Genomic DNA, 72,089 nt, shown 5'->3' on the forward strand with positions numbered 1-72,089 from the left:
ATACAACAAGTAATTAGGAAGGCAAATGGAATTTTGTCCTTCATTGCTAAAGGGATTGAAATTAAAAGCAGAGAGGTTATGTTGCAGCTGTACAAGGTGCTGGTGAGGCCACACCTGGAGTACTGTGTGCAGTTTTGGTCTCCTTACTTGAGAAAGGATGTATTGGCACTGGAGGGGGTGCAAAGGAGGTTCACTAGGTTGATTCTGGAGTTGAGGGGGTTGGCTTATGAGGAGAGACTGAGTAGATTGGGATTATATTCATTGGAATTCAGAAGATTGAGGGGGGATCTTATAGAAACATATAAAATTATGAAGGAAATAGATAAGATAGAAGTAGAGAGGATGTTTCCACTGGCAGGTGAAGCTAGGACAAGAGGGCATAGCCTCAAGATTAGAGGGAGCAGATTTAGGACTGAACTGAGAAGGAATTTCTTCACCCAGAGGGTTGTTAATCTATGGAATTCCTTGCCCAGTGAAGTAGTTGACGCTACCTCAGTAAACGTTTTTTAAAAAAAGGTAGATTTTTTTTGAACAATAAAGGAATTAAGGGATACGGTGAGAACGTGGGTAAGTGGATCTGAGTCCACGAAAAGATCAGCCATGAACTTATTGAAAGGCGGAGCAGGCTCGAAGGGCCAGACGGCCCACTCCTGCTCCTAGTTCTTATGTTCTTATGTTCTTAGGTACAGGAGTCACATGCTGATGATCTAACGAAAGTAATAAGTATTCCGAAACAGTACAAACTAATTAAGGTAGAGAGATCATAACAATTTATCAAGGTGATGGTGTCAAAACAGGACAATAAGGAGGATTTTACAGATACAGAATAGTGTGGTGGGGTCACATGTAGCACGACATGAACTCAAGCTTATGGTTGAGGCCGGCTTCATGGGTACGGAACTTAGCTATCAGTCTCTCCTCGGCGATTCTGTGTTGTTACGTATCTCAAAGGCTGCCTTGGGGGACGCTTACTCAAAGATGTCAGAAGCTGAATGTCTCTGACCGCTGAAGTGTTCTCCAACGGGGAGAGAACATTCCTTTGTGGTGATAGTTGTGTGGTGTCTATTCATCCATTTTCATGGCATCTGCATGGTCTCACCAATATACCATGCCTCGGGGCATCCTTGCCTGCAGCACATGAGATTTACAAATTTGACAGAGTCACATGAGTATCTGCTATGTTCGTGTTCATGGTTCCCATGTGTGATGGTAGTATCCATGTCGATGATCTGACATGTCTTGCAGAGGTTGCCATGGCACGGTTGTGTGATGTTGTGGTCGACGTTGCCCTGAAGGCTGGGTAGTTTGCTGCAAACGATGGTCTGTTTAAGGTTTGGCAGTTCTTTGAAGGTGAGAAGTGGAGGCATAGGAATGATCTTGGTGAGATGCTTGTCATCATTGCTGACATGTTGAAGGCTGCGAAGAACATGGTGCAGTCTCTCTGCTCCGGGGAAATACTGGATAACAAAGGGTATTCTATTGGTCATATCCTGTGTCTGTATTCTGAGGAGGTCATTACAGTTTTTCACTGTGGCACGTTGAAACTGGTGATCAATGAATTAAACATTGTATCCCATTCTTATGAGGGCGTCCTTCAAAATCTTTAGGTGTCTGTTGCGTTCCTCTGCTTCTGAGCATATCCTGTGTATGCACAGGGCTTGCTCATAGGGGATGGCTTCTTTACTATGTTTAGGGTGGAAACTAGAGAAGCGCAGCATTGTGAGGTTATCCGTGGGCTTGCGGTAGAGTGAGGAACTGAGGCATCTGCCCAATGCACTCTCATCCCACGTACTTCTCGCATAGGAGACTTCTACTGCTTTCGGAAGATACACAAAGCCAACACACCTGGAAGTCCATCGTATCAGGCAATGCAACCCTGTATGAGAACCTCTCTGGCTATGTCGAGGGCATTTGAAACCCATTGTATAAGGAACCCCCAGCTTCAGTCACAACGCAAAAGATTCCTTACAGAAACTCAGCACCCATGGACCCGTCCAACTGAGACCATTCCTTGTCACAATGGACGTATCGGCACTCTACACCAGCATCCCCAACAATGACAGCATCGCTGCGACAGCCTCAGTACACAATACCAACAACCGCCAATTTCCAGATGTTTGGACCCCAGTATGCCAACATTTTCATGCACAAGCTTGAGTAAGACCTCTTTGCTCCACAAAACATCCAACCAAAGCTATACATCAGATACATTGATGATATTTTCTTCCTTTGGACTCACGGTGAAGTATCACTGAAATGACTACTTAGCGATATCAACAAGTTTCATCCCACCATCAGACTTACCATGGACTACTCTTGCGACTCAGTCTCATTCTCGGGCACACACATCTCCATCAAGGTTGGACACGTCAGTACCTCACTCTACTGTAAGCCTATGGATAACCGCACAATGCTGCACTTCACTAGCTTCCACCTGAAACATCTTAAAGAAGCCACCCCCTATGGACAAGCCCTGTGCATACACAGGATCTGCTCAGATGTGGAGGAACACGACAGACACCAAAGATTTTGAAGGACACATCGTAAGAGCGGGATATGATGCTTAATTCATCAATCACCAGTTCCAACGTGCCACAGCAAAAAATCACAATGATCTCCTCAGAATACAGACACAGAATACAACCAATAGAGTATCTCTCATTGTCTAGTACTTTCCTGGAGTGGAGAGACTATGCCATGTTCTTTGCAGCCTTCAACATGTCAGCAATGATGACGATGAGCATCTTGCCAAGATCATCTCTACGCCTCCACTTCTCACCTTCAAACAACTGCCAAACATTAAACAGACTATCGTTTGCAGCAAACTACCCAGCCTTTAGGGCAACATCAACCACAAACCACACAACCTTACCATGGCAACCTCTGCAAGACATATCAGCTCATCGACATGAATACTACCATCACACGTGGGAACCACCCACCACGTACATGGCAGATACTCATGTGACTCAGCTAATGTTGTCTATCTCATACGCTGCAGGCAAGGATGCCCGGAGGCATGGTATATTGGCGAGACCATGCAGATGACATGAAAATGGATGAATGGATACCACACAACAATCACCAGACAGGAATGTTCCCTCCCAGTTGGGGAACACTTTAGCGGTCAAATACATATACAGCCTCCAATCTTTGGATAAGCATCCTCCAAGGTGAGCTTTAAAATGCACAACAATGCAGAATCACTGAACAGAAACTGATAGCCAAGTTTCGTACCCATGAAGCCGGCCTCAACCATGATCTTGGGTTCATGTCGCACTACACATGACCCCACTATACTGTTCTGTATCTGTAAAATCTTCCTTATTGTCCTGTTTTGACACCATCACCTTGATAAATTGTTATGATCTCTCTACCTAAACCAGTTTGTACGGTTTTGGATTACTTATTACTTTGGTTAGACCCTCAGTATGCGACTCTCATACCTATCATGTTATTCCAGTCATTTGGTTTGTCTCCAGCACCACCTTATTTTTAATTTTTTGTAATTATCTCTCTGCCTCATTTAATCGGACTACAGGCCATCCCTTTGTTTGTAATTCAGCTGTTGACACTTTACTCACACTATCTAACACTTTTGATCATCTGTAGTGACTTATTATTCAACACTCCGCTCATACCATTTGTATGACCTTTTGATCTCTCTGCCCTTGATCTCTCTGCCCATAAATTCTGTGTCCTGTGTGCTTCTGTCTAACATCACCTGATGAGGGGCTATGCTTCATAAGCTTGTGATTTCAAATAAACCTGTTGGACTATAACCTGGTGTTATATGACTTTTGACTTTGCCCAGCCCAGTCCAACACCGACACCTCCACATCATATTCTGCCATTAATGTACATATGTAGATAGACAGGTATGCGTCGCCATTTTTGATGTAAAACAATGTAATTCCACATTTAGTTGCTACAATTTTATCAAGACAATGGAAATAAAGCAAAATAGTTCAGAGAGAGCAGTACATCAAGCATTTTTTAGAGATATTTTCTAATCAACCTGTTCTGAGATGTTATTATCGGCTTTGGAGCAGATGAGACCTTCAACTTGGACTTACTAGCCTAGAGGTAGTAATCGTACCAATGCACCAGAAGGGACCTCATGGAGGATTCTTGTATTTTTTTGAGGTGTACACAATTATAATAGTTTAAGTAAAGTAGTCAAAACAATGTTAATGCCATTAGCTGGTGGTGCAAGAAAGATATTCAAGGTTTCAGGTCAAAGATTCAGGGAGGGTGTGAGGACAAGATTTTTAAAATAAATTTTCTAATCAACTTGTTCAAAGATGTTATTACCCACCACTGAAGCAAGTGGAACCAGTACCCAGGCCTCCTGGTCTAGAGGTTGGAACGCTAGCAGCGCACCTTAAGGGCCATCATCCAATATTTTTAATCTCTATCTCCAGACAATAAACAGGTGACAGTGCACTGGATGTCCATGTTACACCATAACTGACTTTATATTTCACAAAAGTAATTGAAAAGACAAATTATTTAAGTTGTAAAACAAGAAGCTAATTTCCTGTCACCTGTTTTTCACCCAGAGATATAAATCAAGATGACCAAATTGTGCACTTATATCATATCTCATCCATCTCTCAAGATATTTCAAAGCAGTCAATCTTATTATGTATTCAAAGCAATAGCTATTTTTTTCCAACTTTCAGGGGTCCATAAACGGTAATAAGAATAAATTGAGTTAAGAATATTAATCTGCTTTTGGTGGTGTTGGTTGTAAAAAGAAGTGTGCAGGCAGTTTAGAATTGTATGCTGCATTGACAATAGTGTTATTGGATTCAATTTAAAGTTCAGGATGTCAAAAAGCAGGAATTTTAGGGAACTTTATTTTAGGAACACAGTGATAGAATCATGAAACAGATTAAAAGCAGGAATGATAGTTCAGAAAACTGTGAAAGGTTATAAAAAAATTTAAACTTTAATTAGATAAGGAGATTCATCACTATTAATTTCAAAATGATGATAAGGAAAGCACTAAGTTGTTTGGAAGGGTAGGTGCAATAGACCAAAACATTCCTGTTACTACTGTATACAAAGAGAGTTTATTGCTATATTTATCAAACAGAAGTGGACAAAGAATTGATACTGTAATCTTAGTGTCTTTCGCATTGGACTTAATGCCCTTGAATGTGAGGATCTGAGTCCATCACATTAGTCATGAAGAGAATCGCATTGTTGAAGTAACAGCAACCCAGCCAGCTGCAGTGCACAAAAGGATTCACTCATCAAACTTCTGTTATCTGGAAACGTAGTCAAAATAAGAAGGTCTTTATCAGTGATTGATGGACAAAGTCTGCAAATTCCAATAAAGTAGAGATTGTGGAATGGATTGCTGTAAAACCACACTAGTTGATATTCAGTAATGTATTGCAATTAGATATTACAGAACTAGGCACCTTAACTCTTCCTTTGCTGACATTACTAATAGTGCTCAGTCTAATTTATTTCACACGGAGAAGAATCATTAGAATACAACATGGTTCAGTAGTAATGCTTTTGTTAGGATTAAATTGAAATTGAAGTGCAAAGGAAAATATAGAGCAACTTAAACTTCTTCATTGGCCTAAAAAGCAGATTTCTGTATTCCGAGTGTTTTGCCTGCATTTTAAAATGTAGTACCCGAATTGAGAAAGTGTAGTGTGAATTCACTGCCGTATGATAACTATTGGAGCACACATCATAGTATACAGCAATCTGATCAAGTTAAATAGTAGAGTGCCTGTATTATTCAGCATGGCTGCCCATCGCCGCCACTGGAAGGAATCTTCGAAAGAACAAAAATCTGATTTAACATTCTATAAATAACACAATGATTAGCTTCAATATAGTTAAATTATCAATGATAAGGCATGATTTATTTTGCTGTCTTCTAAGTAAAACCTGACTTTTCAGTAAGATATGGATTCTGTGTAAACAGCTGACAGAAGAACAGTTTAATATCCATCCATGGATTTTATCAATTGCAAAATATACAATGCTATTCTTAAATGCACAATGTGTAAATTTAGCCTTGAAGAAAGTAATTTTTATGCACTCTGCTCTTTTCTGACTGCAGATAGTTTAATAATTTATAATTTCTTGTTCTTCATAAACTGAAGTGGTGATCATGGTGCTACATAGCTTCATCTTCACAGACCACCATAATCCATATTTAAATAACTGCACATGTAAAACACTGAGACATGATGTTGAGAAGATTCTGATCTGTTGCATCCATCGTAGCAGAACTTCATGTTGTATTCATTTACACAATGCCCATCATGCCTCACTTGGTAGGAATAAGAACGGCAGCTGATATGTTCAAACCTCCTTAACCAAAGTATGTTAAAGTCAATAGTGTCATCATGTCATCCAACTGAAGTTAGTCAACCAAGAATAGGTCAAGGATCATGCTTAGAACAGTACTAGACCAAGATGTTCAATCTCACACCAGACCACACTGTGTGATTATCTATTGAGGTATTAAGGAACTTCAGTATTCTAAATACTGTTAATACATGTAAGCATTGAACAACTCACAGGGAGTCACTTTCTCTGAAAACATTTAGGTGCTGACCAATCGCCATGGTGGTCCAGGTGGATCTGGATCTGTAATGCCTGGTTAGCCTGCCTTTAGTGTAAGCTGCCACCTTGGTAAAAGGCATTTAACTACAAACTAGGCACAGTGGACCAAAAATGATTGAAGGCTCAGATGACTAATTAAAGTGGTTCCAAAGCTCATTGAAGAGGTTGAATGCCATTAACTGGCTGGTACTACAGTTAATTACCTTTTCTGGATGACCAGCTAAAAAGGTGCAAAGAAAAGTGCATCAGTGAAGATTGTGAGTATTCTTTAAAGCCACATTTATGTTTTATTGTTCTGATGCTCCTGGAGAACAATGGCTACATTGCATTTGAAGTGAATTTTTAATACACAGAGTAGATTTCCTAGGACACAATGTCAATACTTTGCCAACACTCCATCAACATTTATTATGGGAATTCTCTGTGGAATGAATGTTGTGCTACTCCACCTTATCGGATTCAGCAGAAGAAAGCAGAACTAACTGGTGGTTCTCCCGGGTCTGGAGAAAGAATGGGTTGAGTAGCTGAAACCAGTCAGAGCAACTCGAGTTGCTGTAAAAGGGAGGATAGAGGGACATTGGGTGAGGAGGATGTCAGATGCATGGTGACTGCTGCATTTTCCACTATCTGGGCAAGCATAAGAGATTAGTTGTCACCACCATTGGTTGTACCAAAGGATCTACTTCAGGAACTACAAAGAGTAGAAGAGGAAGAGAAAGAGTGGGAGGTAGGTAAGGTGGACCAGAAGAGACCAGAGAAATAGATAAAAGACCACATCAGAGAGGGATCCCTGCATCATCTAATTCAAGAACGGTTTTGAGAGACGTTCTCCTTCAAAAGTTGCCGCATTGTTTTCACATGTTTTACCTTCCGTGACTGAGGATTTGAAATCAGCACTCAAGTCTTCCAATGTCTTTACCATGAAGAACACAAAGAACCATTCATCCCATCAATGGCCAATTACTAGAATCACACTTTATTCAAACCAAAAACCATGACAATATGACAAAACAGCACATACAAATATTAAACTGTTCGCCCTGCTGTCTGACCTTAATGGCTGCTCTATAAGTGCTCTTGCCTCCTTCAGTGTCACCTGAGTGGCAGAACCAGGTAAGGTTGATTGTTGTTAAGAATCTGAGGTGGGACGTTCTTCCAACAGGCTACAGGACATGATGTCCTTGCCTCACGTTATACTATCTCAATGTGGATTGAAGTGGTCTGACCACTAAACTGTCAAACAAAATGCAAGCTCAAGGGTGGAATGGTGTGGGAATGAGAAGAAATGCTGGCATCTGGACAAAGGCCAGATCTGCTCCATAATTTTACCTCACTTCCTCAAGGCATCTGTTCTTTTTGCTCAGTGAACTGCTGGAGAAAACAGAGATACTCTGTAAGTCCCTTTCAACCACGGATTTTTTTGCCATTCCAGAGAAAATGCTCACAATGATGTGGAAGTTCCTTGCTCTTTAGTTGTACATGAAGGAACATGCAGCCATAATATGGGAGCTGCTGTGATGGGAATGAAAGTTACAACTTCAATCAGCAAAATGTGCATGTTGATAGAAAAACAGAAATTGCTGGCAAAACTCATCAGGTCTGGCAAAATCTGTGCAAAGAAAGCAACATTACATTTCAAGTTCGGTGACTCTTCATCAGCACTCTGATTAGTAACTGGACTCAAAATGTTAACTTTGCTTTCTTCCCACAGATGCTGCCAGACCTGCTGAGTTTCACCAGCAATTTCTATTTGTGTTTCAGATTTCCAGCATCAATTTATCTTTGTTTTATTATTATGTACCTGCTAATAGGTTTGCAGGATGGGATTAACCAGCTTCTCCATGTTAACCAGGCTTCGCATCAAGCCACAGACCATGCTGGAGGTGAACATCTCCAACCATCTAGCCACAACTAATAGGTTTTTTTTGGCAGATTGGTCATTGAACCAAGAATTTTGTTTATCAAAGCTGTCAGCCTTCTTCTGAATGTTGGCTTTTCAAGATTCCTGTCTGATTCTTTTGCCGCAAAACTAGCGTGTGATCGTGCACCTTGGCAATGAAGCATATATGGTGCCCCTTGCGCCTGACATGCTTGCAGCTGTCTAGTATCTGGTCCATGTCACTGCTCGATTTCGAGTTGTAACCTAGCCTTGTTGTTACTTGTGATGCTGCTCTTTGAGCTGGTGCCCAAGGCAGTTGCTAGTGCGGGAGTCATACCTTTTTCCTTGATCTATCGCATTTCCCTTATCTAGGTGCGTGGAGTTGGAAATGCACAAGATGGCACCTATTCCTTTTATAATTTCTCCAGGATGAGGGGTAAGGAGAGATGGGTGAAGTGGATGGTGTTCCTAGGAACCTGAATAAGAAAGCTGGAGGGTTTACAGTGCAGGGCATGTGCTCACGAAAGGAGAATGCACTTGATTAGACAATCTGGAGCTTATGAATGTGGATAGATGGGGATGATTTCAGATCCGGAACATGCAGGGCAGTGGCCACATGCCTCTTGGCAAGATTTCCCTTCTCTGCCTGTGACCATGGCATCTGCCACTCCCTCTCTGATTGCCACCAATACTGCCTCTTCCAAGGATTTATTGGAACTTCCCTCAGTCAGTTGTTACTTGTTAAGTGCTGTCGTGACCAGGAAGAAAAAGTGCTGATTGTGAATGAATGTATGTTTTCTGTGCATATCTCCTGTCCACGGAGGCTCTTCCATTTAGAAGTTAAAGAATTGAACAAAATCTCTTCAGAAATTACAGAATTCTGTCCAGGTGGAAAAGATCAATTCAAAAGCTAATTTTGCTAGGTTATTCTATCTGCTTCTTTTCAGTGGCACACCTAAATTTGGCTGAACCTTCACTGAACAGTAGCAATCATGTTTGCTTCAAATCAGCTGTTTTTTTGCTGTTCAGTTTGGACCTGCTCATGTTTTGCAAAAGTGGTTAAATTTAATTACATTTGAAATTGTCATGTGAATTTTAGTAAGGAATCAGGTTTCTGCATGATGGTGACATTTACTTGCTGTTTTTCATTACCGAGGAGCTATCAGTAGGAGTGTGCTAATATTAGTTCAAAGACTGAAGGTTTAAGCAGGATCTCAAAGGAGGGGAAGTGCATGCAGAAGTGCCAAGATTTAGTGAGGAAATTCCAAGATACAGGAATTGGCTATTTGAAGGCACAGCCACCAATGATGGAAGAAGCTGCGTGAATCAACAACTTTTCAGTAAATGAGGTAAGGACAGGGAAGGTTGCATCACTGTGGGATGTTAGGTAAAGCAAGGCGCACTTAAGCACCTAAATGCAAATTTAGCATTTTTTCAGTGAGTGAAAGGACCCTGCTTCAACTGATGCTGAAATCCCAAAAGGTCTAATATTTGGAGACAGGAAACTTTTGGTAACACTGGTTACAGATCCCTAATTTGGGTGCTTGCTGCATTTGTCAAATTATTGCTGCCATATGTGAATATGAGGTCTAATTTAGTCAACTTGAAAGTTGAAATTAAAATCCATGAGAAAGGCAAACCCAGGTCCCTGAATCTGCAATTCCCTTGAGCAATTTAGATGTTCTTATGCTTAAAAAATTGCTGCTCCAAAAGCTTAATAAAATGGCCTTTGGATGACTTCTGAATTGTGCTCAGTAGCAACAAATATTGCTCTTCAGAACACAAAACACCTGCATATAGAAGAGCAACAATATTTCTCATTCAGCAGAAGATGCTGTGGAAATTCCCCAATTTCTCAGAGAAATTCGACTGTATTGTTCTTAGAATTAAGAGTTTAGATACTTTAGCATATAGGTCAAATTGGGAGTGGCAAAAGTTTAGTTCCTTTATGAATTCTGACATCAACAACCATATTCTAATAAAACTCCTATGCATATAGATGGATATGCACTTACTCAATCCCCATAGACTGGGCAGAAATTAATGCCACATTACCAAAGTGAAAGTATTTTGAGTTTTGATGCTTTTCATAATTTTCTTTCCTTTATTTCCAGTCCAAAATTTATTTGTATGAATATAAATGTTTCCTATTCCATTTCCATTATTAATTCTTTGGATGTGAGTAATAGCAGCAAGCTGACATTTATTGCTCATCACTGAGATTGTAGGCTTTAATCTTGAGGCACATATATACAACTGAGTGGTGTGCTCGGCTACTTTATAAGAGATTATAGATGACTGCATTGGGTAGGACTGAAGTCATGTATTAGTCAGAATGAATACAGCTGCCAAGGTCCCTTCCCTGAAGAACACAAATAAACTAACTGTATCTTTCACGGTCAACATATGAAGTGTTTGGACCACACAACATAAGTGCCAAAATACTGGCACATATCTGTGGTATTTGACGCTAATCATCATGACAAATTGCTTTGGAAAACTGTAATTATTGTAATGTGTCCTTGAATGAAAATATCCATAGTTATTGCTTCATAATGAAACTCATAACAAACCACAGGGATTTAAATTCCACAGAATGCTATTTTAACACAATACTTAATTTTGAGCTAATTAACAAAATTGATGAAATAGCACTCACAGGAATTTTTGTAAGCACTTCAATGGGGTAATCATAGCACTTAGTTGAATGTTATGTCTGTTAAGCTTGCTATATTCCATTTTTAAAACATATTATAACAATGCAAGCACAATTTAGGACATAATGTTGCCTTCATGGGGCAAAGACAGGCAGCATTTTCCTTCATTTCAACGCCATAAACACAGTGAAAATGCTGCTCCATAGATAACTTAACTACTGCAAACATTGAGGTAAGAATTGCTGTTTTAATTTGTTTTAATTGAGCTCATGGATTTCTATTGCACATTGAAATGGATTTCAAGTTGGAATAAGTCAGGCCATAACTGTACCAGTAGTGCCAAGAAGTTAAAATGTATTGTGATAATAAAGCGGTGTTGCTAATTATGATTGAATTCAACATATTCAAGCTTCTTACTTGATTTTTGAAGAACAGTGACTTATGTAGTATTTTTCTGACAAGTATACCCTTTAGTATCCTACTTACTGTGCTGTAATGGTATAAAGCAAAATGTTTTGGGTCACACCTGTTGAACTCCTTTCTGTTCTCAGTTACTCGATAATAAGTTAGTAAGCAGTCACCTGAACCACCAGAATATGTCATGTGGCCTTGGATTGAAATGTTTAAATACATCATTCCAGTAGACTTATCTAGACCCAGGCAATGCAGATATGGTAAGAGACTCTAATTTCTCAACCAGTTGCTGAACTGAAACAAATCTAAGTTACTTCCTTTATCATAGAAAATTTGTTTTATGCTACAGCAAAATCCTTCACATATTTGTCAACACTATCTCATAGTTTACGCAGTGCTAGAAGTTTCATTCTGCAAAAATGTTAATACGATATTAAAAATTTTCCATATGGTGTACATGTTAGGTGCATAAGCATTATTACCTGCTGGAATAATGTTTGATGATTCATTTTATGTCACATTTTACCCCTGTAAATTCTAATCAATGTCTTCCATTCAATTGCTACAATGCAGTTGTAACTTCTGATCATCAACTAGCTCTGAGGTACAAAATTCTGCCAGATTTTTGTCTGATAATGTAAGTGGAAGTGGAATCAGGACTGAAATTTTTGCACAGATTTCATATTGGCAGCATCTTCCTAACCTTGTGCTATTTTCATGTGGAGTTTTCATCAGTCTTGAAGGCTTTGCATTATGAAATAGGATTAATCTTTTTGATCCCTACAGAAAATTTGAATGTGAACCTTCACACTTCCCACTCTCTACTATTTTCATGTGTTAGTTCAGGTTTTGGAAGCCACTAAATAACCTGCAATTTTGGAGAATTCATATAAACTGGAGGAAGCCTGCTGATGAGTTGGGAACATTCTGACAAATAAATTTTAAATATTCGGACAACTTTCAATTCAATATTATGTTTTGTTTGTAATGCAAACATGTTTTAGCTGGAGTGATTCATTATGTCGTTCTTTGCTGAAAATGGAAGTCGATCATGACATTTGACCAACATTGCTTAAGTGTTGAGATGTATTCAAAACTGGAGAAAATATTGTTTGGGATCTCAAATGTAATAATTTGAAGTGATTTAAATGGTCAGGGCCTATTAAAATTAAACGAGCACCTTCAGCAACATTCACATTAGAAAGAAAGAAACAGGACATTCCTGTTAATGAAGTACTTTCATTGTCAGGCTATTTGGCGTGGCTGAGAAAAGATAAAGTTTATTTGCTTTTTAGTTCCAGTTCTCAGGGTTTGCTGTTACAGCTGAGCTGATGGTAAGTGCATGACTAAGTTTCAAAAACTGTGAACCAAACATCTCAGCAAGGGACTGTGTCTGCACATTGGTTAACAGCTTTAAGAGATTATTAAAGGATTTTCTACCTTTAATGTAGTAAATGAGTAATCCTTTTTTTCACAACTGATTGATCACTTGAGGAGATATGAATGTTTTTGAATGGCTTTTTATGAATGAGAATTTTTTGAGTATAAAGTATATGCGCCTGACAGGTTTAAATAATTGTTTGGGGTTTATTCTTAATGTCCATTTCAAAGGCATACCAAGGTCTATCCATAATGGATACCAGGTGAGAGAATATGAAGGATAGTCATAGATAGAATATCCTGGATTAATATCTGGATGTCAGCTTTGATAATCACAAAAAGGACAATACTTGTCTTTCATGAGTTAAAAATAGGAACCCTTATCTCGCTTCCAAACTGATCACAATTTTATATATAAATCAGCATTTTTTTCAACAGCTAACCTGGAGCAATGATAAAGTAATATATTAATATTAACTGTAATAAATAGAAATATATTAAAACACGACACAAGCTCATACAATCCAAGCAGTTAATGTTGCTGTTTATTTTTCCACATGAACTGTGGTTCTAATCCCACAGCCTTTTGTGACATTTACAGGTATTCATGGAATTCTTAAAAAAACTGTATTGTTTGCACTATTTCTCTGGGATTTCTGCCAATTTTCCACCTTAGTTATAATATCTGGGAAGCCATATGGAATTGTTTAATTGTTCACAGGTTTTCATAGAAAATTGATTTTTTTAAAAAAAGATTTTAGACGGCAGTTTTAGAAAATCATGAGCGATGCACCCATTATCTTTATGGCTACTTTTCAGATAACAATCTCATTTCTTCTTGAATGCCTTGATTGAGCTTCCTCCATCGCACTTTCAGGCAGCATACTTCAGATCCTAACCACTTGCCATTTTAAAAAGCTTGATTTGATTTGATTTATTGTCCCATGTATTTTGTTACAAAATACAATGATAAGTGCTATGAAGTATCGCCACTCCGCTCCATCTTAAAACACAGAAAAAATAAACCAAAAACAAAGGATATAAAAGCACAAAAATTAAGAATTAGAGAAAAAAAGTGTTCAACTTTATAGTCTTTCTTGCTAAGTGCTCGATAATGGGCTATGGGCCTGGTGGCCAAGCACGACTCCCCTTCGCCGTGCCGTGCCACTAGAACAAAAGTCGCCACTTCTTACCGCCCTGTTGCCTCCACCGACGCTGTCGCCGCTATGAATCCTCTGGCAATGCCGACCTAACCGATGGCGCCCGGTGCTGCACCAACCCAAACTTGAGTCTACTGTCCCCATGAGTCCACTTCGGGTCCACCTCGCCGCTGAACGTAGGTGCCATAGGGAACCCAAACTCGCCTCCAGCGCCGCCGCCACGAGTCCCCGCTGCTGGCTCCACTCGCTGCCATCCAAGCCATTGCTGAAACTGAGCTCTTCAGCAAGAGATAAGTAAAACAAAAAAAAAGAAATAGAAAACAAGAATCGAGAGAAAAAGAAGAATCAAAAAGGAAAGCGGACGGAACAGATGAACTCCAGGCTCCACTGTCATCTAACTGGAAGCAATTTTCCCATAAAGCAAAGTTTTTCTTCATGTCAGGATAGCTACTTTTTACCAAATATCTTAAAACTGTGCCCTCAGGTTTTTGATCTTGGCATCAATAACAATTTCTCCCAATCTACTCTGTCCAGATCCTTCAAGGTTTAGAACACCTTCTCCAGTCAACCTTCCCTTCTCCAAAAAACACACTCCCAATTTCTCCAATCTACTAACCACAATTGAAATTCTCCATCCTTAGAACTATTTGCACCCTCTTTAATGTCTTCACACCTTTTTCAAAAGTGTGTCCAGAATGAGACTAAATACCCCAGTTCAGACTGGAGTCTTAGTGGTTTGTACAGGTTTAATGTAACTGCCTTGTTTTTTCACAGTATGCCGCTATTGATAAGGTAGTGGATATTGATTGCCTCATTAATCAAACTCCCAATCTGTCCTATCACTTTCAATGATTTTCGCTCATGTACACCCACGTCTTCCAGCTCCATGATCTCGTTAGAATTGTATTCTTTACTTTATATTGTCTCCCTTTCTTCTTTCTACCAAAATGAATCACTTCAAACAACTCTGCGTTACATTTCATCTGCCAATTGTCCTCTCATTCCATCATCCTGTCCGTGGCCTTTTGAAGCTCTACCATACCCTTGTCATACTTCACAATACTTCCAAATTTTGTATTACTCACACATTCTGAAAATGGGCCTTATACGCTACAGATATATATTATGGAAAAACAGCGTCCTAACACCTGCTCCGAGGGAACTTACCGGATAACCTTCCTCCAGTCCTAAAAAAAATCAACCGTTAATCATGAATCTGTGAGCTGGCATTTCTAACAGTGGCTCTGTTAGTATACACATTGGTATCTTCGCAATTAATACCTTCCGAAATTCTTCTACGCTGAAATTCAGAATAAAACGAAGTTTTCAAAGGTTGCACTCAATAGTTAATATCCCGGATTTACATTGTTCCTAACGTGTTAACATTTCATATCATGCTTTTGTAAGATGCCACGTTGTTCAGTGAGCATTCCGTTTGAACGAGGATAGTATCCCACATCATTCCTTTACGGTCTGACTTGTGGATTCTTGTGAGATTTAAAATCTCCACCGAATTTACACAAATTCCGCATTGCTGCCTACTTGCGCAGGCTCTGGGGTGCTATCGATCAACCTGAAATAAACATAAAATTTTGGAGAAACAGACGTTGAGTGTCTCCAGTATTTTCTGTTTATTTCAGATTTCCAGCATCCACAGTACCTCGCCTTTGTTAGCTTAACCCGCTTCGCAACTGGCTCATCGGATTACCAACCGAACAGACTCTCAGAAACTCTGGCAATTATACTGAGTGCAATAAAACTGATCATTCCATAAATGGTTTGCCGTGAAATTTAATGTCTGCTTAGGGGCAATTTCAAGCTTCAGTTGGCTCAATATCAGTTTTGCCTTCTCACATAAATCTCTCACAAAAATAATGTGAACTTTTGCTTCCAGTTATTGAGTACGTTCAATGAATAACATAAAATAACATTTTAACATTTTTTTTAATCGAAAGCTAACCACACATTCAAATATACTGAGGCCCATTATATCTATGGAATTAATAATCAAGCTGCAAATGGAGCTTGTAGAAATGTAAGGTCACCCCCGATTCCCTCCTCCAAACGCACATACTTTCTTTTAAACAATGTAGAACCCGATGCTATTTTATAAATCTACTGCGCTGTAGTTGGATTCGCTGTTAATATCATCGATGGTTGACTAGCTGCTATCGTTTTCTGGCATCTATTGATTAATTGTACGAATTTGACATCTAGAAGGTTTGGAGATTAAACTGTTGATTTTGTTTGATTTAAGATTTGATTTCCGGGTGGCTCTGTTTCTATAAAAATGGACCGCCAATCCTCTGGACACGAATTTACAGAAGACACTGGTTGTCTGAAAGTTGGTCGCGTTGATGCAGGGTAGGGCATTTTCCTACTCCTTCTACTGCCCGCTCCCCTCCATCCCACCCACCTCCCCGTACCCCCGGCCCCAAGTGGGAAATATAAAACAAATCATTACAGATATCAAGACGCACAGAAACTCCAAGCTGGCAGATTGTTGAATATACAGTTTATTTACCGCAATCAGGTGAAGCTTCAAGAAAACCATGTACATAAACTACAGCGATTAAACAAATCTTTTGAATTGTTAGAGGACGGTTGAAATCTGTGATCAGGTAAAGTGAGAGCATAAAATCCCCGAGGAGTAAATTACGTGTATAACTACAACAAGGAAAAGCATAATTAGCAGTATTGTCAATTCTCTAATTAACTTTCCCGTTTAATTAGTAAATTGTAATCATATTAATATTTTTCACAGCATAATTTATTTAAGTGACGAAAATACGCTCTAAATTAGCCGTTGACGAGCTGCTAATCGTACTACAGGTCTATAAACCATTAAAGGTAGTGGCACGATGCCGAACAAGGAGTGGTAGATGGAAAATGTAAAATGATGAGGTCAGACTGGATATTAATTCGAAAACAAACACAGGGAATTCTGGAGAAACTGAACAAATCCGGCACTATTGCCGGAGAGAGAAACAGAGTTAACAATTAGAGTCCGGTATGACTTTTTCAGAACCAACAATGTGGTAGAGTCCATTACTCGAAACGCTAACTTTTTTTTTCTCTCCTCAGACGCTGCCAGACCTGCTGGGTTTTCCAGCATTCTCTTTGTTTCAGATATCCCGCAACCGCAGTATTTTGCTTTTATTTGCACTTAAATTCTAATGATTTACTGACAATTGTAATTGGGGCTTTGACTAGACTCGATGCTATACAATATTCTTGTGGTGTAAGAGTCTTTTTTACTGCTCGGAATATGTGCTTCACAGTAGTGCCAGGCCACTGGCAGGTTAGCATAAATCGCTCTGGCCCTTTTAAATTCAGAGGTGGAGGGGGTGCGCTGTAATAAATTTTATGAATCCCTAATAGTTACTGCAGAGTTCCTGTAAGCCAGATGGCGGAAATTGAGAGCGGGAAGTGGCGATCAATGAGTTCCAAGCCTGTCCTTATTTAACTAAGAAGCAATAGATGGGTGGGTGCAATTTCATTATGTGCAGGAAGAGGTATAACCCCTTTGGGGGCCCGAGAGTCTGATGTTTACTTGATTTGCTTTTTACCATGTTTATATCTAAATAGAACAAAGGCCGCTCCTTTCCAGTTCGAAGCATCCCCTTTTCTCATGATCAGATATACAGAATATGAAATACAAATAAAAAAAAGCAAACCTTTAAAGGAAAGCGTGTAACTTTTTTTTCTGATACAGCGCATTTCCCCGAGCCTGCAGCGGAATGGACTTGTACTTTAGAGAGCTTTTTTATCAATTGCACTTCTCTCAACAACGCATTTCCAATTATAACCGCAGAACACCTTAAAAAAAATCCAAAAGCAGTCCCGGTAAAACGAAATCTGAGAAACGTGCATTCAAATTAAAAGTGCCCACCGACACTTTCTGGTGATACCACCTTAATCGTTCACAATCTAATTGAATGTTTGAACAGGGATGAGGGACTGAAAGATTTTCCCTCACCCTTAACCTTCCGCTGTCCCTGACTGAACGCGGTAAGAGCTAAAACTAAACGTTGTTATGTTTCCTACTGCATCGGGGGCATGTTTAAAGTCAAGATGGTGGGGTCAGAGAGGATGATTTTGCCACAACTTTGTTTGACCGCAGAGTTTTGCGGCAAAACACTTGAGCAATGTAGTCTAACGTTCTGAAACACCTATTACTTGCTGTAAGACTGACATCTGACTTGATTGCCTTAGATACAGTTGTTTTTAACCGTACAAGATTCCACTACACTTTGACACCCGTCCGAACCTACTGAAGTGTGACTGCAACAAACGCAGATTACTGGATAGAGTGCTGCTGAGACCAATCCTATCCAGCCGCCTCTCACAAACGCCCAACTAGCTCAGGGAAAATAGTTGTCATTGCGTCTCCGGGCACTGGTCTCTTCTCACCTTAGTTGACTGCGGAGTGCTGGCTGATGTTGAGGAAGGTCTCATGTGAGAGCAAACGGTCTGGTCTCGTTCAGAGAGCGAAGTTGCCGCCGTGTTCAATGTGGGAACCGGCCCGGGCGGGGCTGCTCTAGGGCGCCAGACCAGCTCTAGACCAGCTCCTGGGACCTCCTTCTGTCAAACTTCGACTAAAATAAGGTACCTTCTGGTCGCTCCAGCCCGTGAGTGAGATGTTAAAACACTATGAATGCGTTTAGTTATCCCCTTGAGCAGCGAAGACAAGGGGTCGTATGGAATTATAGGTAGATTTGACACTGGCTTATATTTAAAGTGAAAACGTTTGCCATTGACATACTGTCAAAGCAGTACTTACATGTAGTAACAAAAACACAGTAACGTTTAAAATTTCACCGAAATCGCTTGCTCCCCAGTCTATTTCGTGGTCTCATTCTTCTCTTGAAACTTTTTCCAGCGGTCACTGTTGTTTTGCAATTTACTGCGGCGACCAGTATTAGAAAATCTGTGCCATAAGATCATTGTCGCCCTCACCTTGAGGGCTGCTGGGCAGCGCACAAATCGGCAGGGACATGGTGGTCCCACATCTGGACATGAAGTGAAGAGAGCAAAAACCCTTGAAAACCTAATAAGTGAACAATGGCATTTCACCGAGGTTTCGGGAATTTGCTTTCATTGACTTTGGAATTTGCTGTGGTGCAATGACCTGAATAATGCTGCGAGATTCTGAGCAGCACAGGGGTTCCGAGCTGCCTGAGTGCTCCCAGTGTTCGCTTCCTCACCCTTGTCTAACGTAGCCAAACACATTGCTTTCATCAGAGCCTTCTTCACAATTTCTCCCTTGACTCTTTTTTTGAAGGTAATTTCTCTATAAGTGCGTTGATGTAAGTGAACATTGCCGAAGGTTGTGTCTGAAACGAGTCTGTATATCTCACCGTTGAAGAGACTGATTTGACTATGGTCCTATTTCTCCGGTTTTCTACGAAGAACGCAATCTGCTCTCACTAGATGTTCCGCGCCCTCTTTAACGAATCCGTAGCTGTTTGGAACATAAACCAATGGTCATTTAGAAATAAAACGACGTATTTGGGAAATTCGTAACATTTTCCTGTTGCAGTGTTGTTCACCTGTCTGCATGCACCCCTAGTGTTTCTGGGAATCTGTTTACTCATACCCCATCTGGGCGATTCTAGACTTATGCTCTGACTTATATTGTTTTAAAAGAAAACCAATATATAAGGGCGCGACCCTCGCACATTGCTTTCAACTTCGCGGGAAAACGACAATCGCATTGTCACAACTTTAGTAGTCTTTCCTTCCTCAAATAGCTTAGATGCCAGTCAGGGTCAGAGTGTTGCCGTCGACTTCTAACTGGGGGCCGAGGGAAACAATTGACTGGCTCGTTATCTGCCAACATTCCCGCTGCTACTAGACACATGCCGAATCACAGCGACTTGCTGCAGTATCTGCACCTTTAAATAGACTAAGCATAAACTCCCCTTAGAGCACGTTCCCAAAACGTAGATGGAGGTTATTGCTAAATCTTCAGAAATCTGGATTCAGCTCAGTCGAATCCTATTTTAGTACCAGAAAACAAACCGATCATATTTGACCATCAGGCCGAGTTGAGAATGCCCATTGAAGATAGGAAGACACATTCCATTGCATTCTGAGCGCCCTTTCAAAATATACCCTTCTTAAATTTAAAAAAAATGAAATGTAGAATGTACAGCCAGTGTTAGCCTGACTCCCGAGTCGCAGCAGTATTTAATGCCAGGAACTGTCTCTCACAAAATAGTCTCTGAGATCTGAGGTAAAACCTATTGGTTATAACGGATGCCCACATTTAACTAGAAGTGGGCATAGAGGGAAACCGGAAATCTCAATGGACCTGCAGTGGGGCTTTGCGGTGTTAAATGTGCTCTGTATGAGGCATATCTGACACATTGAGAACTTAATGCTTCAGTATTTAGGCGCAGATGAGGAACCACAGATGACAACATTCCAGAATGTGGTTTCTCCACTTTGGGTAGCGTGTGTTTTGTACCCCCATTTGGTTAAGATCAGTTCTGATCTATATTGTAAAAACAGAAAGAGCTGGATAAACCCACTAAGTCTGGCAGAATCTGTAGAGAGAGAAACAGAGTTAAAGGTTCGAGTCCAGTATGATTCTTCTTCGGAACCGAGGTTATTTTGTGTTCAGTTCTTGTTTGTTGGCGATATTTCGATTATGTGTTTTATCCTAAAAGCTTCAGCATGCTTGTATGCCAGTGATGCAGAGTAATCTTTAGACTGACTGGTGCCTTGGTCCTTGCTATCAGTGAGTCACTTTTTTTGGAAGATCGTGGACAGAGGTTTTCCAAATCCTCCTTTGGATAACCATCTTGCTGTGCGCAGCTTGGTTCGATGAATTTGCTGCTGTATCCCTTTATTTTCTGTTCTGTGATTCTTCCGGAGGTTTCTGACGGACAACGGACAGGATCCTTGCGGAAACTTAACTACTGGCGCTGATGAGGAGTTTAGATGAAATTCCTATTTGTCAAGCCTCAAAATTACCACAACGCATGCCGTCCGGTTCATGGAATCAGCAGAATAATATTCCAGCTTGCAAATGGAAAGATTCCAGTCGAGAAGAGAATGAGAGGACGCCACCTTAGAATATTTGGGATTTCACATCACAGAACAGTGAATCTTGTAGTTTCCCGCAGGAGTTGACGCGCATTGAAAGTTGATTGCCAGCTAGTTAACATACCGTGGTGTAAATGTTTTCCTGTTCAAAAGTGGCTCTAATGTAAAATCAAGATGTTCAAGAGTTGGCCAAAGGTAATGTAAGTTGCCCTCCATTTCCACAGAAAACTAGAATCGAGGCGATGCAAATCCATTCTTTAACTCACGTGATAATGTAAGGGAAGCACATGCGGTAACCTTTGCTCTAATTCGGGACTCCTGGCTAATGCTGACCCCGTTCTCCTTCGTAGAGCACCCGGTCATAGGTTTAAGCAAGAGTCCTGGATTGCTTTGGAGAGGATAGCAGAATTTTGCTGTCTACCTGCTAGTTTAGATAACTAGTTCAAAACGCTGATATTTGCCCTATTCATTTAAGGGGAAATGTTTATATACATGCAATTTAGCGATGAGAGTTGAGCTTTCACTTAGTTGTTTTATATGTAGCAACCGATTAGTCTTAGATTGTGTAGCTGTAATGCAGAGACAGCCAAGAGGGCTGTCCCTGAAAGACAGACAAATCAGCTTTGAGGAAAAACTAAAGAAATTTGGTTTAATCAGCTTTAATTTTTTGAGACACTTGAAGATAAATTTTGGCAAGTGTCAACAATAGTAATCTGGTGAAAGGTGAATTAAGACAGAGGGCAGGAATTTTAATTTTGCTCACTGTAATGAATACAAAAACTGCCAACAGAGGAGCGGGAACATTCTTTTGAGTCATTCGAGATCCATTTCGATGCCGTGAGGAGGGAACTGCTGAATTTTATTTATCTGTTTGGATGAATTAAAATGGAAGAAATGACTCTCTTACTATATTATTTAATTTCCTGATGTCATGAATTCAACTTATTGTTTCCTTGTATCCAATTTTCTAATATTGCAAATTCAAAGCCTTTTTTTTAGTCTTTTCTGCCTTTATCTTTAGCTCCTGTGTTCCTTCTGTCTTATTATCATAAGGGAGGCGTGACCTCTGACAAAATCTGCACAGAGTAAAGCCCATGTGACTTAATGCAAACCTTTCCTAGGGACAAATCCATGTGACCTGACTGTTACGGGGCACGAATTTATGTGAACACTCGTTCAAAGCAAGGTAGCAAGAACTGCAGCTGCTGGAGTCAGAGATAACAAAGTGTGGAACTGTAAGAACATAGCAGACCGGGCAGCATCAGAGGAACAGGAAAGTTGACGTTTCAGGGGTCCCGACCCGAAACGTCAGCTTTCCTGTTCCCCTGATGCTGCCTGGCCTAATGTGTTCCTCCAGCTCCGCACTTTGTTATTTCAAAGCAAGGTACATGCGCACTTTGTTATTTCAAAGCAAGGTACATTTTTAACACCTCGATACAAAGAGGAAATAGCTGGCCTTGCTGCTTCTTAGATTTAAGGAGTCAGTCAGATCAAAGGATTTTTGGGGACAAGACCCACAAACAAGTCTGTTATGCCAAACAGGGAAAAAGTACATTTTTCAGGTTAATCACCAAGCAGACTGCTAGTGAAGATGAATTTCCAGTTCAACAAAATGAAGCTTCTGAAGATTTAATGACCCAGAATCACCAAAGGATACCTTGGTGATGAAAGTCCATTCAATTCAATTATGAGTGAAGGAACTACTTATAAAAGAACACAAACATTCACTTTTATGGAGCAGAGAGATAAGACTTTATCAAAACTATGGTGAAGTGGGAGGAAAGGAGCTTAAGCTTTAAAACAAGACAACATTTCTGTTGAGAGTGTAATATGATATATAAATCAATCCTAAGGTACGAGAGAATGTCTCATCAATATTACAGCATTTTAGTTGGCGACTAAATAATGTTTAGTCAGTGTTGATTGTAGTGTGTTTGATATAGTAAAATTCCTAAAGCATTCAACCTTAACGTGATCATTTAAGTTGGAAAATAATATCTATGTTTAAACATTATCAATCTCAAAGGAAATTGCAACAATTTTTAACTCATAAATTGAAATATAAATACACAAGGTTTTCCAATTGTCTACTGTATTTACTGTACTTGATGATCAGCACTGAATCATGCTTGTCTTTGTCCAGTTTTATACCTGTAAAGGAAGTGCCTTATAACAGATCAATGGGATGTACTATTGTATGTTTTTCCTGGATAGAGTTTGCTAAGTTTTCACAGAAATTTAGGTCAATTGAAATAAATAAAAAATAAATCTGTAAATTGAAATAAGAAATTTCAGATGTGCTCTTATTGAAGTTGTGCTTTTTGACTTGCTTTATTATTGATTTATCTTGCCCAGAGAATAGTTCATCAGATAAATCAGAAGCTCCTAGATTTGTTGTCTGGTCTTTGATGAATGAATTAAGTAAAACTAGTGCATTAATATCTTGGAAATATGTTGCTATTTCTTCAGTGTTGCTGAGTCAAAATTCTGCAATTCCCTCTGTAACAGCTTTATGGGTCTACCTTATCCATCTCACCCATGCATTTCCTAAGCAATGGTTCAAGAAGACAACTCACGACCACGTTCTCAAGGGCAACTGGGGAAGCACAATAAGTAATGGCCCAGCCAGAGCTGGCTAAATCCTTTAAATGAATGAAAAAAGGACAATTTTTATTCATTCAGGGCATATGTTCATTGCTGGTTTTGCCAGCTTTCATTGCCCCTCCGTAATTACCCTTGAGAAGATGGGAGTAAGCTAAATTCTTGAACCACTACAGTCCATTTGGTGTAGGTACTCCCACAATACAGTTAGGGAGCAAGTTTCAGGATTTTGACCCAATGACAGTGAAAGAACAGTTGTATATTTTCTATTCAGAATGGTATGTGCCTAGGAGAGGAACTTGCAGGTGTTGGTGTTGCATGTATCTGCTGTCCTTGTCCTCCTAGATGGTTGTGGTCTGGAAAGTGTCACTTCCGGAGCCTTTGTGAATTTTTGCAGTATATCTTTTAGAAAGTGCACACTGCTACAACTGAGAATCAATGGTGAATGGGGTGAATGTTTGTGGATGTGGTGTCAATGAAATGGGCTGCTTTGTCCTGGATGGTTTCAACTTCTTAATTGTTTTTGAAGCTGCACTCAGACAGGCAAATGGGCAGTATTGCATCCTGACTTTTGCCTTGCGCATGGTGAACAGGCTTTGGGGAGCCAGGAGGTGAATTGCTCACTGCAGGATTTCTGGCCTCTGATCTGCACACCTAGCCATGGTATATGGCTGGTCCAGCTAAGTTTCTGGTCAATGGTAACTCCAGTATATTAATGGTGGAGCAATGCCCATTCAGCATTGCTAATGCCATTGACTTCAAGGGGTAATGGTTAAATGCTCTCTTGTTGGAGATGGTCATTGCTGACACTTGTGTGGTGCAAATGTTACTTGCCACTTGTCAGCATAAATTTAGATATTGTCCAGATCTTGCTGAATTTGAAAATGGATTCCTGCAGCATCTGAGAGCTGTGAAGGTTGTTGTACATTGTGCAATCATTATCAAACATTCTGACCTTATTATGAAAGGGAGGTCATTGATGAAGCAGCTGGATCTGGTTGGGCCTAGCACACTTTCTTGAGGAACTCCTGCATTGAATTCTGGAGCTGAGATGACTGACCTTCAATAATCACAAACATTTGACATTGGGCCCGGTATGACTCCAATCAGTGGAAAGTTTTCCCATGATTTCCATGGACTCAAGTCTTACTAGGGCATCTTGATGCCATTCTTGGTCATCTCGTCTCAGGACTTTGTTTCGTTTCATCCAAGTTTTAGGAAATGATTGGCCCTGGCAGAAGCCAAACAGCATTCCGTGAGAAGGCTCTTGCTAAGCCAGTGCTGCTTGATAGCTGTGTTGATGACACCTTCCGAAACTTTACTGATAATTAAAAGTAGACTGATGGGGCAGTAATTGCTGGATTGGATTTGTATTTTTTTTTATGTACATGATATACCTGGGCACGTTTCTGTATTGCAATGTAGATGCTCACTGTTGTAGCTTTACCAGAACAACTTGACTAGAGACGCAGAGTGCTTTTAGTATCTGTGGGTAGATGCAGTGAAACGAACCAACATTTTACCTCTGATTTCCATCCAAAATGCATTCTGGAGGTTTATCAGCCTGGATATCAGGTGAGGATAGATCCAGCCTGGATATGACCTATCGCAATGGAGTTATTCTCCCTGTCATGACTATTACCTTACCATTCAGAGTATGCATGAAAATGGTCATTGGATTACATTCTGTTTGATGATCGGGGCCAGTAGAACTAATCCTCAGCAAAGGGACTTCAGTGAGTGCAGGAGGAGAGAAAACTTAACTGACAGAAAAAGCAGCACTTTTAACATGAGAGTTCACATAGGTATGTAAAGATGAGATTGAAAATTATTGCCAGTAATATCATTTCAGTGACAGTTTTACCTACTTTCCAGTGTTTGTATTCACAATTATTTGAAAGGTAAAATAAAATGCCCTGACAAGTGAATGTTAGGAACTGTTATTAATTTTCACATCATAACTATTGAGGACTGGTGTTGTTCAGATCATTTCTGCATTCTAGGATTTGTTTTATTAATGGCCTATGGGCATTGCTGACTAGGCCAGCATTTACTCTTCATCCCTAATTGCCCTTGAGGTGAGAGGCTTGTTAGGCACATTTCAGAGGGACAGTTAAGAATTAACCACATTGCTATGAATCTGGACTCACATGTCGGCCAGATCAGGTAAAGACAACAGATCTCCTTTCCTTGAAGATATTAGAGAACTAGATGGATACTGAGAACAATCAAAAATGATTGCATAGTTGCTCCTATTTAGCTCTTGATTCCAAATTTTTAAAGTTCAAATTTCACCATCTGTCATGATAGAATTTAAAGTGAAGTCCCTAGAGCATTGGCTTGATTCTCTGGATTTCTGGTCCAGTGGCATTATGACTATGCCACCATATGATAATGTCATTTGGATACAAATTTGGATAGATGCCAGCCCTGAGACATTGTTTTCTCTATTTAGCATTGGTCTTCCTCTGGATGTTTTCATTGTCTCCAGATTTGTATGAGGTCCCATGGAGCTACTTGATATGTCAATGTAACACTTAACAAAGTGTCTGCATTGTGTTTTGTCCTAAATCATATTTCAAAACTCACTGACCACAACTTTTATTCATTTCAGTAATGGAAATGGATGACAGAATACTAACAACTTTATATATATGCTACTCTGTTCAATATCCATTGCCAGTCATCACCACTGCAGTTGTGGCTTTCACATGGCCAGTGAGGAACCTGTTTCAGACAGGAGCCTATTTGCAAGATGCAACTGTGTGTCCTATACGACATAGCACCCTGATGCAATTCTGAATAACTAATGAGGGACAGTGTGCACGCACTGCCTACTAATAGAGGAGACTTGTCAAAGAGAAAAGGTCAGGTTGGAAGATTTATAAATTAAGACTGGTGTCTTAATGAAAGTCACCTGTTACAGATGATGATATTATATTGTTACTGTTTATGATATCTAAATTGTGTAGATATATAAAGTTGTTTCCCAATTTAGACATTACATGATATTTAATATTATAGTACAATAGACTGTGTTACAAGAATAAATACTGATATTTGAGTACTTTATTATCAACAAGGTAGTATAAGTTAGCTATGGTCATCAATTGTTCTGTAAGATTATATAAATGCACAGAAAAAAAAGTGATTATGTGGCTTGCTGTTCTTTAATTCCTACATTTCTTTCCATTCCCAACTGTATTTCTTTCTGTGTCCACCAATGAAAATGATTCAATTTCAAGTCACTTGTCACTGCTCCGTAAAGTTCCCAACCAAATGACCTTTGGCTCACAAATCAATTTAACATTTCTGATGTTATCAAGTTATGCTAAATCACACCCTCTTGTCCCCCTTTAGTGCCCTTGACCTCAGTAATTATTTTCTGTGACTCTAGTTATTTCCAAGGGATACAGAATTGAATAGCAATGGCAGACAATTGGTTTAATCGTTCATCAATAGATCAGGCCTGACCAGTTAGGTAATATCACCCTCAGAAACCCAAAACATCAACTTTCTTGCTCCTCTGATGCTGCCTGGCCTGCTGTTTTCCTCCAGCTCCACATGTGTTATCTCTGACTCCAGTCCAGTTCTGACTATCCTAGGTACTATCACCTGCTGTTTTCCATTGTGATGACTGCTTACTACAAAGGACCATCCTGGAATACAAGGGGAGCCCCTTGCTTCTTTTCATCATGAATCAACTGAGTAAACAACTGTCCTGTATCTCCTCCTAACCCTTATTCTCAACAATAAGTACAAAGACGTCATGTACTTTTGTGTCATAATGGTTCTCTGAATGGCAGGCTGTTATTAGTGTTGTGCTGCAAGGATCAATGCTGTGGCCATGGCTGTTCACAATTGATTTGGAACATAGATCAAATGTAATTTTTCCAAATTTGTTGATGACACTAAATGTGCTAGGGATATAAATTGTGAAGGGGATGCAAGGAAGCTTCAAGAGGACTTGGATAGGCTCAGTGCATGGGCAAGATAATGGTCTTGGAATATAATGTGAATGAGTGTGAAATTATCCACTTTTGTAGAAAAGAAAGAAACACAAATATATTTCTTAAATGGTGAAAGGATGAGATGAGTTCATAACCAAAGTGACCTGAGTTTCCTTATTCATGAGTCTAGTATATAGCTAGTATGCAAGAGCAGCAGGAAGTTAGGAAGTCAAATGATATGTTGGCCTTCATTGTGAGGGGAATTTGGATACACGAGTTAAGTGACATGTTGCAATTGTATAGAACCTTGGTGAAATGGCGGCCTGAGTATTGTGTATAGTTTTGGCCTCCTTATCTAAGAAAGATACATTTGTCGTACAAGGAGTACAACAGAGGGTCACCAGTTTAGACCCGGGGATGGCAGGCTCATCTTATGAGGAGACACTGAGAAAACTAGGTCTGTGTTCTCTAGAGTTTTGAACAATCTGAAGTGGTCTGAAGAAAATTGTAATGAGTGTGACATGATGGATGCAGATAGGATTTCTTTTTCCTAATTGTTGAATCTAGAACATAGTCTCAGAATAAAAGGTAAGCCATTTAAGACTGACATGAGAAGGAATTTCTTCATGCAGAGGGTGGAGAATCTTTGGAATTCTCTACCTGAAAGAACTGTGGAAGCTCAATCACTGAGTATGTTCAAGTTGGAAATTGATACGTTTCTGGATACTAATGATATCAATAGCATTGGATAGTGCTGTTGAAGTACATGGTCACTTTAATGTGTGATATCATTTTTCATGTAATTCCATATTTAAAACCATCCATTTAGGTATTCACCCCTGCTACCATACAGAAATGACCCTTTTCAATGTTACAAATGACATGAGCTGAACAGCTTTTGCCTGCTCCTGTGTTCCAATGTACCATATCCACACAGCCAAATGTTTTTAGTACATCGTATTACTTTGTTCCAGATTCGATCTCATCCCCTACCTTGCTCTTTCTGAGTTAACATTGTCTATGAGATCCTTATTGTCCTTCTATCTGGTAGTCACTTGAAGCATGGAATGCATCCTATGGCAAAAACTTGCACATGGAGTATTTTTACATGAGGAGGCTATTGCACATGCTTCTGGTTAAGTGGGAGACTCTCCTGTTGCTAACAGTTGCCGCAGAGACATTGGAAGGTATTGCTGGTTGATTACCTATATGGCTATGTATTGAATGCAACTTCCATGCCTATCAAATTCTGGAATGGAACTCAAGCCTGAAACTTCTAACTTAGAGATAAAGGTGCTACCACTTCACTACAAGATCTGCTTCCTGCTTCTTCAAAGCTATTTTGTCCAAGCTGTTGGTCACCAGTTTACCTTCATTGGTCCATGCCAGTTATATCATAAATGATGCATTCTCATTAGACTTTTACCCTCTTCTCTTCAAATTTTCCATGGTTACCCTTCTCCTCAAATGAAAGATACCTGATCCCTCTGCTCTTGTAAACTGCTGTCCCATCTCCAACCTCCATACATACTTCACATTCCTTAAATACACTGTAGCCTTCTAAATTGGAGCCCACTTTCTTGAAATTCCACATTTAAAAAATTCTCCATTAGGTTTGCCCCTGTACCACAATACAGAAAAGACTCTTTTGAAAATGTCAAAATGGCATTTAATGTTACCAACCATAATAAACTATTTCTCCTTGTCCTTCTCAGTCCTATGTACAGACTTTAACCCACCTGACCTCACTGTCCTTCTTCAACACCTCTCCTCCATCATCCAGGTGAATAGAAATACTCCCATGCCTGATTCCCAATTTAGTTGTCTAATCAAAGCTGGGGTGGGGAGGGGGGACACTTACAATGGCTTATTTTACTATTCCCACAGCACTGCATCTCCAAAAGATTTATCCTTGGATTTGTTCAATTTCTCATTTGTATGCTGCCCTTCAATGATGCCATCCAAAAATGCACAAGGTTCCACACTAACAATACTCAGCACTGAAAACAGCCTCGTTCAATTTGTCTATCGTATCTGATTTGACACTTCCCTTGTCCTGACCTCTATTACAAGATGAGGAGAAATGTTTAATAACTGAGAAGATTGAAGACAATGCCTTCAGTTCATGCTACAAACTCCACTCCCTGGCCACTGTTTACATCCCTGGGAACTGTCTGAAGCTGAGTCAATCTATTCATAATCTCGGTGTTGTCTTTTACACTGGGATGAACTTCAAACCATGCATCTACCTCACTAATGCTGCTCTCTTTCAATTTTGTAACTTTGCCAAGCACAAACACGTCTTGAAGTTTTAACATTATTCCAGAGACAAAGGAAAAAAGCTAGCCAGCCAACTTTGTCTAACTTTTTTCCTCTCTCTGTCTCTGGGCTTTCTCTCCACCTATCCACTTGCTCTTTTCCCATTCCACCCAATGTCGTCAGCATTGATATTACTGTCTCCTTGATGCTATCAGTTCTAAAGAAGGGTCACTGGATTCAAAACATTAACTCTGTTTTCTCTCTACAGATGCTGCCAGACCTGCTGAGTTTCTCCAGCAAATTCTGTATTTGTTTCAGATTTCTAGAATCTGCTGTTCTCTGCTTTATATCATTTTTCAACTTATTTGCCTCCGATGCCTTGTTGCATTGATCACTATTTGTGCGAAGAACTTCATGTCAATGCTAAGTGCATATTTCTCCTGTTTGAACCATATTCTTTTATTTAGTCTAATGTTACAATTTAGTTTGAAATAGTCTCCCAGATTTATCTTTCCTGTACTGCACACTATTATTACATCTTATTTTAAAGATGGAAAGAAAGTATTTTTCCAGTCTGTCCTCCCAGTTCAGACCAGTGACATGAAGAATCAGTTTCAGGTTTTTGTTTTCCTGCAACACCTTCAAAGTCTATCCAATGCCTCAGTAATCAAGGCATGACCATGAAAATCTATGTTTTCAGGATGAAGCCTTCTGACTTGTGCCTTGTTGACTTAGGTACATTGCTTGGCATTCCATTTTTAATTCCTGCTTCCCTCTAAATGACATATCACTTACTTTGTTTACTTCCACCTCCTCGAATTTTTCTCACTTCAGATTTAGCTGTTTCTGTCAAATGCTTGAAATATTGCATACAATTTTCTTCCATCAGACCATGTTTTAAATTTATCCACATTTTAAACTGCATGAGCAATTTATTTGCCCCATTCATGTATGTTATCAGACAGGTTGCATCCTCCCTGGGGCAGCTCCATAGGATGAATGATGATTATAATTATAGTTTGAGAATTGCCGGGAGATCATTCAAATCAGGAAATTTTGATTGGTTGGCAAATTTGCATTCCCAGTTTGGATTTGCTTGCTGTTAATAAGCACTCTGACTGGTTTCCATTAATTTGCTCCTGTGTTATGGTGGCTGATCTGAATGTGATAGTGAGAAAATATACATATACCAATACCAGAAAAAAATACACAATGTACAATTTCTTGCTACAAATTGAGTGTGAATATGTTGGGCTGCACATTGAACATATGAATTCATTTAGAGGATTCACAGGCATAGCAAAATCAATTTCAACATTCCTGATTAGATTGCACAGTTTGATAAAGTTGAAACAGTACCAGAATTTGTTGGGAATTACAAATTAAAGCTAGCTATTCATAAAGAAACAGCAAAACAGACTGGTTGTACTAAATCACAGTTTTGCCTGAAGCTACTTGTACATCAAAGTTTATATGATGCACAGGTTCTTGGGAGAGATTATAATAACCAATATGCTTTTAAATCAAATTGCCCATTTTTAAAAGCTTAATTGAATGGGAATACAAATGGGACACATTGGATTAGTTTATCAAGGCATTGTTAGGAAGGTAAATAAGACAGTTAAAATATCAATGCCTGAAGAAGTATACGTTCTAGGCAGACATCCAAAATCTGGGGTGATTTTTAGTTCACGAAGTTTCTCCCAATGAGAATGGTAAATTAACAAGTTGGGTGGAACAATGGGATGTTTCATGTTTTGAACTGGCAACCATTGAAAATTGGCTTGTGGCTCCTCTGCTTCACTTCATTGCCAACCATTCCAGTTGGTAGGGAGAGAATCTATTACTGGATAAATATGGACTTGATTCAAACTCAGGTCTCAGTCGGAATAGGCTAAGCATGTAACCCATTGTGTCATCCAGTAATGAATGCACTATGATTTGCAAAATGCAATGAAATTAATCTATAAAATGAAGTATGGATATGTTTGCTGAGTCCAGGTGAAGTTAAGCAGAAAGCAGCTTCAAGGGCATCATGAAGGGCATTAGTAGGTGGGTTGAATAGCCAATTTCTGTGCTGTAAATATAATGAAATGTAAAGTTATTATTGTAACATTAATATTATGCTGCCCCATCTATACCATTTACATGAAACTTTGAACTTAGAGCTAACGTTTCTTTCACATAATACTGCACGGGAACCGATTTAGTTGAGTCTATAATCATGGGGGTGAGGGTGAAGTAGCGGGAGTGGGGAGCAGGATGATGCGGATGGCTCAGGCTCTGCAATTCCTGCGGTAGTTAATGGGAGCCAGTCGCCTCCTCTTGCCTTGCTGTTGTGGGGTGATGTCCCTCAGGCCATGTAGTGTGTCTCTCTACTGGAGTACGATGACTAGTTACTGTTTGTCCAGACATGTATGAATGTAGGATTTTTATACCTTGTCAATTGAATAACTTTGGCGAGTTAAAAGCTGGGGGGCGGGGGTATCTGTGGGGTGTTTGGGTATATGGTGGCGAGGCGAGTGGGGGGCGGGTGGTGGAAGGGTGGAGACAGATGAAAGAAGCAAAGTTAACGCCTGAGCCTTGGCAAATAAGAAGTAGCAACAAAACAGACCTTCTTAGAAATTGCAACAGTATGTTTGTGGCGAGCTCCAATTATGTACAGTTTCTTCTATCTCCCTAGAAAACGGGTTGCACTTCTGTCCATTCCTTGACTAGCCCCTTATCGATCTAAAAGATGCGTTCTCTTTTCTTTTGGGTATATTTACTTTGATAGAATTTCCAGAAAGAGGTTCGGCTGATGGGGAGGTATTAATCATGCAAGTGAGAACGTTTTATTTGCCAAAAGCATATTTTGATCCACTAGTTCGATTCTGTCGCACTTGAACCTTTTGTTTTTAGAAAATAGATTTGGAATGGACACAAAGCGTGCACTTATCGCTTTGTTTTGCTGTTTGTGAAATCACGGACAGCAAAAAACAAAGAATTCAACTCAAGCCGGTCTTGCTGTTGAGTTGGCAAACAGCCTCCTTCCTATTTTGGAGCAAATTACTGCACATGCTGGAATCTGCACTGAAAACAGTCATTTCGACTCGAAATCTTAGCTTGCTTTCTCTCCCTGGATGCTGGCCGATCCAATGTGATTTCCAGCATTTTTTCTCTCTGTTGTTTTCAGCCTCCTTCCCATTGTGTTTTGTTTTCCAATGAATTTTTCCAGCTCACAACAATGTCGAAATCAAAACGTCCCGAACAATTGCAACCTTTGAAACTGCAGAGATTGTAATTTCAAATCCTTGAGCGCAGAAATGCCTTAAACAGGTTTATTGGAGTCAACTCTGAATTTACCGCTGTCCCTCCTGCTATCCAGAGAACTGACCCAAATAACTGACACCAGCAACGTGAAAACTGGATGTCAAAGCAGCGCGATATCAAATGAAACAGAAGCAAGACGTGAAATAAAAACATAAAGTGCTCGAGGAACTCAGCGGGTCTGGTAGCATCTGTGGAGAGAGGAACAAAGTGCATGTTCCAATCCTGCGTGACTTTTTTTTTCAGAGCAGACAGGGTTGCTCAGTTTCCAGTGTTTGAAGAGAGATAGGCGTGGATTTAGAGCTGACGGGATCAGTGACTTAATTTAAAATGCCCTGTGCAAAATTGTCTCGAAAGTTTTCATCTGTTACGTAATCGACCGGTTTTGTCCATTAGTTTGAATGGAGATTCTCGGCTATGTTTGGATCATCTAACGAGAAATGTTTGTTGAACCTGTGCCCTTGTTGTAGTGACAAAACAGAAGTTGCTGGAAAAACTCAGCAGGTCTAGCAGCATGTGTGAAGAAAAAATCAGAGTTCACGTTCCTCTTTTCCAGCAACTTCTGTTTTTTCGTTCCTGATTTGCAGCATCCGCAGTTCTTTCCGCCCTTGTTGCAGTGATCTGATTCTGGCTTCAAGTATTTAGGCAGCAGAAAGATGGCCGTATAGATAGTCTCATTGATAGATACCCACGTGAGCTACCACCCGTCCCTCTCATACCAGGTCAGCACAGCAATGGAACCTTGATAATCTGCAGAGAACCAGCAAAAGTTGTTTTAATGCCGTAGGAGGCCTTCACACAACTTTGTGCTTATGAAGACAAAAGTGTATTCCTTTCCGTAGAGCGAAACATAAATCGGTACCCGCGATCACAAGACTTCGACGTGGGATTCGCAGCACAACAATGTACAAACCACTGGCGCTGACCCCTCCACCAAGAGATACTGCTTAATATTCTTTGGGAAATGTTGCTCTGTGTTATAATCTCATACGCTAACTGCCAAAAGTACACCATTTGTCATTTCTAAATCAAATATGGCCCATGATTAATATAATTCGAAATAAATGGGCAATTCATAAATCTGGCACGAAATACAATCTTAAGAAGTCATTTTATTACTGCAAACTCTCGTTTTCACGAAGGAGAAAATAAATTGGTCTGAACTCGCCGTGCCTATAAATTGGGCAATGTGTCTGAATACATCGTTCGATTAATTTTGCGTTGTGTGTGTTATAGAATCGTTACAGCTGATAGCTGGGTTGGTTATATATGCTTTCACAAGTAAATATTTGGACGACCTCAAAATGTAAGCCCAAGAATCGGCCGATATAAATAACTTGTCTAGAACAACACAAGAGAAAATGTCAAATTGTGTGCTAAAATATCTATAAAGTTTTGGTTTGCTGTGCAGTTTAGCATGTTTTCATTTGCCCAATTACCCAAAACTACGTTGACTCAAATTTCCCATATGATTCAATATATTTTTTGGATAATAATTGCGGATTCGTAGAGCAGAAAGCAAATCAGGATTACAGTGAAATTAATCTCCAGTAAATATGCAAGTTAGAGAGCAATGTGGTCCAATCAGGGTGAAAGTACATCCAGAGCAAATCTAATATCCAAAATATTAACGTTCACCTTATGATGACCTTACCTCATTAAAATCTCAGTCCTGCGATACATAAAGGATCAGTGAAATAGTTCCCTTCACGATCTTAGGACGTCCCAGCACACTCCTGCAGTCAATGAACTACTTCCGAAATGTAATTACTGCACAACAGTGTCCCATCAAAAAGCAGCAATGCATGCATTGGACTAACAGGCATCCTCACAGGGATATAGATTTACCGAATTGTTTGTAGAAACTTAACTGCATCTCTTTCGATTTGTAATTGTCTTGTTGAATTCCCATTTGTAGAAGGAAAGGTCCCATTTGGAAAGGGAAGGAGTTTAATGGATGCAGCTCAAAGTATTGTTGTCACATTTATGTTTGATTTTATATTGCTTCAATGTCAGTGACCGGTTGGGTTTCCATTCACAATGAAAAAAGGATTTTAAAAACGCATTCTTTCAAAGTTTAAAGAGAACTAAACTCCAGAAACGCAAAAATAACTTCTCAGTATCTAAAAAAAAGTTTTGTTGTACACTTCCACGAACTAATATTGAGATACATCACTCAAACACCGGCCAAAACCATCGACCCCGAAGCAGGAAAGGCTATTTATTTTAATTCACTTTCGTTTATAAATCCGTTGCTTATTAACATCATGAACCAGCTGTACTTATAATATTGTGAGAACAGTAAGAGTCGATTGAATGATACAGTCATCTCTCTCAAGTACACACACACACACACACACACACTTATCAATAAGAATTGACATTTCCAATCTGTGTCGAGAATTGGCAGGTCTCTTGCTTTCCATCCTTTGATTATAGTTGAGATGCTTATTCTTGACATATAGACTTTCAAAGCATTGCAGAACATAATGTGATTGTGAATAAGCATCATCAAGTCTTGCTATTTCGAATCGAGAAATGTGAGTGATTTTTCTTATTTACTGCTCAATGGCCAATGAATACCATCAACTTCAAAATTTGCTAAGTGGTCACGAACTAGTCATAGATTTCACACAGTTTGACAAAAAAAAACATACTTCGGCCAAAACCAGCTCTTGATTTTTGATTGAACACAGATCGCAGCAAATTTTCTTTTTGTTTTCACGAAGATGAAAGAATGTAATTAAACTCGATAAATTTAAAAGAGAAGAAGGCTAGTTTCACAATAACTTTTTGCTTGTACGTTAGCCAGTTCAGACCTTGCCACTTCGGTCTGTAACTCTGTGATACGCTGGTATGTGTGTTTGTAACAATATTCATGGGGGCGAAGAACACACTGAAGGCAAATGAGCACAGTGTGTTCAGTTCAATTTGAGACCCTTAGCAGAAATTTGGAAAGTGTGTTCTTCCCTACTTTGCAAAATTTCTATATTCTGCGAATGCTTCAGATTATTCGCAATGGATACACTGCTAACAAAATATTTAAACCACTTCTGCCCCCAGCTAAATCTATAATATTTTAATATTATTAGGAATCATTGTAATGTTATTGAGTTTGGCCATTAAACTTCCATTTTCACCGCGATGCCAAAAGCACCAACCAGGTAGCACCGAAAACATACCTCGCATATTTTGGCAAAATCACCAGTTGTAGTTACATATGACAGTTGTATGTTGCATTTGATCACTTTAGCACTAAAGCAAAATAATACGAGGTTTCAAGGTTATATTAATTTATAAAAAAAACCATCGCAGATTCCCCACAGAATATGTTATTACATTCGAGACCTCTTTTGAGTGCGGATTTGCAAGTGTGTAATATATTTGTGTTCAACAGGAGCAGATTAACTTTCCCAGAGAGAACTTGCATCTTTTTCACAGATATAATCGCTTCGTCATTCTAAATCACAGACTTCCAGCTGCACGGTTATTAGAACGACCTTTGACTTTAGCGAGCGGCCAGCGTTAAGATGCAGAACTGAATAGAACGGGCAAAACATGTGTTTGCTTCACTGTCTTAAGTTGTGGCTGAAGAATTGTAGCGGCATAGCCCTTCCGTAAAATGGAGCTAAAAGTCATGATTAATAACACACCACTTGGCGCCAACAACAGGCCGTGTTAAAGATACATGCCTTTAATCCTCTACTGAGAGAGAACAGAGATCGCAAAGGCTAAGCGAAATGTTCCTTCGCCTGATGTCTCCAACAGTTTTGCAGTGCTTTTCATCTTTGCAGCGTTTCCTGTTAACTCGTAAACTTTTGATTGATAGGGAACTGATTAACCTGCCTGAGGTTACACATGTATACTACACATGTATACTTGCTGTACACGTGATCTATAAAATTAATGTAAGGTTTTAGCAGGATATTTGTTTGGATCTATCAATTATTTTCTGTACAAGAATCAGGAATACATTTCAAACAAGAGAAAAAATAAATTTACAGAAACGTAAATGTACCGATTGTTAAGGGACTAATAACTTGAGGTCATTTCTGATTTGAGAAGTTCGAAGTAATTAAACCTCAGCATTTATTCTGCGGTCAACAATATTAAACAAGGGTTTTCTACTTCATTGGTTCCACGGTGTTTTCCACGCAAATGATTTATAACTGGTTCCACTCTCTAGCTATAAATGCTTATTTGTTTCTCTGTTAAGTGGTTATGTTGATTGCATATTATTAGTTTTATTGAAATGACCCCAGTCTGCCAACCCAATACGCTGGAAGCGGGTTGAAGTCTACGTAACCCTGTTAAGTAGGAGTGTTATAATTGAACAACTGCATTCAAATAAATGGCGTTCAATGCTAGCATGTTTTTCAATTGCCTTGTCTTGGCACTGTGCTGAGAAATGGTGCAGCCACTCACTTAAACTTTGAGCATAAGTACCCCGCTTCCCAGATTCTTGGTCCAACTTGCTGTAACAGTTATATTTATATGCTGTATCCTGTTATTCGCCGTATATCATGGATTTGCCCTTATTTGCAGTGTTACAACCAATACACAAACAAAACCTCTGAAATGTTCATACCTAACCAGATTCATTTAAATTTATCACAAGCATCTTTGGAACGGATGAATGAATTAATGCAACATGCTGTATTTTTCTTTTTGCTTTGTAAAGCGCATTGCCATCTAAAGACAAAGCAACCGGTTACACTTTACTACTGATGTCAACAGTTGACTCGTTAACTTCTATTGTACCGTATCAGTCTGCATTTAGCCATTTAATAAAACCTCAAGTAATAGATTGTAATGATGTTTACCGAAAGCTCAGTATAATAAGTAAGTAACGTCTTGATGCATACAACAATTTCCCTTCCGAAAGTCGCAGTAAAATACTTGAACAGTCAAAATTCATTTCACATTTACGTCAGCATATACGATGCATCATGCAATATCCATTATAGACATGGTCTGACGACAGAGAATGAACCACTCTTATAAAAGCGTGCTCAACTTAACATAAGCAGAGTTTCAGATGCATCTAGACGCGTATTCCTCCAAATAATAAGCTTCTTAGAAGATGAATTAATTTGGATACTTGTATGATGCAATTTTAATCATGGCGATAGCCAGACTGATAATAAAATGGTGATTTTTTAAAAGAACCGTTAATTTGTAGCAGGGAGTGGTAAAATTGAAATTGTTTCATTTAAGGTCGCACTTTCAAACAGTCCTTGTGTAAATTTATGCATTTCTAAATAATCGACAAATCCTACATGCAAAGTAACATTCAACTGAATTGAATAATACACCGGATGATCTCAGAGACTTTTCTTGTTTGTTTCGTTGTGAATTAGGATGCCCGGATTACTGTACAATTTATGGAACTTTTGAACACCAGATAGTTTCCCATTTCCCCCCGCTACTAAAATGTTGTGAATGATGGTTTTTAGATTTTCACTCCACCTCACATTGACCTGTTATAACCCGTATTACAGTAACAAGTGTTCCGAAAGGCATTGATGCAAAAGTACAATTGATAGTTCTGCATTATTCATTATGTGATGCTCTTAAAGAATAAAACCACTTGACTGTACAATAATGTAACGGTACTGTGAGTTTATTGCACTTCATGAAGTTGTTATTGAAACTGCGCTTGTTTTGAAATGAAAGGTCATTTAAATTCGTCCTATTTTGTCCCGGTTTCGGAATGTTGTTTTGATAACATATGTTGTGTCAGAACAAAGTATTTTAATCAAACAATTTAATAAGAAGAACTTCTAAATTAAAGGACTCGGGGAACATGCAGAATTATTGAAGAATAATTACTTATGCACTCCTATTTCAACCCAGGCAATCTCTATTTATAAACCATATACATAGACATGGCTAGCTATGCAACTTTACCGGTATTGGATTGAAATAGATACCTGCCCCGTTGTTGTCAGTAATAATCGGATCGGCATCCCATGGTGCTATTTGTAGACAAAACAACACGCCAGTAAACTATAACTCCGCCTGTTTCTGAAAAATTATTTGCATGAGATGAAAAAAATAGCTGCCCTATCACACTATTTTGTATAAGCTCGTGAATGTAAATTATATTTAGTTTCCACCTCCAGAATTGTAAAGAGTATCCGACGTCTGGGCGCGTTTAAACGTATATCATATGGCAAATATTAATTTAGCAGCAAATGCATTTATGTAATTTGAATGATGAAATACGATTTTACCTCAGCTACGGAGGCCGATTCTCATTCATATTTACACAATCCTTGTGCACATATCTTTCTCACACTCTCTAAGTCACTTTGGCTTTTAAATCTCATTAACTAGGTGCAGCACATACAAAAAAAACACTATTATGAGGTTTATGTTAACAAGAAGTAACTACATTTTTTTTTAGAAACATAAGCATTACACACCAGTTCGTCTTCACTCACCTCAAATGCTTGCCAATGAAGACAATGTTATTTCCTTAAATGCGAAACTTTTAGGCCTCTCGTGCTCTTTAGAACCCTCTCTGTAATCTACCCATTTGTTTTGCGTTTGTATTATATATTATTGGTATATGTGCCTGGGTCACGACGTCACTAGAAAACTTCTTAATTTTTTTAACGATTTGACTGGAGAGAAACACGACGATGTAAGTTTAGATCGTGTTGGAGAGGATTAGATTGTTGTTATCACTCGCAATAATTGGTCCCTCGCCTTTGCCGTTTGATGCCAGTGAACCAACAGGTTATCAATTCCTAAGTATAGCTAGTGCTTGTCACCGAAGTGTCTGGACATTCATTTGACAAGATTTCGACTAAGAGTAGAAACCTAACAGGCGATTAAATACAAAATGCAGAGTGGTCACTTTAACCATGGATAACCTCTAATTATTTGCAATTCTGAAGGCACTCTAAGCATTCTGGGATTTGAAATCTGCTCTAAAATACAACAGCTGAGCCCCAGCAGTTTTGTAAGCATTTCATTCATATTAGCAGGAATGTACTCGATCCAGGTTCACCCTTCACTTCGGTTGCGGTCAACCCAAGAAGCCGAGTTGCGTGACAGTGACGTTGGCGAGTACTATAGGTGAATAGCTGATGGATAACGCGGATATTCTCGCGGTATTCTTTATCTGCTGTATTGGCGTGTGACCAGTCAGCAACTCTGACAGTGCATTCGTTCAAGCCGGTGAACCGGTTCAAAAGGAGAGTTACTTGGCGACGTCGGTACAACTGGGCCGAGGATTCATCGAAGTTAAATTAAACCTTTAAAAAAAAGAGGACTGCAAGTTGGAATCCAACAGGAGGGAATTCTGTTGCTTTATTTCATACCATTCAGAAATCCTGCACCTTGTCGGTAGGTACAACAGATCTCAATTACATGATTCCTGACGTATTTTAACGTATTTTAATCATGGGTTTTCATTTGTTATACTCCAGGATTTTCGGGTCCAGTTTAAAACCCATATGCTCTGAATATCTATTTGTTTTCATTGTAAACAAAACAGGAAGCATTGACATTCAGTTAGAATTGCTGAAATTGGATATTGTATCTATCCTTTGCCGACATTTTTGAACCATAACTAATCTAAACCTTACAATGTTTGGCGGAATTTCTGCCTTCGGCTCAAGTACTATCTTAATTGCCTCGGTATTAAAGGTATCAATGAGGTAAACACTCGGGATAAGAGAAGGCAAATAGCACTGTTAGAATTGTCAGGAGAATGGCAATTGTTAATCATTATTTTATGCGTATTTTACTCATGCCAAGTTTGTCTGGAGAAACGATCGGGTAGTTTCCATTTGTCCTGTTTACATTCAAAATAGGGAGTTCTTATTATTGGAGGGGATATTCTGCATTTTTACTGGTGGTCAATTGTTATCAACTTCACAGCAATATGACACAATGTGTAATGCATACAACAACGATTCTGTCCTCGAGTGTTGTGTGTTTGATCTATGAGGATTACTGATGAGGATCACTGATGAGCATTAAGGCATAAAAATTAAAGGTATATCTCTCTTCACATTTTACAAAGACCGAGTGAAGTAAATCATAAATACGTCGTTTATTCCAAATGCCACCTCGGACTATGCAAGATATTTAGAAGTGAAATAGATTTGATAGGCATTGGGAATGATCAGCCTTCACTGAAAGGACAGCATGCCTTATCAAAATGCAATGCCTAATCTGGTTCGCTTCAGAGTGCAGAATTCGACAGCGCGCTGTTTAGCAGACTCTGACCTATTCGACGACACTCTAAACATGATCTTTTAAAACGAAAAAAGCAAAGTGAAAAAGATCATGCACATTCGAGTGGCGTTTAACTGCTTTAATCAAAGTGAAGTGTGCAAGTGTTTAAATTGGAGCACACCCCGCCCCCCCCCCCCCCCCCCCCCCCACTCCTCCGGTAATCTCTTCCAGAATCCGCCAACATCGAGCGAAGTCTCCTCGCATTCAAATCGCAAGAAATAATCTATTTATAAAGTTCGTCCCTTCTGCTGACAAATACAAAAACACACATACAAAGACACAGAAGCAGCCGATACTGTATCACAACACTCGCTCCTTCAGGCAGCCTTGCTACTTTCTTGATTTCTGTTTCTCCCATCTGGATAATGTCATGCTGAACTGCGAAGTTATCTGTAACCTGAAAGGGGAATCGGATTTGCATTGCACTGGTATCGGTGAAGTTTTATTCGAAGTGATCGCCTGTTCTTTTTTTCTTGTGGTTGTGGGGTTTGAGTGGTGGTTGCGGGTGGGGGTGGGGTCACCTTTTGGTTAGAAGAATGGGCCAAGATGGATGGTGGGGTGCTCCTGAGTCTCACAGTGTCTTTGTGCTGTGTTTGAGCTGCTGGGGGTTTCTAGGATGAGGCGCTCTGTTGAAGATGAGCGCTGGTTGGACAAACGCTCAGCACTTTGAGAGCACGAAAGGCTCCCCAGCACGTCACTGCAGTCAGCGCGCTTCTGTGGAAGTGCACGCCTTTCCTATAATCCCCACACACTCAGCACCCACCAAATCCACCTTCTGAGTGAGGGAACTCCTTCCTCACCAGTACTCTGAACGGCAAGTTCTTTCCCCCCACCCCTCCCCGCGGCTAGATGCCCCCAAACAGCGCGATAAGGCCTTATCTTTTTCTCAGGATCCCTCTTGCGCGTCTGGCAACCTGGAAGTGTTTGGAGAAGCGGACTGCTTTTGGAGACCTATGGATTGTTCAGCCTGTGATGTGTTCTGTGTATAACCAGGGAAAACAACGATTGGAAAGAGCTCTATAAACCCCCTTCCACTGCGGAGAGACCGGAAGGTATATTGTTATTCTTTATTCTGGTTAAAGTTTAGGTCCTTTGCATTTTGCATTTTTGTTTCTGTTTTCGTGCGTGAGGTTCAGTTCTGTGTTGTGTGCGAGACCGGGTTGATCGGTGTTGATCAGCGAATAACGGGGCCTACGTGGAAAAGAAAACAAAAGGGCGCATTCCGCGTTGCCGTATATGACAGTCGGCGAGATTTCTCAAAATGCAAAGAGCTTGTCACTTATTGATTTGCAGGCGGAAAGTTCAGCGTGTGTAGAAAAATAAACTAGAACGCTGACGCTGGGCACTGACCAGCGAGCAGTGTATATTTACACACGCGGCGTTGCGGCCTATCTTTACAGAGAGATACTGATTCACACTGAAAGGTCAGTGCTGAGATTGTATCTCTGTTTTATACCTGAATTCAGCGTTACTAATGCAACTAGAATTATGAACGTTAAACGTAAAATTCCAACTCTTTCGTGTAAAGCTGTAGTCAGCACTGAAGATTCCTAATTACTATCGTTCTTTAAATGTCAGATTAATATCTTCAGAAATAATTTTCTTTCACCTTCTATCTGAGAGATTTTGCAAACTATTATTCCCCGGATTCAGTGACTGCTTCTACTGGAGCGCGAACTAAAGCATTGACTAGTGACTAGTGTTCTTTAGATATTGGGACAATTTATCATATCTTCTGAAGGATAAATCCATGTTTTTAACTTAGCGGAATTGCAGAATTGTGTGACAGCCGAGTGTCAACCTTCCTACAGAGCAGCGTCGCTCATCATTGCTTTTTTTTTATAAAAGCATTTTTATTTACATAAACCAAATTATAAGCTTAATTAAAAAAGAAATTTGCTAAAAAAAAGTCCAACTTTTTATAAAAGAAATACAAAAGTTCTCAAATATCTATTGCATTGTTTTTTCAAACATGCCATGCATCAATAACACCTTCCTTTCAGTATGGTTACGTTTTAGCAAGTTAATGCTGTCGATTACAGATACACACGCCTTTTTCATGATTGCTGTGAATTATTTATAACAGTATTTCCAATGTTTCACGGGCATGACTAATTAGGTGCTCAGTTTGAAGACTCTTTAGCGTTATGGTCCCTGATATTTAAACATAAAACATAAATTTAGCATTCGAAAATAAGCGTCATTCATAACCTATCCACTAAGGAATATTTAAAACACGTACTGTTATGTAAACGAGTTTATAGTCGATATGTTTCAGGTACTTTACCTCTATGTAAACAATTCTTCATTAAATAGCGCTGTGAGCCACGGGCATATAATTTTAATGAACACTATTAGGAACACAATAGATGTCTCATATCCAGGGTAAATCTGACCCATATAACTTCACGTTGTAATCCTCTTCATCACTGATTCTTCGCATGTTTATCACAGAGGCCTAGTTTAGTTGGCGCTGATCAGGGAACATTACATGTTATTGTATATCTAAATTGTTTTTGTTCTTAGAGTTTATTGAAAAACCTTTATAGTAATTACTGAAATAAATGGAAATCAAATTGTCTATGTTTTGCGATTCATTTGTGCTATAAACCCGATTATTATTGTTGTACTCTATTATAGTGAGTAACCTTTTGACCATATTATATTTTGACCAAAGCATTTAGGGCAAAGAGGTGCTGAGAAATGGTTAAATCAGCTAAAATCCCCAAATTAAAGTAGCTAACAGCGTTTAACTGATGTAAGAACTGAATTTAAATTGTACACCAGAGCAAGGATGAAATTAATGTGTAAACCGAAAATATCAGTGCAACCTTATATGGTGGGATGGGGGCGGAGGGGAGGATGTCCTTTAATTGAGCTACGTTTGGCCTTTCAGATCCTAAAACTGCATGTTATTTCGACTATTTTGATTTTCAGGAGGTCAGACACACGCTTCTGCAAACTGCTCGTTTTATTAGGACAATCACACGCTCGGTTGTTTCCTCACTTGGAGTGTATGCACCGTGAGTGGTTTAAACGTACTCACTCATGCTAAGGAAACAATAGTCATTGTAATAGCACGGCCTCAAGCTCGGGCTAATGTCGAGAAAGCTACCGACACTTTAACAAGGCAATAAAACTAATGGAAGAAGTTGGTATACGCACAAAACACGGGTCTATAAAGTAGAGGAAATGTAATTGCTGCTTACACTCCAATCAAACGGTTGCTCAAAAGCTGCCTGGAATCTTATCTTTATTACTCTTTCCAGAAGTCCAGACGAATTTCGTGAATACCTCATTTATCTTTTGGAGTCAGCTAAGATTGACACTATCTCTTTTTATCCCCCTTCAATTTTCCATAACTTAATATAAAAGGCCTGCATTCTCGCTTAGTAGCTCTGGTTGGGAAACGTGTTCTTGTTGGGAGCATTTCAGCCCTCTCTATTCTTTTGGAGCCTTCTAAGAATGTTTTGTTTTTGTGTATTTGCCAGGAGGGAGCTCTGCTGTGTGATGCTCGCAATACGTTGACAACATTTAGCTCACAGTGCTTGGGTTGCGGTGCCTCTATTGCAAGGATTGTGCGGCGAAATATGGCGGAGACGGAGGAAGGCTTCGGGCTGCCAGCAGCACCACATAGCGAGTCTGAGCCCAATGAGCATTCATCTGAAAGTAAGCAGGACAGCCAACTTGGAGCCGCCAGAAAATCCCCCTCCCCACAACAAGCTACATACACTCAACAGGTTGGTCTTCGATACCCCTGACAAAACCATATGCAGTAGAGCACAGTAAGTGCATGTTATTGCTTAACATGAATAACAACTAGACGTTGCATGTAAATGTCGAGGAACGTATCTCTGACACCTTTGTTGCTGCTGGTGTACACATAGGTCTGATTAGTTGATCTTGTTACTTGTTGCAGAATTATGGCCTTTTATTTCCAATACCTCTGACCAGACACGTACCATTGCAAATCTTTGCTTCAGCAAATTGGATTGCATTTATTCGACTGTAATGTATGATTTTAAAAATAGTTATGTATTAATTGATATCTCCACTTATTGTAGGGCATGGAAGGAATCAAAGTGTATTTGCATGAACGCGAGTTATGGTTAAAATTTCACGAAGTCGGGACCGAGATGATAATTACTAAAGCAGGAAGGTAAGGGCCTATCAATAGAATAGAACAGTGCTGTAGTCATAGTCGGTACTGTTTACAATGATTGTGATCGCTTTTACCACGCAACCTTGGGCTAAAACTGATTATGTAAATATTCCTCTATCTAGACCTCATCGTGATATAACTACCTTCGTCCATTCAAAATTCGCTTGGTCCCAAAGGGAAATCTCTAAGTGTTTCTAAAGAGGGGAAAATAATAGATAATAACAGGAATGCTCAACATTAAACAGATTCAGAGTGATCAATTTTTAATATGAAATATTTAAAGTGACTGCTAAGAGCAAAGCCTGTCAGCCACGATGGGACAGCCAGGCACTTTACTAAATGTAAATAGCAGCTTCCAGAAATTGCATCGAAAACGCAAATTTTGACCTAACAGTGCCTATCTTTAGACTGTGGAAACCAAGGTGCAAAGGGTTATCAAGAAATAGTTTACAACATTGCACAAACATATATTTAATGGACACAAATTCTTGAATAATAATATATATGATTTACACGAAACCATCTACCCATTGCCATTATCTGTTTGCATTTAATTCGATATCATATTTAGATGTGACAAATGTCATATTATTTAGCGTTTATACTATTTAAGATAATTTACGCGGTAATATTCCAAATAGAAATGTACACCAAGACAGAATTTTGTGACATTTCTTATAAGACTTCTCTCTACTTTCATCCTATGTTATAAAATTTAGTTTTGCAGCAGATATGTTCCCTTGTGGGCTTTCATTTTCATCCCATTTACGCTGAACGAGTGATAAATATTTATAAAGATCTACATATATTCAAGCTGTTCTTTGATAATTCAGCAAGACAACGAATACAGTGTTTCCATTTAAAAGCTCTTTAATTCACTCCTAGTGTGACTTTTTACCGACTTAAATCGCATTCAGATTATTTTCCTGAAATATTTTGTAAACACGTCTAGCATTTGGAACCAATAGTCAATTGTAGAAGCAAGGAGGCGAAACGTTAGGTTTTGTATGCATGTTACAAATTAGGCCATGATCGAAGCCATGTTTGTGTGTTACCTCGATGTATTAACGCCAAGTGTTTGACTGCGAATAAACCCCGTGTTTATTCGGGTCGCGTTATGTTTCCTTCAGATCGAACAATTCCTTTTCTTTAATTTGTCTTCCCAATGTTACCGCGTGCGTTTAAAACAAAACCATTTGTCAGTAAATACGAAGTGCAGCGAGTCAGCTTTTCTCTGGCACCATTGTCTTTGAAAGTGCGTGAATTGATACCTTTCAGAAGGAGCACTTTGCACACTTGATATTCATGTACAAAACTGAATTAATTCCCCCCTCTCTCTTCAGGCGCATGTTTCCTAGTTACAAAGTGAAGGTGACCGGGTTAAATCCGAAGACGAAATACATCCTTCTGATGGATATTGTGCCAGCAGACGACCACCGTTACAAGTTCGCTGATAACAAATGGTAGGAGCTCTGCCTTATTTGCGTGTGGTTCACCACTTTCAGGACAAATAGGAAGCAGTGAATGGCAGTTGGCCTGAATTGGTTCAGATTGTCTCGTTATCAGGCTTTCAGCCATTGCTCAATATCGCTACCGGTGAAATACGGAGGGTAAAGCACCACCCTCTTGGATGTATGATGTGTAAAGAGGATTTTGTGTTGCTAAGTGACTGGCCTCTCCAACTCGGCACGCGTCGATTGTATTCTTCAATACAATATTGCGCAAAAATTTGTTTTGAAGAGATATGAGAACTGAAGTTTTACAGTACGCCAAGATTTCCCCCCTCCCCCACAGTTAATATGTTAGGTATCTGAAACATTTCAATTAGTAGCGGGCATTGAGTAAAATAGGTTCCGAGTTTGGGCTCAATCTGTGGAAAGTGCATAGAGAGTGAGACCTATTCTGTCAATGGTATTGCTATTTACGTAATTGATTCGCGAAGGAAGCTCTCAGTTTGTGTTCTAGAGTGATGGCAAAGTGTTGGAGTTTGACTTTGAATAATCTGAGCCGTTTCCATTGCTTTATTTTCCCAAGGTCAGTGACTGGGAAAGCAGAACCTGCGATGCCAGGCAGGTTATACGTTCACCCAGATTCACCCGCCACCGGGGCCCATTGGATGAGACAATTAGTCTCCTTCCAAAAACTCAAGCTCACCAATAACCACCTCGATCCCTTCGGGCACGTAAGTGTGTCGTTACTTGCGTTTTCAATTCACTTTCTTTCCGTCAAATTTCTAAAAGCTTCAGTAGCTTTCAAAGCGTTTAAATCGAGCAGTCTTAGGAGAAAATAAACAATACAAAGTATGATTGAAACTTGCAGGTCCTAAATTTTAAAATCATCCCCAATTATTTAAAACAAACAAATGCGTCTGCGTTTTCCAGTGATAAATGTAACTGGCGTGATTGTCTTCTAAGGGTTCGTTAGAAAGTTGAGGTGAACAGGTCGTTATTCTTTGCATGAACAATGTAGCCTAAAGAGGAATAGTGGTTGATGTTGGACCAATTGTACAGAATGGACATTGGCAGAGGTTCGATTTCAGTTGCAGCCGTGAATGGTCGAGGGTGGTGGGGGGTGGAAGGAGTGTGGTGAGAGAGGGTGTCCGAGACCCTTTCAGGCAAACGAGGGTTTGCAAACACGTCTGACAATCGACCCCTTCTCTACACCTGAAATTGACGGCATCCTGCCTCATTGTGGTGCTGTGCACTATGGGATGTGGAGGATTGCTATTACCTAAACAATAAGAGCATTATTGGAGAAGGTCGATTGATTTAGCCAGGCTTTGGAATGCTGTACAAGGCACTATACGAGTTTCGCTGCATTACAGACACCCAAGAGCTCTTCTGCATTTTGAATCTTGGCAACCGACTGAAATCTGACATAATTCCCTTACCTTTGTTAACAGAATTCCTCCATTTAATCCCTACAGTTTGCAAGCAGGTCATTCGGCCCATTGGGTCCGCAAGGGTCCTCCCCCAGACCCAACCCCGTAACCCTGCATTTCTCATGGCTAGTCCACCTCATCTGCAAATCACTGAACATAACAGGCAATTTAGCATCTCACCTCCACATCTTGGGACGGTGGGAGGAAAACGGAGCACCTGTAGAAACCCACACAGACATGAAGAGATTGTGTTCATTCCACACAGACAGTCTCCCGAGGGTGGAATCGAACCCGGGTCCCTGGCGCTGGGAGGCAGCAGTGCTAACCATTCATCCTAGATGCAGGGAAAAACAAACACTGTATAGAAAGCAGCACAGCTGGCCAGCAAACGCAACGGGAGGATATTGGGTTAATTAGAGCTAAGAGTGCAGTTCTAAATCCGAAGCACTGCGCCAATAGCGTCCAGGTTGACATTGATGGGATTCGCTAATGTTTCGAACCAGAATAGGGAGCCATGCTAGACACGATGCGCTACGTTTGACAACGGTAGCCTTGGAAACTGCATTGCGGAGGACGGAAGCTCTGTGAAGGCCAGCCTTCCCTACTGTGAAAAGGCGGCGAACACACACACACACAGACACACACACAAAATCTCTAAACAAACGGATGGAGGGGGCAACAATGAGAAATTCATTCAACAAATTGCTAGATGAAACCAGCACTGGTAGCCTCTCAATTAAGCGGGATGTAATGAAATTAAAAATCATTAGATCGTTCACCACTGATGTCTTGGGCTTATGGGGCTGTCAAAACAATTTAACTAAGCCTGGGGGATGAGAGCGACTCCGATTGGAGATGACTAGTAGGGTCCGCAATGGCGGGACAGGCAGCGTCTTTGTGTCGCCAGGTTCCCTCCCAAACTCTAACCGCCGCACCCCCCCCCCCCCCTCCCCTCCCCCCCACCTCCCTTCACCAACAATCTTTACGATGTTGGAATAATTGGAGAAAAAGTCTTCAGAAAGCCATCACAGGCTTGCAACTAAAATTATACACTGCACCCCCCCACCCCCGTCCTGTTCTCCAATCAAATACAGGTTACGATGGTGAGTGCCGTTCACTGAAATAAACATGTCACCGCCACCTTGAAGAAATCTGTAAACATCCCCTTCACAAAATCTATAACTGGTAACAGAGAACTGTTACCGTTCAATTGAAGAACAGTGTGGAACTGGGGAGGTAGTTAAAGAGGAAGTACCTGTTAAATATCTTATTGGCTTACAAGTGGAAGTTCAGTTTGGCCATTGCAAAAAACCCATGTCCATTCTTCAAGACCTGTTCATGACCCCCTCTTGCCTCTTCCCTCTCAATGAACTTCGAAACACGAAGGTCCCGTTTACGTAAATAGTCATCCCCCCCATAATAATAGTGTTGGCTAAACCACTGAAGCCAAAGTGAGCCAGTTTGATGCGGTGGCTGATATTAAAAAAAAATGACTGCTTTTGTTTCCGGTTTTGTTCGTAGATTATTCTAAACTCGATGCACAAATACCAGCCCAGACTGCACATTGTAAAGGCTGACGAAAATAACGGGTTCGGTTCCAAGAACACCGCTTTCTGTACGCACGCTTTCTCGGAAACCGCCTTTATTGCGGTCACGTCCTACCAGAACCATAAGGTAAGATTCTACAACGGGCTGGACCTGCACTGCGCCTATTCCCTCAGTCACATCTCTGCTGTTTGAGATGCTGTTCTTACTAAGAACAAGGCTATTAGGGACTGAATTAGAGGCTGCCTCTCATAAGGAACCTGCGTGTCTTTTTGGGCCTCATCGTTAACTCTAACGTATAGCTTTAGGACTGAACTTGAACTGTTAATTTGACTCAGGATCAGCTACCTAGTCGATAGTTAAAAGATCACGATTGCATGTTGCTGCACAGTATAAAGCAATGTAGCCCGCAGCATCTGGAAAAAATAAAATAGATTGACACCGGAATAGAAAGCCTGCAAAGAACAAAAAAAAGTTTCAGACTCATAACGAACTAGTCCCAAAACTTCAACAGTCTCGCCTCTTTTCTGATGCCAGTAGTCCTCTTATGTATGTTGACTAATTTCTGCTTTTATTTTCACAACGTCCAGCCTTTACGCTTTATTTGGCCTATCTAGTTATTTCACGCCCGTCCTGTAAATTGAAATGGGGCACTTTAAGGGAACACATTATTCGTCATATATGAAGTGCCTAGTCAAATTGTTAATTCCCACCTCTATTGAAATAACGCCAGAATTAGTTGAGAGTTACAGCTTCTTAGGTCAACCATCACTTAGGGTCTGTGTCGTTTGAGAGACCCTAACCGTTTCTGTTAGAGAGCCCTAATCAATCGCAGTTACGGGTTCGTCGGTGGTTAGAAAGTGCAGCAAACACTTCTTCCGGTAAAAATTCGGCCAGAGGCTCCGTATCGGAAGCTATTTACCTTCACAGCTGAACAATGGTGAAACAGAACTGAGATGTACAATTTTAATGAAAAAGAACATAAATTGTGCGATCCTGAAGTGCCAAGGTTTTGTAGCGAAGGACTAGAGTATTATTCCATAGAGCCGTGTATTTGAGTTTTGGGTGAACTTTTATCGCAAGTGTTCGTTTCTCCAAAGTGTACGCATTCGCAATGATCTGGAAACGAGGTAGAAACTTCAGCATTCCCGGAGAATGTTAGAATAATCACAGAACGGAATTAACTCTCAGTGAAGAAATATTCCAGCTCTAAAAATCAAGCCGTCTGTAACCCAAATTAGTTTTAACCATTCAAGGATTTCTGTTCGCTCAGTTTCCCTAGCAAATGAGTCAAACTGAATCAACAAACCTTCGACTTAGTGTGAAACTGTCGTCCCCAAACATTCAGTTAAACAGCAGATAGCACCCATCCCGCACCAATTACAATTATTTGGAAAATGATCGCAGAGCATTTTAAAACATTGAGCATATTACATTTGTAATTTGTCAACCATCTAATAATTACAAAATAATGTTTCAAATATTAGGTTTTGGCTCCAGTTGTGTTGCTTTGATACTTTGAAATGCTGAATGAAAGATGTTGGGTGAAGTTAGCAAGAAAACAACCATGATAAATATTCTATTCACGTTGCTCCAGAAATTGCCCTTTCCAGTATACAATTTTCTAAAACACAAATAGCGTCTATGTTGTTAGAACTTGAAATCCAAACTGATTGCTCACTGTTAGCCATTAGTTTGGAGTGTGAAGTCTTTTTATATAAAATGTAAATTAGCTTTTTGGATCATAATACAATCTCCACAGAATGTCCTTCAGTTGACTAAAGTATCTTTATACTCCAAGTAAAAACCGCGGATGGTCTAAATCAGAAGCAAAAACAGAAGTTGCTGGAAAAAGCAGTTCTGAGGAAGGGCCACGGCACCCTAGAAGTTATTTCTGATTTCTCTTCACAGATACTGCCAGACCTATTGAGCATTTCCAGCAACTTCAGTTTTTGTCTAGACACCGAGTTCGCGGTGTGCCTGATTATTTCTGTACATGGACACTCGTTTAACTTAAATTCACTTTAATCAGAAAATTCAGAGATTTGGAAGTCAATAAAGAGGACTAATATGCAAGTTGAGTATGGAGAATCGGCTGCTACTGAAAATATTAGCCACCATTCGATCCAGTTAGAAACGAATAAAACAGTTAACTTTCCAGAAACGTCCACAAAAGTTGCATGTGGTGTATGCCTTAAATAAGGGAAGATTTAATGCTAGAACTAAACAAGTGTGTCTTCATAAGCGCACAGACGTGTCAATTCACACACTTCAGTTGCGTGAAATGGTGCCCTTACACTTAACCTAGCAGTTTGTCAACTTTCTTTTATTCATTAACGGGATGAAGGCGTCGCTGGCTAGGCAACATTGATTGCCCATCCCAGAGGGCAGTTCAAAGTCAGCCACATTACTGTGGGTCTGGAATCTCATGTAGGCCAGTTCAGACCAGATAAGGATGGCAGTTTCCTTCCCTAAAGGACATTAGTGAACCAGATGGGTTTTTTAAACCGACAATCGACAATGGATTCATGGTCATCATTAGACTCTTAATTCCAGATATTTGATTGAATTCAAATCCCACCATCTGCCGGGGAGGGATTCGAACCCATGTCCCCACAATATTATCTGGGTCTCTGGATTAACAGAGCAGCGATAATAGCACTAGGCCATTGCCTCCCCCCAACTTAAATAACGACTATCCCAAGAATTGCATTTTTAGTAGTTGTGGTTTTATTCATTTATCGTAAATATGTTACTTCTAAAGGGTGATAAACGCCAGGTTCTATATGCCTTGATTTTCAATCGGAAAGGACTAACTGGGTGGAGTGCTGACCGGGGCGGTAGTTATATTAGCAATAGCTCGCTCAGACCTGTGTTTGGTGTCTGCCCCCTCACTTGATAGAGCCAATACTGCGAACTCAACCCAACCTCCAACCAATTCAAACAAATGAGCTTTGACCATTTCTGCTTGTACAGTATGTGGGAGAAACAAATGTATATCTAAAAGCAAAATACTGCGGAAGTTGAAGATCAAAAATAAAAAAAATGTGCTGGAAAAACTCAGTAGCCCTGGCAGCATTAGTGGAAAGAGGAAAATTGTTACCGTTTTGAGTCTAGTACTGGACTTCCATCTTCATTTCGCATGTCTTACGTTATACTATAATTACTGCAATGTTTAACTTTTAACTTTGTTCTTTCTTTCTACCTTGCTGTTAAGCTTCTGTACCTAGGTACTTGTACCTAAGATGGCAGCTTGTGTGGAGACACTATACACTTTTCACTATATTCCTGTACTTTTGTACTTGAGTACACGTACAATAAAATCAAAATCTAATCAAACTTCTTCAAGCAAGAAGAAGCATAACGGACTTGAAACGTGATTCTGTCTCTAAACAGATGCTACCAGACGTGCTGAGTTTCTTCAATACTGTGATTTTAATATGAACGAGTGTATGTATATATTTGTAAAAGTGTGTGTGTGTGTTCTGTCCAACTTTGTAGTAGATCTTTGAGCCAGGCTGACAACCATGCTGCCGAAAAGTCGAGCACTCGGTCTGTACTGAAACAGTCCCCTGAAATACTGGTATCTGGTTCAACATTAAGAACGTAGGGAGAAAGCACCCGCTTTCGTACGAAGTGCATTTTACTTTCATGTGACACAAAATATTCAAAACTATTTTAATTTCTAATTTAGATTACTCAGCTCAAAATCGAGAATAACCCTTTTGCAAAGGGATTTCGAGGAAGTGATGACATGGAACTGCACAGAATGTCCCGCATGCAAAGGTACGACACACAGTGAAGCGGTGTTGAGAAGTCGAGCTAAAACAATTTTGCCTGGGATGCGATATCAATGAATTTGCATCAGTTTCGTTAATTCCATCACTTTCATTACAATGCTGTCCATGCTTGCTGCATTAAATGCTGTGACGGTTGGCGTTTGTATATAGACAAACACAATTGTTGGTTCAGTTAGATGCAGGACAACGTTCATTACCGCATTGCGACTGTGTCAATATCATTATTTAGGCGCTAGCCTCGTGAAAAATGAAAAATAGAGATTTGCATTTATGTAGCACCTTGAACGAACTCTAAATATCCCGAATCGCTTCACACTCAATGAAAAGTGCTCACTGTTGTAATGTGGCGATTAAGTAAAGATTAAAATGTGATTTCCTTTGAATCGCTCACGGACTTTTTAATCGTTTCTTGTGTAAGAAGGTAACAGTCAAGACGAAATTTGGAACAGTCGAATGCTCTTTCCAGTCCAACATCGTGTCTTGGTACAATCATGTGAAATATGAGACTCTTGCGTGATGGTGCTTTGCAACTATAGCCAAGCTTGGCCTTCATTCTGTATTATGGAGGCCAGACTTTCGGAAGCGCAGTCCCAAGCCAAGTCCTGTCTATTGTCATTCAAAGATACAGATCGGCCGTTCGATGTCATTGTCTGTGAGCCCGTGCCCAAATCGACTTCTGATGCAATTCGTTGCATTGGCTGAAAACCACAAGATCTTTATTTGAAACAATAGGAATCTTGGAGGCCAGAGTCCATTCGGCCGATCATACAAATTCTAACCCAGTGAATGAGTAATCCAATTAGTTTCACACCCCTCACTTTTTCCCATAACATTTGCAAATTAAAATGGGCGGGTAAACGGACACGGGAACAGGCATAATTACCTCGACCTCTTTTAAAAACAAAAGATTAATTGTGATTTTTCAGAGAATCTTTCAAAACAGCATATGTAATATTTAGACCACGTTACGGTTGAGCTATAAGTACCAGCGGACGTGTTATGTTTCTTTCCCCGTGGATTCAAGGTATTTGTATTTTGTAATATGGTTACAGTAAAGAATACCCTGTGGTTCCCAGGAGCACGGTCAGACAACGTGTCGGTTCTACTGCGAATCACTTCAGTGGAGAAGTGCGAGTGTTGCCTGTGTCAAACAACCTGAACTCTCAGTACCAATGTGAGAACGGGGTTTCCAGTTCGACGCAAGAGCTACTGCCTCCCAACCCGTACTCAGTCTGCCAGGAGCAGGGCCCTCTCTACCACTGCACCAAAAGGAAAGGTGAGAAATATCGCGGAATTTCCCTCAGAGCTTCTGTTGCTCTCAATGTGAATTTCCTCTCAGTGTCCCCCGCAAATGTTACCTCATCAAGAGCGTCAGAAATGAACTACTTTCCGGTTCTGGTGACCGTACCGAACGCTGCATCTCATTACAGAGGAAACAACAGATTTCAAGAATAAACTGACAGGTTGTCTTCTGCCTCAAGACTTCCCACTGAGAGATCTAAACTGTCTCTTCTGTGGGTGGCTTCTCTATGTAATGAGTTATCAGATCCTCTTGCGTGTCAAACAAATAAACAACTCTCCGGTCTTCACTGGCAAGTTGGAATGCTGGGACGTGAGGAAGGCATACGATCTTCCCAGCTCTAGCATCACCTCACGCAGGTTGACCTTGTCAATGCTTCGTTTTACCTCTGAAGTGCAATTTAGTGATAATTCATTGCATGGAAGCTGAAAACAAGAGATTGCTTCTGTGTTGTCTCCAGTTCTGATCGCCCGGTTATAGGAAAGATATTATCAAGCTGTAAAGGGTTCGGAAGAGATTTACCAGGATGTTGCTGGGTATGGAAGGTTTGAGTTATCAAGAAAGGCTGGATAGTCTGGAACTTTTTCACTGGCATATAGGTGGCTGAGAGGCAACCTGTTAGAAGTTTATAAAATAATGAGAGGTATAGGTAGATAAAAATATACTGTATCCACTGGTTGGGGATTCTAGAACTAGGGGCATAGACTGAGAATTTGGGCCAGACCATTCAGGAGTCATGTTATGACAGTGGATGCTGGACCAGTTGGTAATTTTAAGTTTGAGACAGATAATTTTTTGTTGAGCAAAGGTATTAAGGGATATGGGCCAAAGGCAGGTACATGAAGTTAAGGCACAGATTAGCAATGGTCTGAGGTTCAAGGGGTTGAATGGCCAACTCCTGATCTTATGTTCTAATTATTTTTGAATGATATTAATGTAAAGGGGTAAATATTGTTTTGGACACTGGAGAGAAGTGAAATGGAAAAGAAAAACTGCAGATGCTGGAAATCTGTAACAACAACGGAAAGCCCTTGGGAAACTCAACAGGTCTGATGGCATCTGTGGCGAAAGAAACAATTAACATTTCAAGTCTGTTATGACTCTTCTTCAGAACTTTCAATGTTCAAGAGTCATATTAGATTCAAAATGTCAACTCTGTCTCCACAGATACTGCCTGGCCTGTTGAGTCTGTGTAGCACTACTTATTGGGGTGAACTTCCCTGCCTTTTTTGTTTGAAAAGCGCTGTGGTGTCTATTCTATCCACCTGGTGGTGTGGCATTGGTTTAACAGCTCATTTTTAAAGATTGTAGGGAATGTGAGTGCAGCACTCAGTCCATACTGTGTGGAACTATCACTGTAGACCTTTGTAATATCTTTACAGGACAAACTAAAACAATATGAAACACAATGAGAGTGAACAGTGAACTATTTTATTCTAGTATAGACATGTTTTAAAAAAAATGACCAAAATTCTTAGTTTGGTTTCAACATGTAGATAAAGTTTCACCGACAGAGGATCATGATGAAGGGAGCTGGGAAGAATAAATTGAGTCTGATGAATTGGATAGTTGGAACATGACTACTAATTCTCACTTTTTTAAAAATGCATTTATAGACATGGGGATCACTGGCTGGGTAAGCATTTATTGCCCTTCCCTAGTTGCCCTTGAGAAGGTGCCTTTGAATTGTTGTTGTTTAATGTAGGGTAAACCCACAATGCCAATAGGGAGGGAGTTCAAGGATTTTGACCCAGTGACACTGAAGAACAGCAACGTGTTTCAAAGACAGAATGGTGATTGGCTTGGAGGGGCACTGGCAGATGGTGGTGTTACCATATATCTGCTGCTTTTGTCCATCCAGATCACAGTGGTTGTGGGTTTGGAAGGTGCTGTCAAAGGATACTTGGTGCAATTTGTAGATGGTGCACACTGCTGCTATTGAGTGTTGGTGGTGAAGGGAATGAATATTTGTGGATGTGGTGCTAATCCAGCAGGTCGTTTTGTCCAAGGTGGTTTCGAGTTTCTTGGGTGTTGTTGGAGCTGCATTCATCCAGGTAAGTGGGGGGATTCCATCAAACTCCTGACTTGAGCCATATAAGTCAGGAGGTGAGTTACATGCTGCAAGATTCCTAGCTTCTGACCTGCTCATGTATACGCAGTACTTTTATAGCTGGACCATCTGGTTAATGGTAATCCGCAGGATGTTGATAGTGGGAATTCAGTGATGGTATGGTAACATCATTAAATATAAGGACAATGGTTACATCCTCTCTTGTTGGAGATGGTCCTTGCCAGGCACTTTAATGGCTTGAATATTCTTTGCCACTTGTCAACCCAAATCTGGATGATGTCCTGGTTTTGCTGCATTTGTATTCGAATAGTAACTTTTAGACACGTTGTGCCTGAAGGCAATTCTAATTCAACTCAGTCAGTCTGATAGAGGGGAAATTTCAATTTAAGGTCCATGGGAAAACTAGTCCTTGTTAAAGAAAACTTTTCAGTCTCAGGCCAAGATGAGTTAAAAGTCCTTTCTCAAGTTCCAAATTTTTGAGTCAAGAAATGTGGTAACTTCTTAGTTATATGAAACCAGTGGGTATATTAGATTTATGAATAGATGGAAAATAGGTTATATATGTACATATTGCATTGAGTTTTAAACATGTAACACATTCTTAAAGGAGGAAGAACTGTAATAATTTTTTGACTATTCATATATATGCATATAGAGCAGAGAAAAGTCATTTAGTTTGCTGTTGACTTCATTTGCTTCAAATTGTTTTCATCTATCCTGCAAAGACACCAAAGTTTATGATCAGATCTCTGGAGTGGGCTTGAACCCACTATCTTCTAACTCAGAAGTGGGTCTTTAAGATTTTGCGATGTACATCCATGACATTACTGGTAAACTGTTTATAAGGACAGATCAGAAAAGGTTGGCATGCAGATAAAGCAAGTAATAAGGAATACCTAATGGAATTTTATTATTAATTGTGAGGGGAATTTAATGCAAAAGCAAAGCTGTTAGGCTTTAGTTATATAGTTCATTTGTGAGACCATATCTGAAATACTATGTACAGTTTGGTCTTTTTAGTTAAAGAAAGATGCCAATGCGTTGGAAGCAGCTCACTGAAGGTTTACTAAACTAATGTCTGGAATGGGTGTGTGTTTTATGAGTAAAGCTTGGACAGGCTAGGCTTGCATTCACTGGAGTTTACAAGAGTAACTGGTGACTTGATTGAAACACATAAGATCCTGTGGGGTCTTGACAGGCTGGCTGTAAAAAAGATGTCTGCTCTTGTGGGACAATCTAGAACTAGGGGTCACTGCTAAAAATAAAGGCTCCTTTTTAAAGACCGAGATAAGGAAAATTATTTTGTTAGTAGGTTGTGAATCTTTGAGACATTCTTCGTCAAAAGGCAACAGAAGCAGTGCCTTTGAATATTTTTAAGTAGCAGTAAATTGATTTTTGATAAGCAAGGGATTGAAAGTGGAGCAATCAGATCAACCATGATGGCTCAAGGGGGTAAGTGGCCTAATCCCACTCCTAGTTCTTATATGTTTACAAATTTATTGATTTAACAAAATCAACTTTTCTCATAACTAAATAATGTTTGTGCTGTTTTCTGCTGTGATTGCTCATTAATTGAAATCTTATTCTGTTCTGATTTATTTTTGGAAGCAGTAGACGAAGATTGCAACTCGACAGAACATCCATACAAGAAGTCATATATTGAAAGCTCGCCTCCAGAGGATGACACATTCTACAGGTCCTCAAGTTACTCCCAACAGCAAAGCCTTACGCCCTCTTATAGGACTGACTCAGCACAGCGACAAGCGTGCATGTATGCTGGCTCAGCAGCAGACACGGACCCCAGCTCCAGCCTTGATGATATTAATTGTAACACTTGGGCCACTGTTCCCTCATACAGCAGCTGCACAGTTACAACAATGCAACCCATGGACAGATTGCCCTACCAACACTTTTCAGCACATTTCACTTCAGGCCCGTTAATGCCTCGCATCTCTGGAGTCGCCAACCATACGTCTCCACAGATAGGGGACACTCACAACATGTTTCAACATCAGAGCTCAGTTTCGCATCAGCCCATAGTTCGGCCATGCGCCCCTCAAGCTGGGATCCAGTCTGCAAGCAATCTTCAACCTGCTGACTACTTGTATCCACATGGCATGTCAAGAACCCTCTCACCCCATCAATACCATTCAGTACCTGGAGTGGGCATAGTGCCTGAATGGACTGAGAACAGCTAATTCAAAGAAATCTCCATTGATCTGACATACATGAATGTTTGTATTAAGTAGGACATTGTTTCAAGCAATATTTAAAACCACCAAACCTGACTGTACTTTTCAAGTGGTAAAACTATATAATGACATATATTTGATATATTCTTTCAATCCCCACTCCATCATACTACTTATCTGAATGAAATTGAAATTGGTTATTAACATAAAACAAAAGTGAAGGGTTCCATCTGGTGGATGTTTCTCTGCATTGTATGGTCTATATTCATCAGAATGTTGCATGTTTGTTGTTGGACAATCAGAATCATCAGTAATATGTATACAGTTCATCATAAAGTTCCCCATGTTGTGCCAATCTTCTCCTTCCATCTTGTTCTTAGCATAAATTCATGCTGTAAAAGTGAAGAGGAATGAATGTGGAGTAATGAGCACTGAAGATTTCTTTATGCCGACACCTGCATTCTTACAGATATTCTTGAATGAAGGAAATTGATAACTACCCATTTTTTGGGTAGTTATCATGACATTTATTCAATAACTATTTCAAATTGTTGCTAATAGGGTTTATGGTGACATACATCAAATAAAATGTTCATGGGACTACTGATTAGAACATTACACTTTGTTAAGTAACCTTTTGCTACATTCAGAGCTTTAAAATTTCCAAGATAGCCGCCTGACAAAACAATCCTGAAGAATATCTTATGCACACAACTAAGGTGCTGGAAGGAAGTGAATCAACGGCTCCTATACCATCAAGTTAATATTTAGCGATACTGAGTGACTAAAAGCAAAAGTAGGAATATTATATGACTAATACTTGATTAAATTTATTTTTTGTATAAAGTACTATCAAACACACAAACAGATGCAAGCGATCTGAAATGAACATTTAGTTTCAATAATGTAGAAGATCCACCATTTACCTCACCTATCCTTTCTCATTCATTGGTTGAGAATTGAAATAAACTTCAGAATCCAAAAAGATATCATTTTGATCCAAAAATCTGAATGATGTTGAGGACACATTAATGTTTCAACAAGGAGGCATGAAATTTAAGGTGATGGTACTTGCTTTGTTCATTGAAAACGTTGGAGAGCATAGGGGAAAGTGCACTCCGTTAACAGATAACCCTATTTCCGGATGTATATAACAATGTAACAACTCAACATAGGTACATGCAAATTAATGGATGTATATAATGGGGAGCCCATAGACAGCCTTTGTTTCACATACAGTAAATGTTTTATACAGGTACCCAATTTTAGCTATTTGTATTATATTTTGATCATGTGATGTGTAGCATCAAACTTCTGTCTCCACATTTGATCAATACAAGTGTTTACATCATAAAGCAAAGGATAATATTTTAAATTATGTATCAAGCAATAAGTAGTTGTTTATTCAACATAAACAAAGTGCAGAAATTGCTTGTATTAATTATCAGTGTTTTTCTGGTGAATAGTATTTATTGTTGGACAACCTAAAAGTCCTTGTTTTTGGAGTATTAAGAATGATTTATTCTTAGAGGAAAGTTGTTATAGAAGTGTGGTTGGAAGTCCTTTGGTGTATAAAAGAGATGAATCAATTAAGTTTCATTGTAAATAAAACACAGTGTATATACTGACAAGAAATAACTTCAAATACTATTTTTGAGCGACTTACCTTACCTTTTCTCTGACACCATGTTCTAATTCTATCCATTAAAATAGGGATTTGTCACGAATGGGTTAACTAAGTCAAACATTCATTCCTGTAAAATATTGTAAAATTCAAGTCTCATGATTTCAAACATGTACAGAAAATATAGTGAAATCACTTCCATTTCATTAAATGTTATTAATGTGCAAATATAAATATTTGCCTTCATGCTTGTGAGTTCAAGTTGAATCGTGCTACATTAATTAGTATTGACTTTTAAAGATAAAAGGACAGTAAGTATATTGTTTGCAAATGTCTCTGTATTTAAGGTTCTCAGTAAATTCTATAAGCACGGTTATCACTAAAGCTTTATATCATGATGCACTAAACTGGCTTCAAAATTGAACACCACAGACCCAGCAATGATCTACTTACATCAATACATTTATTGTGTGCTATTGCCTTCTGTGGCTACGTGTGTAATGTGACTGTTCTCAGTGAAGGGCAATTATATCGGTGATTCTTTTTTAGGCTGTATCAGTTTTGAACTGTACTTTGCTATGAAGAGCACTACAATGGGAAAAACCACACTGATAATAAATAAGCCTTGTTTAAAATAAATACAAGAGTGGTCCTTCTAAAATAATCAGTCACAGATATCCAGTTAATAAATACATAAAATATTTGCTACGATCTTAAAAGCATAGCTAACATTCGAAATTCTATTCTCACAGGCTACTATATCATGATATGAAATAGTATTACTGTGCTTGACTGAAATTTGTAATTAACTGTTGTTTCAAATTGATCAGTTAAATTATATAATAGTTATTGCACTAATTGTCAGCCATTCCACTAACTTTGACTACCAGTATAATGTAAATAACATTGGGTGCGAATTACATTTCTAGTTGCTGGCAGAGCTCAAATCCACAACTGGAACTGTAGACACGCCTAAGCAATCTTCACGGAGTATTTCAGACCTGCCAAAAGTAACAATTTAATATTCATAATTAAGCTAACCTTAGTCCTCTGCCACAAAGACACAAGATGTTTTTAATCACTGTGTTTAGGTTTTGATTTTCCATAGATTAAAAGTTTAAGACTTAATCATTCACCAAACATAAGTTAGAGAGCTATAACTGATTTTAAAATTGTATTATTTGCAAGAATATAACATTTTCTAAACTTTATTGTACCTTTTTTATAATATACATTTATCTGCATGAAAAATGGCAGATGTAGCCAATACACTCAGTACCCTTCTGCCCTCTATGGCCCTACTCTTAAAATAGCAAAATGTAAGCATCAACATTAACTTGCCATAATATGATATTAATAAAGAACTGGATATTCATTCAATACTTTGTAAAATATATGTTTTCAAGAAGATGTGTACTTCCTGCTATGTGGCAGCAAAAATTCTCTGCTGCACATGAAATATTTGAGTATAGTGTTTCAAACAAAACATTGATGCAACTCCTGTCATGAAAGTCTACATTTTTGAAATGACTGCATTCTTCACAAGTGGTAGAAATGTAAAAACTGAAAGGACTTTTTTTAACCAAATGTTGGATAAAGTGTGACACTTGATTAAACACTCCTGATAAAAATTTATTTAATTTAATCTCCAAAGATGTCAGACATGCTGTTTAAATCCCTCTTCCCAGAATCATGCATAGCCTCCAATTCTTTACCAAGTAGCTATTATTCATATGTGATATTTAGCAGCAGGCTATTCAACCAGAATCTCAGACTCAAACTCAAAACGTACAGACGTTGTAGTCCTCATTGGTCTTCTGTGTGGCAAGAAATCATTGATCATGTACCACTGTTTTGTATGCTGTCTAGTTCCATCAGCGCTGCCTCTGCACCATCCCCATGATCTGCTGGCAGGACTGCATCATAGAACATAGAACATAGAACATTACAGCGCAGTACAGGCCCTTCGGCCCTCGATATTGCGCCGACCTGTGAAACCAATCTGAAGCCTATCTAACCTACACTATTCCATTAGCATCCATATGTTTATCTGATGACCATTTAAATGCCCTTAAAGTTGGCGAGTCTACTACTTTTGCAGGCAGGGCATTCCACACCTTACTACTCTCTGAGTAAAGAACCTACCTCTGACATCTGTCCTATATCTATCACCCTTCAATTTAAAGCTATTTCCCCTCATGCTAGCCATCACCATCCGAGGAAAAAGGCTCCCACTGTTCACCCTATCTAATCCTCTGATCATCTTGTATGTCTCCATTAAGTCACCTCTTAACCTTCTGCCCTCTAACGAAAACAGCCTCAAGTCCCTCAGTCTTTCCTCATAAGACCTTCCCTCCATACCGGGCAACATCCTGGTAAATCTCCTCTGCACCCTTTCCAATGCTTCCACATCCTTCCTGTTATGCGGTGACCAGAACTGTACGCAATACTCCAAGTGCGGCTGCACCAGAGTTTTGTACAGCTGCAAATGACCTCATGGCTCCGAAACTCAATCCCTCTACCAATAAAACCTAACACACCGTACGCCTTCTTAACAACCCTATCAACCTGGGTGGCAACTTTCAGTGATCTATGCACATGGACACCGAGATCTCTCTGCTCATCCACACTACCAAGAATCTTACCGTTAGCCCAGTACTTTGTATTCCTGTTACTCCTTCCAAAGTGAATCACCTCACACTTTTCCGCATTAAACTCCATTTGCCACCTCTCAGCCCAGCTCTGCAGCTTATCTATGTCCCTCTGTAACCTGCAACATCCTTCCACACTATCCACAACTCCACTGACTTTGGTGTCATCCGCAAATTTACTAACCCATCCTTCTACGCCCTCATCCAGGTCATTTATAAAAATGACAAACAGCAGTGGCCCCAAAACAGATCCTTGAGGTACACATTAGTAACTGAACTCCAGGATGAACATTTCCCATCAACCACCACCCTCTGTCTTCTTACAGCTAGCCAATTTCTGATCCAAAACAAATCACAAACATTGAAGTGCTCAAAACTGTCAAGGTGATCTTCCTGGAAAGCCAACTGCATTTTGTTGGTCATGTTGTCCAGAAGGACGAAAGTCACTTACCCAAAATTGTGTTGTACAAGAGCCACTGGTAAACAAAATTGAGGGGAGGGGGATGGGAAAAATAATTCAAAAACTCTCCGAAGAAGTCTGGCTCTTCTTCCACCAGTGGAATGCACACGGCGTAGAATGTGAAGCTTGAAGATGCAACATTGAAATTGTTGTGGTCACCTTTGAAACTGAATGAAGAGTTTTGTTTGGCAAGAGAATCAATCTATCGCTGCCTTAAAATATTTAATGATCCCTGCCTTTACTTTCCTTGAAAGGCAAAGAGTTCAAACTTACAGAACTACAGCAGAAAAATGATTCTTCTCATCTATGTCTTAAAAAAGTGATACCTAATTTTGAAACAGTGTCCTGTATTTCTGGACTCACCCACAACAGAAAACATCCTTTCCAATTCTCCCTTGTACTGACTGTTCAGGATCTTATACACTTTAAGCAAGCTACCATCTCTTCTAAACTCCAGTGAAAACAAACAGATCCTGTGCAGCCTTTCATTAGAAACCAACCGGCTCATTTCAGGAGTCAACCTAGTAAATCTCCTCTGAACCATTTCCAATATGTGCACATACTTTCTTAAAGAAGGAGACTAAAATTGCGCACAGTATTCAACATGAGATCGCAATTATACTCTGTATAACTGAAGAATACCATCTTTACTTCAATGTACAATTTTTCACACAATAAAGGATAGCATTCTATTAATTTTCTTAATTACTTGCTGTACCTGCATACAAACTTTTTGTGATTCATGTATCAGAATACATAAATCCCATTGTAGTTGTTCTTCATTTAAGTCATAATCTGATTTTAATTCTTCTTGTCAAAGTGATCTATTTCACACTTTCCACATCATACTCCAACTTCCAGATTTTTGCCCACTTTATGCAACCTATCCATATTGATCTGCAACCTCATTAGGTCCTCTTCATAATAGACCTTCCTACTCATCTTTGTGTCATCTATAAATTTGGCTACCATAGATTACTCCTATCATCCATGACTGTGATATAAATTGTAATATGTTGAGATCACAGCACAGACCCATGCAAGATCCTACTTGCACACTCTATTAATCAGAAAATGATCCATTTTTGCAAACTATGTTTTCTGCCAGCCTGTCCATCTTCTATTGATACTAGTATGTTACCTCAACACCATGAGCTTCTATCTTACACAACAGTCTTTCATGTGGCACTTTGTCAAATGTTTTATGAAAACCAAGTATAATATACCAATGGACTCCTTTATCAACTTTTAATTCCCTGTTCTCAGTTCCAAGAGATCAGCACTTACTTTACTTATTCATTTCCTTTTCAGATTCCTGAAGAAAATCTCGCTATTCACTTTTACATTTATAGCTACCTTTCTCTTTCACTCGAACGTTTTTCTCCTGCTTAACTTTTTAGTCATTCTTAATCATCCTTTATATTATGACCAAGCATCTGACATGTCATTTAGCTGTGCACAATTATGTGATGATTTGTCCTTAACTTTGATGCTTTCTTTAAGTTCTTCAGTTAACAAAGTTGGTGGGCCCTCTCCATGGAATTTTTCTTCAAAATAGGATTATACTTATTTTGAGTATGCTGAAATATTGCAATAAATATCTGAGGCTGCTTCTAGCCAGTTTCCAGGTTCACTTGAATTAGCTCAGCTTTCATGCCCACACAGTTGCGCAGAGTCATAGAGTCACAAAGTACAGAAGAGGCCCTTCAGCCAATCGAGACTGTCAACCTATCTACATTAATCCCACCTTCCAGCACTTGGCCCATAGTTTTGAATGTTATGGCATTTCAAGTGCTTATCCATGTATCTTTGAGGTCATTAATTAAGCCTTCTCATTACACAATATTAAGTTGATTATAACTTGTTATTCTTTGTCCCAGAACATGTTGCTTTAAGAAACTAAAGCATTCTTTCTACAAAGTGATAACGCAGGTTCACCTTGACATTGGCATCTCCTCCAGCTCATACAACTTCTCAAATTGTGTTCTTTTGGAGGCCGATACAGATAGGAAATGGTTAAAAAAAAGCACCTTCCTTCTTTCCTCACCTAATTCCCTTATTCACCAAACTCACAGGTTTATTCCCTGTTCCACTGTGCTCTGTACCAATGTATTCAACCTCTCTTATTTATACCACTGAGCTTCTAATGAGCCAACTTTCTGGCAGCTAGAGAACCAGTTTAGGCCAGATATTTAAATGATTAATCTATGATGTTCACCTACAGGATTTGTTTATTCCTGCCCAAGACTGGGAGAGACTTACAACAGTAAATTTAAATTAAATATCAATTGCAAGCAAGTGGCACTGGATTCTATGAAAGGAATTAGCCCTTGAAATGAATATAAATTAATTCACTAACTTATTAAACTCTCAAATCTGCACTCTGCTCCGCTTTCATTTAACTGTTGAAACACCACAGTCAAAGTTGAACCTGTGTTTATACTCAATGTTTAAAACTAGCTGATGTCATTAGGTGTTGCATGACTCTGTGACTATGACTATGACAGTGGTCTAAAGGAGAAATCTGTGGATCATTTTAATAGAAAATGGAAAAATTGTCTGCCTACACCATTTCTAACAAGACATAATAAACCTGTGATTTAATTGATGAAGTATTTACAATGCTGAGTTTACGGCACAAAGAAAAACAAATAATCAGATGGATATTGGTGGTTTAGAAAAATCAAGTTTCAATCTTATCCTGGCAGAAGGATGACGTTTTCCATCCAGGAGAACAGCTTTTATCTAGCAGTGGAATAATTTGTTAGGTTGGTAAAATTACCAGATTGTGAAAGTTTGTAGAAACTGGAAAGGAAGCAGATTAGGAGAAAGTAGAGCATTTTCAAATTGGTCTACAGGGTATTTAGAAGACCAAGAGGCAATCTGATTGAAATTGATAAGATTCTGAAAAGGCCAAACAGGGTTGACACTGTTATTTCTCCAGGTTGTGGAGTATAGAACAGATTGTCACAACCTCAGCATAAGATGTCACCCATTCAGGACTGAGATGGAACTTTGGAATTGTCTGCCTAGAGGGCTGTGAGCCTCATTGTTGAATGTAATCATGCTAGATATTTATAGATTTTTCATCTCTTATGTAGACAAGTGATATGGATATGTGCAGTGTTATGGACCAGATGAAACCACCTCAGAATATACTAAGAAGATAGCCAAGACCCGAATATTTTGTTATGTTAAAGGAAAATGTAAGGCATTGCATTCAAGGTGCAATTCGATTGGTCAAACTACTTGACTTTAAGAAAAACAAACTTTATTTTTACACCACAGTTAAAATATAGACAAAATAAAATTAAAGAAAAGATTGGCTTAATTGTAACTTTATTGAAATGTTTAGCAAAACAATAAAATTTTAACTACTACTAACTAACTGTTCCAATATGGTAACTTCCCATAAACACACCCTTGGCAAAGGCAAATTCAGTAAAATGGGATTGTCTCACATGCAATTCTAACAGCATGAAGAAAACTCCAGCTTTTGGCGCTAACACAGAGAGGAATAAGAGTTTCACATCCAGCTTCAAGACCCTAGCAACTACATAAAGCTAAAACAAAAAATCCTGGTTCTGTGGGAGCTTGAGCCCTCCCATTCAGGCTACTTTTATTGTTCCAACTTTCAAAGACACCCAAGGCTTCACAAGCTATTTACTTCGTCATAGCTGTCAACTAAATCTGAGGTAGAAGATCAACTGGCATTATATTGAAGGTGCAGTAGGCTTGAAGGGCTAATTTGCTTATTCTGCTCCTATTTCTTACATTCTTACGCTCTTCATTAGTTGGAAATAATTATGGAATATCCTGAGGGCATGAAAAGTATTAACAAGAGAAGATAGGGTAGATAAACAATTTCCACTAGATGGGGATTCTGGAACTCAGGATATCGTCTGATAATTAGGATCAGTTCATTCAGAAGGGATGTTAGGAAGTCCTTCTATGCACAAAGGGTGGTAGAGTTTTGGAACTCTCTTCTACAAACAGCAGTGAGTCTGGGTCAGTTGTTAATCTTAAAATCTGAGACAGATAAAGTAAATATTAAGGGATATTTGCCAAAGGCAGTATATGGAGTTAGGCCACAGATTAGCAATGACTTCATTGAATAGTGGAGTAGACTCAATGAGCTGAATGGCCTACTCCTTCAGATGTGGTCAAGTGATGTTTCCTTATCTAAGTTTTTTTTAACACAAATGTCCCACATTTAATTTTGAAATATCAAGTAAAATACACTGAAAGCTTGATGATTTTTAACTCAATTGCCCATGGGAATGTTTCATTATAAAGAATAACTGGCTTCAAATTTTTCAATGCTGTGTATGAAGCCACTGAAGCACATGAGATGAAATCTAGATTGAAAGTTTCGATAAGAACAGATTATGATGTGTAACTGCATGTCACTGTAAGAAAGTTGTTGTTAAACTTGAAAGGGTTCAGAAAAGATTTACGAGGATGTTGCCAGAATTGGAGGGTTTGAGCTATAGGGAGAGATTGAATAGACTGGGGCTTTTTACCCTGGAACATTGGAGGCTGAGGGCTGACCTTATAGAGATTTATAAAATCATGAGGGACATGGATAGGATGAATAGATAAGGTCCTTTTCCCAGGGTAGGAGAGTCCAGAACTAGACGGCATATGTTTAAGGTGAAACAGGAAAGATTTAGAAGGGACATGAGGGGTAACTTTTTCATGTAGAAGATAGTGTGTGTATGGAATGAGCTGTCAGAAGAGGTGGTGGGGGCAGGTACAATTACAACATTTAAAAGGCATCGAGATGGATACATGAATTGAAAGGGTTTAGAGGGGCATGGGCAAAATGCTGTCAAATGGGATCATCAGTTTAGGATATCTGGTCAGTGCAGACAAGTTGCACCAAATAGTCTGTGCACTGTATAACTCTATGATTCTGGAAGCCAATCAAACAGACATATTAGGAGTGATGAAACCATTAATAAAGAAAGCATGTTAGCTTAGGAAATTGTTAAGTTAAAACTATTCGTCAACCACAGGCTTCAAAGAGGAAAGAGAAGTATGTGTACAGTATGTGATTACAGAACCAAATGAGGTGGAAGCACATATGATACTTTAAGGAGGCCTCCAGCAGCAGGTGGTAATGGTGAAGGATGGCACTGAAGAGGGGAGTTCAAGTAGTCAAGTGGACCCTTTCTGAACTAAAGTGTGTCTTTGTCAGAAAGAAGCCTTCTGGAGATAGGAAGAGCCAGACAAATCTTCAACCATAAGTGAACCACAGATTTAATTACATGTAATAATTCTGTTTTCCTAGTTTAACCTCAATTCCCCTTCATGTTTGTGAACTTTATGCTAGTGGTATAAAGAAAATCTGCCTCGTGGTTTAAACTGTTATATTGTTTGCCCTTTGAGGAGAATGCACTAAATATTCATCCCTCAATTAATGCCCAGATCTGGTTGCTTGGTTAATTGTTATTTGGAGAAACTTGCTATGTGTAATATTTCAAATATTACAATAGTGACTACAATTTCAAAGTAATTCATTGGCTATAAACCAGTTTGGAATGCCCTCTGCTATGAAATATATTATATTCAAGTCTTTTTACCAAGGAATCAAAACATTGAACAGAATATATCCATTAATCGTGCAATTAGAAAATCTAACTTTAAAGGATAATGCGTATTGTTTGCATAAGCATGACTAGTCACTAATTAACAACAAAGTTCATGTCACTGAAAGCTTTTACCAAACTTTGAAGACCTGACAGGCCCAAGGATAACACATCCACCCTGTTAGCTGTATTTTTATATTCACATATTTATTCACCCATGTTTTAATTGATAATGTGAGACTTTCCAGATTCAATGCTGAGGACTCGTAGAGTAATTCTCTCCCAACTGTATATGCAGTGCCATTACCTCTGCTAAGTCCATTCTGCCAGTAGGACAGCATGTATCCAGGGATGTGGTGGTGGTGCCTGGAATATTGTCTGTAAGGTATGATTCCACAAGTATTATATCAGGCTGTTGGCTGATTAGTCTGCAAAATAGCTCCCCCAATTTTGACAATCTATTACAGACATTGGCAAAAAGTATTTTGCAGACTTGAATGAGCTGCATTTGCCTTTGACATTTCCAATGCTGGGTTATCCATCTGGTTTCATTCCTTTGAGATGTTCTCATGATATGGATGCAACTTAATGTCTGCTGGGCCATTTTAAAGTACTTTAAGAATTAGCCACATTGTTGCCATACCAGGTAAGTTTGGCAGAGTTCCTTCCCTCAAGGATATTAGTGAACCAGATGATTTTATTTTACACTATTTCTAAAGAAGTAGGAACTAATTGGTAAATGAATGTACATCTGAGGTACCATATGCTGCTGTAGTCAGGTGCTGAGTAACAATCTATCACTCCATCAGCCACATGGAGGGCTGTAAGAAATATACTCAATAAATCTCCAGCTTTTTGAGTCATGAAGTATGATTATTTTGAACATCTGGGAGCAAGAAGACAACACACTTATAAAACACTGGGAAAGACTGATGCATTTTATTTTCAAATAAAACAGATGCAGCAAACCAACAAAACTTGGTTCTTTAGAACCTTAGGGACCGACTTCCTTTGAGAGGTGTAAATTCTTTTGGCTTCCATATTTCCCCAGAGCTGATAATTGACTATGATACAAGATCTCATAGGTTTAAACAGTCTCTTGCATTCATTTGGAGTTTACTATGTAACAATTAATAATCAATTATAAAGCAATTCTAGCATTATATTATTGTACAACATAGATTCAGCATTTATCACCATGAGTTCAAAACCAATTTGAGAAATATTTAGTACTTTATCTGTAAGTTGTACTTTCTACAATAGAGGAAAAAATTGCATCCTTTGACAATTAATGAATATCACAAGATTTGTTCACTATTCTACAAATGCACTCACTATTTATGTAAGGTGCTAAAAAAATCTTTGTAAATTAGCATGTTGGTAAGGTGAAACATATCTGCCTTGCAGCAAGTGTATCTGATTAAAATATTTTATTTTTGTTAAAAATGTAACAAGTGAACTTGTCTCCCACTGTTAAACTCATTAAAGAAAGCTGCCTGCATTGTATTTTTCATTCACAAGGTTTCATGTTTAGAATTAGGACTGGATTTATTGTCACGTGTACTGAAGTATAGGAATACAGTGAAAAGTGTAGAAAGCCACCATTCTACAGCACCATAAATACTTTAAAATACAAAATATGTTTTTAGAGCAGTTATTCTGCTAGCATTGTGCCTCACTGAGTATTACACATGCAGCTGTTGTCAATAAGTGCCTCCAGCCAATCTTCTGAATGTTCTTCCTGCAACTCCTACCCAGACCTGAGAAATCTGTAATGTGTAGCAACTTCCCTGCTTCAAAAATATACAGTTCAATCCATGTAGTATTAAACATAAACATTTTTATCAGTCTTGCACAATGTTAATCTAAACTTCATGTGAATATCTATCCAAAATAATCTAAGCTGGTAAGATTTAAACTTCAATAGGAGTAAATTTGTCTTTTTGGGTAAGCAAAAAGTAGATAATGTTGGATCCACTGTCCATTATATAATTTCCCCTGATTTTCATTTTGTTTGACTTCAATGGGCTGAACTGACAGTGCGCCTTTTATGCCATTGTCCGAAAGCCAGAGGATCAGAACAATGCTTTAGTTACTCAGCAGAATTTGTGTTTGAATTTTAACAAATGGATTGAATGAAATTAGGTGGAAAATAATTGCAGCGTGGCGATATTAATAGCTGCACTCTATTTATGGCTCCAGCTCTTTTTATGCTTGCTCAGAGGGCTGTGCACTAAAGCAGTGTGCTTCTGCACTGTTTATTCAGCAGGTTTTTAAAAGCTGATGGACTGAACGCA

General features: G+C 39.3%; 1 protein-coding gene across 2 annotated transcripts; it reads left to right on the forward strand.

Annotated features, from left to right (window-relative positions):
* Positions 1–45,579: 45,579 nt before the first annotated feature.
* On the forward strand, positions 45,580–59,472 carry LOC109934072 (T-box transcription factor TBX5-like). 2 transcript variants are annotated; one of them, XM_048611546.1, is made up of 7 exons: positions 45,580–45,674; positions 47,021–47,140; positions 47,712–47,859; positions 50,080–50,232; positions 53,798–53,889; positions 54,956–55,179; positions 58,886–59,472. In XM_048611546.1, exons 1-7 carry the CDS (start codon positions 45,583–45,585, stop codon positions 59,470–59,472), a joined length of 1,416 nt encoding a protein of 471 aa, XP_048467503.1. In that variant the 5' UTR covers positions 45,580–45,582. The 2 variants fall into 2 exon arrangements, with proteins under 2 accessions (XP_048467503.1, XP_048467504.1); XM_048611547.1 differs by having other exon boundaries at positions 58,889–59,472.
* The last annotated feature ends 12,617 nt before the right edge of the window (positions 59,473–72,089 follow it).

Source organism: Rhincodon typus, chromosome 24, assembly GCF_021869965.1.
Source record: "Rhincodon typus isolate 14 chromosome 24, sRhiTyp1.1, whole genome shotgun sequence".
Lineage (NCBI taxonomy): Eukaryota > Metazoa > Chordata > Chondrichthyes > Orectolobiformes > Rhincodontidae > Rhincodon > Rhincodon typus.

Coding starts and splice junctions, on each gene's coding strand:
- LOC109934072 (XM_048611546.1), top strand. CDS start 45,583: ATGGAAGGAATCAAAGTGTATTTGCATGAACGCGAGTTATGGTTAAAA. Junction 47,860..50,079: donor ACCTCGATCCCTTCGGGCAC/GTAAGTGTGTCG, acceptor TTTTGTTCGTAG/ATTATTCTAAACTCGATGCA. Junction 50,233..53,797: donor CGTCCTACCAGAACCATAAG/GTAAGATTCTAC, acceptor TTTCTAATTTAG/ATTACTCAGCTCAAAATCGA.